Genomic DNA, 70828 nt, shown 5'->3' with positions numbered 1-70828 from the left:
GACATTCAGAAATTGGGGGGCAAATGAGGTCCATTCACAGTTTTACCCAGCCCTTTCTCTTCATCAGCAGTAGAAGAAGACGACCACCATATTTTTATACCCCACCCTTCTCTCTGAATCAGAGTCTCAGAGTGGCTTACAATCTCCTTTATCTTCTTCCCCCACAACAGACACCCTGTGAGATGTGTGGGGCTGAGAGAGCTCGCACAGAAGCTGCTCTTTCAAGGACAACTCTTGCGAAAGCTATGGCTGACCCAAAGGCCCTTCCAGCAACTGCAAGTGGAGGAGTGGGGAATCAAACCCCATTCTCTCAGATAAGAGACGCTCAACCACTACACCAAACTGTAGTTTCTGACAGCCAGCAGAAGAGAGCTGTAGAGAACCAAAGTGGTATAGTAGTTAGAAGGTTGGACTCGGATCTGAGAGACCTAAATTTGAATCCCCACTTCACCATGGAATCTTGTTGGGTGACTCTGGGCCACACACTCTCAGTCCCACCTATCATACAGAGTTCTTGTGAGGATAAAATAGAAGAGAGGAGCTATTCTGGGTCTCCCCTCAGAAGAAAGGTGTGGTATTTACCCTGAAATATTTCAAAAAGGCCCTTAGAAAAGAAGCATGCCATCAATGAAAATCAGCACTAACATTAAGGAGGTGCCTAATCATCATTTGACACAAGGGTCTCATTGAATGTAAGTAGAGATGGGGATGAACTGGCTCACAAACTAACATTTGTGATTAATTTTGGCTTGTTCACTGTTCACGAACTTAAATTCTGTGTCAGTCTGTGGCAGCTCCATTCAGTTCCTGAACAAATACATTTCCAGATAGACTGCCTCCACCCAAACAAATACTCCTCACTAGCAGTTGCTCTGCCTCTGGGCTTCTGCTTTCCTGGCTCAACTGATCAATCCCCCACCAGTTGCTACGCAGGCACATTTTGATCCCAGGCAGGGAATTGGATTAGGATCCTCTGACACTGTTTTCCTGACCTGAAGTGGTTCAGTGGATAATATTTGCTTCTTTGGGAAAATGAGCCGTCCCAATCAATAATTTATTAATTTAATGCTGTTTCATCCCATCCTTCTTCTGAGGAGCTCAGGACACATGGTGCTTTCCTCCTCCGTTTTATCTTCACAACAATGCTTCAAGGTAGGTTAGGTTCTCCTCATAGATTTCCAAACAATATCTGAACTCTAGTCTCCTCTGTTTAACACTGACCACTAAAGCTGCACTTTCCTAGGAGTCAGTCCTACTCAATAAAATTGGACTTACATCTGAGTAGACTCACTTAGGATTAGTCAAGGACCCTGTAAAAATCCCCTTTATCCATATAGTCCTGCTGTCCCTACTAATCAGGGAGAAGTCCTTATTTTCATGTTCCTGTCCTTGGTAAATCATTGTTCCTATTTTTGCCTTTTAGGGTTCTGAAGATCACAGAACAGATCTCCTGCAGACTTTTCGTAGTGTGAATAAGTATGTTGTTTATCCAGCACCAACCACCTCACCCTGCCCCAGCAGCTGCTGTTTGCTCCATGCAAGAAATATACATGCACCATACAGGTATCTGGGATGAAGTTGTAGCTTGGTGGTAGAGTACCTGTTTTAAATGATGCAGAAGTTTCCAGATTCAGTCCCCAACTTCTCATGTAAAAGATGAGTCCCGGGAAGGATGCTGCCAAGTTACCACGGACAAGGGAACCAGCACACAGGAAAGGGCTAAACTGCCAAGCCGCTCCAGAATCCCTTCCACCAGCTTTTAATAGCCTGTGGAAGAGCATAAATTTTCATCATTAATTTTTCTTCATTCTAAATGTGCACGTGTGGGGTGTTGAAAGAGGAATGCATCTTCACTTTAGCGCACATGAATGTAAATTTATGCACATTACCACCAAGGCACCACGCTGTGTACAACTTCAACTTCCCTGCTCTGCAGCTAATGAGGAATATCTCAAACCGTTGATTAACCACTGTAAGACAGTTACATTTTTCTAGAATATATTTGAATGATGCAAAAACAAAAGAAAAGAAACGCTTGGCTTTTAAATCAGTGGAGAATAAGCTATTGCAGAGTGAGTGTATCTAACACAGAGAAGGGAGAATGAACCTTCAGTAATGTATAAATTTGAGGTGAGGGATGGCCAGGGCTTGATATGAAGAAAAATATGTTAGAGTTATGTTCCTGTTTTCATCCATTAAATACTGGATGTTTTAAAATCAGGGTCCCCCCACTCACATCCAGTAGTGAGGCTAAATAAGATCAAGGAGTATGAAATGGATGGAAATTACACAGAGGATGCTGGAAATGCACCATGAGCCTATGAGCTGCACAGATATTGGTCTGAGGGCTAAGATGTAGAAGGTTGTAACCAGGACCGGATTAACAATTAGGCCAAGTAGGCACTGGCCTATGGACCTCCATGCCCTTAGAGGCCCTGGGCCAGCTCCCCCCCCATACCCCGCAATTTCCCCCTGCTTGCAGTCCTCCCAGCCTGCACATGCAGCCACTCTTCGCCCAGCTGAGCCACTCTTCGCCCAACTTGCCTGGTGCGGCTGCTGCTAGCATTGTTGTCAAGTTTGTCAAGTTTGCCTCTCTCTGCCTCTCCCTTGCAGCTTTGTCAAAGGGGCTTTTGAGAAGGTACCTGCAGGTGAAGGGGATGAATACCCCTATAATAGTGAATGAAAGCATGCTTCTGCCTTCAAAAAGAGGGTGTCTGATGCAATGTTCGTTAGAAGCACAGACAGCCTTCAGTGGATGTGTGTTCACAGATGTGTATTAGGATAACACAAAGGGGCCTCATTGAGAAACTTCTTGCTGGAGCTGATAAAGCATGGAGACAGGAGGTATGGAAAAGTACTAGAAGGAACGAAGGGGGTGAGGAATGTTGAATCAGATAAACTTGTGAGCCTGCCTGCTAAGCTTGCTTTGTGCTTAAAAAGCCGGTCTGAGGATCAGGGGGGAGGTTCAGTATTTTTGGAGCTATGATGCTCAACTGGGCCCTGCTTTTGGTACCAGAAGTAAAAAACCTCGCTTCATACCAGTAACGTGTGCAGCTCTGTTATTTTCCTGCTACATTACAATGGTGCAATTGGCCGAGAAATGAAGGGGCAGGATTTTTCCTTCCCCTTGGGCTGGCTGCATAATCATTTGCCTTCCACCCTTGTGGCGGGAAGAACAGACTAGGCACCATGGTCACATTTTTTATCAAGTCCAGCTCTCTTCGCCCTGGTGGGGGAAGGTGCCTGGCCACCCATGCCTGGTTGAACCGACGTGTGCAGGGAATCAGAAGATCTTCAGGATTGTGAGTATGAACTGTCTGGGAATCCGGATTACCTCTCCTTAGGAGGGAAGAAGGGGCTGATCACCCCTTAAGCCCTGTTCAGTAGGCTCCGTTCTGGTGCTGAAGCACAAAGGCTAGGATCTGGGAGGATTTCTGTGGTGTGTGTGTGTGTGAATAAGAGGCAGCGCAACCTCTAAGCGATTTTTGTACCCACCGGTACTGAGGTTCTCAGCCACATGAGTGCGTCTGAGCTGGGGAAGTGGGGAAGTGATTGGATAAGGCTTCCTTTGTGTCTGGAGCTGTCAAAATCCCACTGGCAGCTCACCCTCCCTACCCTCTATGTTTCAAAGTGCGTCTTGTCTAAACATCTGGTGCCATGGGTGGAATTCAGTCAAAAACTCCGCTAGAATATATGTGTAAGAATTTTAAGGAACATTTCTGTAATGATAATTTCCATCCATTTCATACTCCTTGATCTTATTTAGCCTCACTACTGGATGTGAGTGGGGGGACCCTGAAACTCTGAAACTGACTCCTGAAACTCTGAAAGTGTTATGTCAGAAAGACTGGGTGGCCTTACATGTAGAATGGCCGCCCGAGGTAGCTTTGACCAAGGCTTGGTTCAGTGAGTTTATAAGGGCCTGGTATAGTCCCCAACTTGTGAAAGTCAGTTTCCCTACATTGATAGTTGGGCAGCTATGGTGCAGAAGTCTTATTGGTGGCCAGAGAAGTTACAGACCATGAAGAGGGCCACTGATAAAGCTGCAAGTCAAGTTATGGCTTTGTGTCGGGATGTGTTAGTAAAAACAACAATCCCTCCAAAGAAGGAAAAGCCTCCAGTGTTAGATGTCAATCCCGAAGACCCTTTGGCTAGTCCCCTGCCATATGTTCCAGTATAGCCTCTTCTTCCGATGCAGCTAGCTGAAGGAGGTGCTGAGGCAGCAGAAGGAGGTACTGATGGCAAGGATCAAGAACAGCTATCTAAGGGCGCTTTAAAATCCTTTGACGAAGAGAGCCAGGAAATCGAGATGCATGAGGGAGCTAGAGCTGGGAAAAGGCGAGTGACACCCCTGCGAATTCTAAATTCAGTTCAGCAGTTGTTTTCAGAGCAACCGTTTTGTGCAACAGCTCCTTGTTACTCCACGCCTGTGTTTAATAGTCAGAGGTTGGCTGCAAGTTTTAATTCACCTCCTGAGTCTCCCCTGCATACAGAACTCTCATCAAGTACTGAGAAAACTTCCAGTTCTTCTACAGCTTCACCCCCAACTTTTCCAGGTTTTACATCCAGCACAGAGGGCTCACTGCTAGCTCCCCTTCGGGAAGTCCATATCCCTCAACAGCCTGGCCCCGGTATTGAGACCCAATACCTGTACGTGCCTTTCACTTCAAGTGATCTAGTAAACTGGAAAACCCATACTGTTGCATTTTCTGATAATCCTGCCCCAATGACAAATCTGCTAACCAGTATTATGGCTACGCATCAGCCTACCTATGCAGACTGTCAGCAGCTTTTACTGGCCCTCTTCCCAACTGAGGAGAGAAGCCGTATCATGCATCATGCTCGAAAACATGTAGAAGGAAAAGTTCCTTAGGGAACTGCAGATAAAGAGGAGTGGATAAAGGCCCATTTTCCTACAACAGATCTAAACTGGGACTCCAATTCTCAGATTTCCAAAGAGTGTCTACCAGAATACAGGCAGGCAATCTTAGAAGGTTTGAAAAAAGCAGGCAAGAAGCCCATTAATATGTCTAAAGTCAGCAAAGTGCTCCAGAAAATAGATGAAAGCCTTGGAGATTTTGCTGAGCGCATGATGCAGGCATTCTGAATGTACACTCCATTCGATCCTGAGGCTGCAGAGAACTTGCGCATGGTAAATTCAGCTTTTGTTGCTCAATCCTATGCTGACATTCACAAAAAGTTTCAGAAGCAAGATGGCTTTGTTGGCATGAATTTATCCCAACTGTTAGAGATTGCCCAGAAAGTTTATGCCAATCGGGATGTAGACCAGAAGCGGGAGGCAGAAAGAAAGATGAAAAAGAAGGCTGATTTGTTGGCAGTAGCTTTGGCTGGGCAGCCACCTATAAGAGGCAGAGAGGCTGCTCGAAGGCAAGGAATGAATGGCAGAAATCAAAGAACAGTGATGACCAATTTGGATCCAAACCAGTGTGCGTTTTGTAGGGATTTTGGGCACTGGAAAGATTCAAGCCCGAATCGACCCCCCCCCCCCCTGCACACAAGAAATTCAAAACGCTCCTAGACAGATGACAGGACTGGAGTTTACAGGCTGGGGGAACAGAGGAGCCAGTATGAGGGGAAGAGGAAGAGGCCAAGTCCAGAGTGGCAGATATTGAAGAAACAAAGAAGAGCCTTTCCAAGGCTTGGTTGGGCTGGAAAGATGGGATGACTAGGACATACTGGGCACCGACAGTCCTGACCCTGCAGAGCCTATGGTCACAGTTGATGTTGAGGGTCGGGAGATCGCATTCCTTGTGGATACTGGGGCTGCACGATCTGTTGTGCCTGATAAGATTGCCCCTTCAATTTACAAGTATATTAATATAATTGGAGCTACAGGGCATAAACAATTCAGACCACTTCTAGCCAAACAAACTTGTACAGTAGGAGGCCATGTGGGCCATCACAATTTTGTCCATTTGCCTGATTGCCCAGTGCTGCTGATGGGAAGAGATTTGCTTTCCAAGTTAAGAGCCCGATTGGCTTTTGAATCAGAAAGTCAAATGAACTTTGAGCTGCCTTATATAACCTCAGAAGGCAAATTACATTATCAAGGTGTATATGTTTTAGAATGCCCCCTAGGAATGAAGGGGGTGGGGAATGTCAAATCAAATAAACTTGTGAGCCTGCCTGCTAAGCTTGCTTTATCCTTAAAAAGACGGTCTGAGGATCAGTGGGGAGGTTCAGTATTTTTGGAACTATGATGCTCAACTGGACTCTGCTTTTGGTACCAGAAGTAAAAAACCTCGCTTCATACCAGTAATGTGTGCGGCTCCATTATTTTCCTCCTACACAGACTGCCCCAGGGGCCATGGGTAGTGGTGGTGGTGCTCCAACTCTGAGATAATTTGCAAGCGGACCCCAAGATTTGACTGCCTAGGGGCCTCCACAGGGTTTAATCCTGCACTGGGTAACAAGATCACACTGTAGGCCTATCACTACTTTCTTGTGTTTAGTTAGCCATATCAGGCAGATTCTAGAGAGGCAAGGTATCAATATATAAATAAACAATGATGGGGGCTTATACTACAACAAGGGAGTTCTGTGACTGGAACACCATATGGGCCACAGTCCCTAAAAGGGGGGAGGCTAACTTTCTTTCTCCTGTACTGTTTGAAAAACTCCCCCCCCCAAACACACACACATACTGTTATATATAACATACTGTTATATGCCCAGTAGGCAAGAAAGAGAGGTATCTTGTACAGGACCGGACCTACGTTTTTTGAGGGGGGCAAAATTAAAAAATGACGCCCCCTTTTGGACCATTTTGTCTTATGGTCCCATAGAATACAATGGACTCCATGTCCAATTTGGCGCCCCCCCCCCTCTGTCTGCGCTCAGGGCAAGCACCCCCCCTCTGCCCCCCCCCCCAAATCCGGTCCTGATTTTGTATTATGCCTGTCTTCCCCCTCTTCCCCTTACGAGGACTGAAAACAGCCTGTGGAGGGAGCTCATTTTTTATCAGGGAAATCAGGCAGAAGGATCAAATTAAATCCACCCTGGGGGGTCTGCAGATGCTTTTCAGAGCCAGAGTTCCATTCACAGAACTCCGACCTTACAGATTCTTTGCCTTCTGAACAGGTTGCAGAAACAATAAGTGGAGTTACAAGGTTCATTCCATACAGCATGTACCATGAAAGAGGTTATGTTGCAGAACAGAGTCAGGAAGGTTGCTGGTGGTATAGGGATTAACATAGTAACATGCCAGGAAGTTTATACAGCCTGAAGCTCATAAACTGGTTTTCCCCTGGAATTCACTGTAACAGCACAACCATGGCATAATCTTTGTCTTCTGCCAAGGCTTGGAAGCAGGACTTTTTTTGCAGAAAAAGCCCAGCAGGAATTCATTGCATATCAGGCCACACCCCATGACATCGCCATAGTTTTGCACAGGGCTTTTTGTAGAAAAAGCCCAGCAGGAACTCATTTGCATATTAAGCTACACTCCCTGACACAACACCAGCTGGAACTGTGTTCCTGTGCATTCCTGCTTTAAAAGAAAAAAACCCTGCTCGGAAGTGTGTATATGCCCATTTTTCAGAGCACAGTTAGGCAAGTAATTCCCAATCAAAGTCTGCAGACCATTGTCACTTTAATCTTTTTAAAGTACAGCTGTGAAGACCCGGAGTGGGGGGGGGGGGGAGAGACAGAAAAAATTCAGAGGGAAAAACTGGATTTGTGTTTTTTTGGGGGGGTCTCTTTCAATTTTTGTAATAGAAAAAAATAATTTTTGAGAGTACTAAAAAACCCTCCTTTAAAATGTATTTTTCTCTCAGTGTTTAAGACAAGGTTTTACATTAAAAATGTACAGCGTGAAAAATCTTACATTACACCAGCATCATTAGAAAATGATAATTTCTGTATAGATTGTGTACATATACAACAGATTAACAACTATGTTTATTATTTAACTATAAATAATTTTAGCAACAATATGATATAATGTGGATGGCGATAATAATTCATTAAAGAGTGGAGTTTCAGTATTATGAAGTTTTAACTTGATGTCCCAATATACTGGCAGCCCTATTATGATAATATGAGACCATTTCTGACCAAATGACACACTTCCTTTTCTTGATTTAAATTTTCATTTTTCCAGCCTCTCCAGTGACAAAAAGATACGTGTGCTGTGCCACTATAGTATGCAGCAGTCTGCAGTGCGCTCTCTCTCTCTCTCTCTCTCTCTCACACACACACACACTGGGTGTATTCATAATTATGTATACTTTTCAATTCCTTAGATATGCCACTAAATACAGTTTTATATGCTATGTGATAAATAATGCATTTTATGTTGTTAAAACAAAAATTATGGTTAGTTTAATATGATAGTAAGAATTGCATATATTTCTATTTCCCCCAAAATTTGCATTTTTTCTAAAGGGGAAAAAATGGGGGGAGGGAAATATTTTTTGCCTAGGGTTGCCAGGTCTGACTCAGGAAATATCTGGGGGTTTTGAGGGTGGAGCCAGGAGCAAGGGTGTGACAAGCACAATTGAACTCTAAAGGCAGTTCTGGCCATCATATTTAAAGGGACCATGCCCCTTTTAAATGCCTTCCCTTCATTGGAAGTAATGGAGGATGGGGGCACCTTCTTTTGGGGCTCATAGAATTAGACCCCCTGGTCCAATCTTTTTGAAGAAGAAGAAGAAGACAACATTGGATTTATATTCCGCCCTCCACTCAGAGTCTAGAGCATTTCACAATCTCCTTTATCTTCCTCCCCCACAACAGACACCCAGTGAGGTGGGGGGGGGCTGAGAGAGCTCTCCCAAAAGCTGCCCTTTCAAGGACAGCTCTGAGATAGCTATGGCTGACCCAAGGCCATTCCAGCAGCTGCAAGTAGAGGAGTGGGGGGAATCAAACCCGGTTCTCCCAGATTAGAGTCCATACACTTAACCACTACACCAAACTGACTCTCACTTAGGAGGCTGAGGAGAGACACCAGATACTATGCTGAAAAGGTTTTTTTTTTTCAGATTAATAAATGGTTTATTAGAAAAGATTTTTATACAACCATAACATAGGGTAATGCAAAAAAATGTACATAGCTTGATGAATTTGACCAATCAAATACAACAAAAGGGATAAAAGGGAGCGAGAAAAACATCTGACAATAAACAAAACATCTTAACCAACAAAAACCATATACCTAAAAATAAATAAAAAGAGGGAAGAGAAGGGATAGACCAATATTAGAATTGCAAAATACGGTACTATAAGAAGAGTTATAACCACAGGAAATCTTTATAAAGTTTACTTTTGTTATGAGAGTTAATATAGAATGGGTCTGTATCAATTTTTTCCAGGATAGGAAGCCATATCGCTATATATTTAGAATAGGCTCGATAAGGGTCAGTAGTATCAAGTGATGCCTGGATCTTGTCCATAGCGATGTGATCCCAAACTTTTAGGAGCCAGGTGTCGAGAGATGGACTGTTGGGGTTTTTCCAGGATTGTGCTACCGTTGCTTTTGCTGCCGTTAGGAGTTTGGCCATAAGGGATCTTTTGGAGGATGACAATTTGGAACCAGGCCAGTGGTTGAGAAATATTATCTTAGGGTCTTCAGGAATTATAATTCCCAGTAGGGCTGAAAGATGAGAACAGATTGAAGACCAAAAGGGTCTTAATTTAGGGCACTCCCACCAACAATGGATACAGGAAGCTTTAAGGCCACAGTCTCTCCAGCAATCAGGGGAGGTCGAAATGATCATGTATAAAAGTTGAATGGGAGTGAGATACCAGCGGGCTATTAGTTTGAAGTTTTGTTGTGATATATTTATAATGTTAGAGTGTAGAATTTCACTTTCCCATATAGCCTCCCATTGGTCTGGAGAAAGCGTGGACCCACAGTCCTTATGCCATGAATTTGTATAGGAGGGAAGCGAGGACTCCAGTTTGGATAGGAGAATACGATATATTTGGGAAATGAGACCCTTTGATCTTTCGGAATCCTGTAGGTGGAGAATCAGGTATTCAAAGTCAGTTGTTGGGCGGGAAAGTGATGGTTTCAATTGGGGGTCTTGAAGTAAATGTCTAATTTGGAAGTATTGAAACCAAGGTGATGGGTTTGATAGTTCTTGGTCGAGCTTGTCTTTAGGTAAAATTTGTTTGGAGGAAGAGAGAAGGTTAAAGAGGAAGACCTTCGAGGAGTCACGCCAAGTTTTAAAGGAAGAAGGGAGTTGGGCCGGGGGAAACCATTTTTGGCCCATAAATGAGGAAATTATGGAAAGGCCTGGAGCAAGAAAAGGGCGTTCTGAGTCCCAAACCGAAAGAAGTGCTCTAATAAATGGGTTCACAAAATGCCATGGAGGACGGTCTGGTTTTTTGAGCCATAAAAGCTCATAGTATTTGAGGGGAGTAAAATGGGCCTCTTCAAGGAGGGACCAAGGTGGGGGGGAAGGATGTTGGTATAAAATCCTGATCATTTGGGAGAGAATGGCGGCTTTGTAATAACGAGTAATATCCGGGACCGCCAGGCCGCCTTTAGCTCTAGAGCGGCAAATTGTTGATAGTTTAATTCTGGCTTTTTTGTATTTCCAGATGAAGGCGGACAGAGTTTGTTGCCAGGAGTTTAGCAGTCCTTGAGGTATCTCAATAGGAAGAGCCCGGAATAAGTATAGTAAACGTGGAAAAATAAAAGATTTAATGGTATGGATTCTTTCCAACCAGGACTGAAAAGTTGATGCTTCTACCTCAAAAAACAGCCCCCCCTGAGCCCCCAGATACCCACGGATCAATTCTCCATTATACAGTATAATTAAGTGCCCAGTGGACATTCAACCCCCCCCCCTGCTTTTTGATAACCTTGAAGTGGGAGGAGGGCCTCCAAATCAGAGAATCCCCTACTCACAACTGGGGATTACAGCAATCAAAAAAGTAACGTGGAAAAGGAAGCAGGTACGAAGCACTAAGGCATTCACGATAAACCAGCCTCAAATATGAAACATTCTTAGATTTATAAATATAACATGAAGAACTTGTACAAAAGTGCAGTATATATCACACCCGAATCCAACGCCCTTTCATTTACAGCAAGTATTCTTATTCTTTAAAGTGGTAGGTCCGGAGTGTGTTAAGGCAGGCCGTGAAAACAGAGTCCAATGCTCAAAGACTTCTTTCAGTAGTAGCCAGTGTAGAAAAAAATGACATCAAGGCACATGACTGCAACAGGGATGCACATATTGCCCTGTTTCACACGAGGCTTCTACAAGCTTCAAAATCATTTAAATCATTCATACATAGCAAATAGCTAAAATATTCTGCAGACTAACAACAATTTTTCATATTTGAGGCTGGTTTATCGTGGATGTCTTAGTGCTTCTTACTTGCTACACAACTGGGGATTGGCAACTCTATTTTTGTCCCATGGCTTTTGGAAATTTTACAACTCTATCTGTGGCCACTAAAGATTAAGGATAGCAGAAAACCAAGAGGCCACAGAGCATGGCAGTAACTAAACTACAGGGTTAGGTAACATTTGCAGTTGCACCTGCAGAAAACAATATGCAACTGTGGAACAGCGCATCCTTGCCTGCCTGCCTGCTGTTGTCCGAATGCAGGTACTTAGATATAGATCCGTTCCCATCCATTTAAATGGAGATCTCCCATGAAATAGTTTCCCATTGACTGGCAACATACCAGCTCTTCATTAAGCACTGCGGCAATTCATCCACCCTTTCCATAACCTGGTCATTGTCGCCTTGCTGACTGTACATCTTTTGGTTCCCACTGAATCACCATAATCTCATACAGGTTCCCAGGCGCTTAATTTGTTCCCTCTGGAATGTTCACCTTTTCGGTTCACATTGACTCATGGTTACCTTTCCTTTACCACCTCCTCCTCCATGCCGGGATTTAATTGCATTCTTATCCTGAGCACCTGTTGGATGAATATAAAAGAGCAGGCGTCTGGCCAGAGTGTATATTTGTAATTCTGACTTACGAACAATGTGGAATATGATCCTGTAGAGAAGAACCAAGTACTCAAAGATCCAAAATCACAGACTCATCGAAGTTCCTGGAAAGGCATTCTTCTGTAAGTAGGAGGACATTTCTGCTTCTTACAGTAGAGTAAGAGGGAAAATTGCCCAGAATATTATCAAGATGATATCTCCTGCTGCAACCATCCTTCTTATTTTCCACCTTTAAGGAAACTCTTATTTTCTGCTGCAATCATTTCTGGGGTGGGGAAGGGGTGATAAAATCCTTGTATAAAGTCAGATCTGTAAAGCAACATGTGATTTTGCGGAATTGTTCCACCTTTCTTTCCCTACTATATTGTATTGTGAAGATGTGCCTCATGTTCTTTCTGAGCATCCCATCTACCTTCAGTGCCATGTTTAAGAATTGATTTGCTATCACTGTGTATGTATTTCATTTATACCCCACCTTGCTCCCCAGTGGGAACCCAAAACATTCTCCTCTCCTCCATTTCATTCTCACAATAGCCATGTGAGGTAGGTCAGGTAGAGTGTGTGTGACTGGCTCAAGGTCGCCCAACAAGCATCCATGGCAGAGTGAGAATCTGAACCTGGGGAATTCTTCCAGATAGTAGTCCAGCCAGCCCTGTAACCACTACACCACACATATTGTTACAGTCAGCAGCATTAGATCTTCATTGGCTCCCAGATATTTCCATATAGCTCAAGGTGCTGATTTTGGTCTATAAAATTCTTAATATTCTGGGACCAGAACCTTATTGTTCACTTAGATAATTATTTGAGGCTCTGCTCTGTTGTCTCTGCCTTCATAGATTAGGTGGGTGTGATAGGACATTCTCACTGGTGGCACCCTAAATGTGGAACACCCTTCCAAGAAATATTCACATGGCACCTATTTAGGCACCTGTTGTAAACTATCATTCTCTTGACTTTTTCAGTAATTACAACATGATCTGTTGTTGTTTATGCAACGGTTGATTTAATTGAACTTTGTTGCCTCATGCTGTTGTTTCATTCATTTCTTTTGTATTGTTATCTGTTGCACTGCAGTTTAGTGAATGGAAAGGTGGGATACAAGTATTTTTAAATGAAGAAATACTAAATATGAAACGGTTCACATGTGCTATTTTTAAATGATATCTAGATTGGTTAGTCCTCCCATAAAAGTTTTGGCTTCTCCTTTGTGTTTCCACTGTTCCCGCTCTTTCTAGCATACGTTTGATAGTTGGCACTGTGTCTATCCTATGCAACAAAGATTGCAATTCTTTGTTTTAAAAAAGCTGTATACATTATGCATCATTTATATTATTCTGCATAATTTATTTCAGTTTTGATAATAATGGAGATGGTCAAAGAGCTGTTCAGGAAATTGAAGCCAGGTGTCCAATCTCTAGAAATGTTATCTAGCTGCTCCTCTGGTTTCTGAGGTTTTTGGCAAGCATCACTCACACTCTTTTAAGTGTATTTCACAGTCATAAGGGATAGCCACACTTTTTAAAAATTAAACGAGATTTTTTTTCCAGACGTTTCAGATAGCGACCTTCATTGTAGAAGAGGGTATTCTCTCTTCTCTCACACACAGGAAGAAATGTCTCTTCTAATTCTTCATCCAATACCCTATTTTGCTTAGGGCTGCAATGTTACCTGTAATAATGTAAATTAGATCAAACAATTTAAAACAATGCCCCTGATTTCCAGAGTAGCATTTTCTTTAAAAAAATCATTGTTTTTTTTAATACAAGGTCTGAGGGAAAACCACAGACAGAAAACCTTAACTTATAAGAAGCATGCTCTGTGACTTTGAGAAGTGTTTCCCAATATTCATTGTATTAGACCCCATCTAGGAATTTAAATTCAAAGTTGTCAATGGAAGAGCAGCAGAGGAATCCAGTGAGCAGAAAAGCACCTTTGGATCTAAACTCACAATTTAAAACAAATTCATTGCAGAGAGGCTGAAATGCAGGAAGAAACCAAGCTGCTAGAACTGTACTGTATGAACTGTACTAATAAGTGAACAAGGTTCTGTAGCACTGGATTCAGCACTAGTATTTCTTCTCTTAAGGTGTCCTAAGTTTGTTGGTTTTTTCCCCCATTGTTCTCAATGGCAGTGCCCTGTCTGTGATCTCCAGCTCAGAGGGCAGAGCAGGTTGTAAATGCACAAGGATGTATTCCCATTAGTGGAAAATTCCTTTCTACTGAGTCTAAGCCTTAATTGTGGTTCAACAGGTTTTGGTTCCCAGCTTTTTTTCTCCTGCCTGTTAAAAAAAATCATCCCTAGGGCATTTGTCAGATCACATGGGCAGATAATATAAGAATGAGCTTACCTGCTCACACCAGATAGCATTTCTGAGGAGGAGAGAAAGATCCAGAGCCTTGTTCCTCAGCCATACCTAGGAGAGCAGAGAGCACAGAATCTTGTGTTTTAAGCCGACAAGTCCATCCCCTGCAAAACCGATGCACAGGTAACATCTAAATTCATTTCTGGGGCCTTTTCTGTTATTCTTGTGCCAGCTATTCTTCTGTTAATAGGAGCGGGAATTCTAAAAATTATGAGGCAGGTCCTTTTCTAGGGTGAAAGAGGAATAAATTTCCAGCTAGAAAGTCCTGGGGATGGTGGTGAACTTCAATTTTGCATTACTCTCTCCTCTACCGCAGCAAGAACCTTGGAGAAAGAGGACCATCAGTGATAAAGAAGGCCATAGATTTTGTTTGTTTGTTTTAACAGGAGTGCTTAGGACATCATAAACATTAGTGACTGCGTGGGGCAGCAGTTTAGACATGGCTCATATAGCCACAGGTGAAATGCACTTAAATTTCTGAGTGACACTATTGGGGGGGGCGCGTGAAGCAGAAGAGGGGAGATATTGCTTCAGCCTTTTTCTTACTTGTAATCTGTACCACCCTGCACTTGCTTATTTTTACCCCTGCTAGCCCAGGCTAGCCAGATCTCATCAGATCTCAGAAGCTAAGTAGAGTCAGCCCTGGTTAGTATTTGGATGGGAGACCACCAAGGCGGCCAGGGTCGCTACACAGATGAAGGGAGTGACAAACAACCTCTCAGTGTCTCTTGCCTTGAAGGGGTCACTATAACTTAACTGACTTGATGGCAAAAGAACAAAATAAAACCAGCACATGTCCTGTGTTACAAGCTCTATATTTCATTCACCGCTGCTCTGAGCAATATTCTGGGTATGACTGCTTTTTCACCTAGTGTGCCAAAATATTTAAGACCAATTCTCAGAAGGGGTTACATATTTACAGTGTTTCAGGAGCAGTGTGCATCTCAGAACAAAACAAACATGTATATTTCCATTAACTTTAATAGAACGGAGAGGAGGCCTATGGTTAACTTATGTAACCACAAGATGTTCCTATTGTTCATAATTTTCTCCTCCCTGTTCTAAATATTGCATGGTGTGCCATGTCTTTGTTTAATTTTCAATGGATTGCAAATGTGTGTGTGGGGGGAGTGCTGTGTAGTCTTTCTAGTGTCTCCACAGGAGCCAAAAAATGGTGAGCACTATATATACAGTGTTGAGTGCCATCAATTCAAATTCATTTGGAGTTAAAGTTAAAAGATTATGTAAAGGATTAGTGCCTTATTCTTCTGACTCTTCCTTCCTCCTCTTTGCTGTAGCCTGTCTCCAGCCAGGCATGCTACTTTCACTTTCAAGCAACTGGAATGAAAAGGATTATTCCTTTTCACAAAACACTGTTCCCTTTAAGGCATATGCAAACCTCGCAAGCTATTTTGTTGGGATCCCTGAAACTTTCTTAAATATCCCTCAGCTGTTTTGCCTAAGCACAAGTTTTCAAACTTGCATCCAATTGTGCTTCAGGTGAAATTCAGCAGCAATGCTATTCCTGTTTCAAAAATTCATACACCAGCGCTGTATCAGAACCAGGCATACCTAGAAACAACTTGCTATGCTTTTTTCCAGTTTATAACATGTGAAGTAGCCCATTTTTAGACAGCCTTAAGATGTCGACATGAGATACAACACATGAATATAACAGCTGTGATTCCTTACAACAGTGTACAAATGAGAGGGGAGAGTGGGCAAATGTGGAGTTGTTTCAGTCATGATGCATGAAAGGGCCTACAGTTGAGAATGACAGGTTTTCAGCATATGGGAATAAAGAAGATACTATTTGGGACAAACATGTTTTTCATGAAGTAGATACTTATATGTGTGCATATGCAGAAGCAACTTCCAAAGCAAGATTAGTATCATATCCTGTATGAACGTTATGTAAAATTAGCATACAGCCTTCCAAATTTAAAAATCTGTATTTATTCATTTGCCACTAAAGCAGAACTTTCTCTGTGTGTATAGTAGCAACTAAACTTGCTCTGTGTCTTACTTAGCATCAGTGTCAATAGAAGGGCAATGACTGTGAAGGAAGTGAGAGACGGTGCAATCGACCGACCACTTTGGTTCAACATAACCACCCCTCCCCTTCAGATCAAATGGGTGGGATCAAATAAACACATCTGGCTCCTGTGCCCCACTCATCCCTACCTTGTGCTAAAATGACTCCCACACAGATTAAATAAAAAGGTAAAAGGCAATCCCCTGTGCAAGCACCAGTTGTTTCCGACTCTGGGGTGACGTCGCATCACGACGTTTTCTCTGCAGACTTCTTAAGGGGCAGTTTGCCATTGCCTTCCCCAGTCATCTACACTTCCCCCCGCAGCAAGCTGGGTACTCATTTTACTGACCTTGGAAGGATGGAAGGCTGAGCTAACCTTGAGCTGGCTACCTGAACCCAGCTTCCGCTGGGATTGAACGCAGGTCGCGAGCAGAGAGCTTGGACTGCAGTACTGCAGCTTTACCACTCTGTGCCACGGGCAAATTTCAGTGGCTACCTCGGCAAAGTGCTTCCATGGCAGGTTTCTGGGTATCTGATCACTGAGGCGTGTCATGGAAATGCATGAGTGGTGTGATTGTTTCACTCCATTTCTGGTGTGCCCTCCCCACTCCCCAAACCCCACTCTGATGTGTGCTTCAGTGCCCCCATAGAATATGGTCAGGAGTGTGTGCACTCGTGTCTGTTTCTTGGCATACACACTGGGACTTAGGGAAAAACCCAGCCCAGCTGCAAGTGGTGTGTTAGTGATGTGAATAAACCACCATGGGCCTGTGGCCCTATGATGCTGGTTTTAGGGGGCACTGTCTGATCATCAGAAACCAGCCCAAACTCAAGCGGCTTTTTTAAAGACGAGGTAATGCTGCAGTAACCTGCCTGTCTGATCGTACCCACAGTATAAGCAGAGGCTGCTCCAGACACTGAGAAGTACTTATGCAAGAGAAGGTCCTTTTTATACCCCTCCTGTAAGCTCCCTTTCTGTGCTGCTCATTGAGATCAGAAACCACTGCTTGTGTAAACACTTTGGTTAGTTTTCTTGACGTACTCAGTTCTGGGCTGATGTCCTAGATCTCTCTTTGCAGAGTAATGCCAGGTCATGAGCTCAACTTGTTTTCCAGCACTGCAGAGGTGATGTGAAGTTTGTGGAGAAATTCAGCTTCAGGGGAGCATCAAACCTGCCCCTCCCAAAGGAAGCGTGACTCTAAACTAATGGGGAAAGGGACTCATCCTTTGTGGGCTGTATTGACTTACTGTAAATTTAAACCACTCATTTGGGGTCTCACAATATAACATGAGAACTGCCATCAAAAATGGCTTCCCTTCTGCTCCCATGGGCTCATGTTGTTGTTTTGCTTTATCTAGTCATTTAGCTGCTTGTGGTGTGCAAAGCATCTTGGTTAAGCTTTTCAGGAAGCTGAGGGACACCACAAACATGCATTGCCTTTATCCCCATTTTAATCATCATGGCTTTTCCCACAAAGAACCCCAAGAGTTGTAATTTGCTAATGAAGAGAATTCCTTATAGATCCCAAGCTCCCTCTCATCACAGAACTTCAGTTCTCAGGGTTTCCTGTGGGAAGGGAATGACTGTTAAACCCGCTGAAATCTGTAGGATTAGAGAGGTTACTTGCCAAAACTGCAACCACTACCACATTCTTGCTCTCCAAAGAAGTTGGATAGGTGAGGAGATATTCATGGAACTTGATCCACCCATTCATCCAATTTGCAGGCAGAACTCTTCCCTTATCTACTGCAACCTTGATTTGTTTGTCTCTATTTGCCTCTTTCCAGACTAACTGAAGTATTTTATAGTCACTACAGGATTTTCTCAGCCTTGCCTCCAGGCTACGTCCAGCTTAACCGCCAGCGTACTGGTGCTTTTTTAAAGTTTAATTACACTGGACTCTATAAACCGAAGCTGCAGCGGGTTAGGATTTTTGTTTATACCAGCTACAGAATGTAAATATGTATAAGAGGGTGTGAGGAGGAACCCATTTTTATACTTACTCTATGACCTTATTCTCCTATATGCAGGAAGGGCACCCGAATTGATAAGGTTGCCAGATCTGTGTTGGAAAACACCTGGAGACTTTGAGGGTAGATCCAGGAGAGGGTGGGGGTTGTGGAGGGGCCTCAGCAGGGCATACTGCCATAGAGTCCACCCTTCAAAGCAGCCATTTTCTCCAGGGGAGCTGATCTCTGCCAGCTAGTTGTAAAAGCAGATCTCCAGGCCTCACCTGTAGGCTGGCAAATTGACACTTTGCATGCTTGTGATAGCTGCCCAAAATTGCCATGTGAAGCCAGGCTCCCTCACTTTCCCCAACAGGAAGGCCACATGCTGAAAAGAAAACTTTTCAGTTCTCTGCACAGCAGTTCCTCCATTGTTCAAAAAGATAATGAAGGCATTGATAACACTTAGGTGCCTTATGAACGCACAGTGAAAATTAATGCATTGTAAGGTACTTGCAAATGAAAAGTGTGAAGTATTACTGGCAACATTATCCTATTTTTGTGCAAATTTCCTTGGCAATAAGAAACAGAGGGAGGAAGCAGCAGGAAGCAGGAGAGAAATAATGGAATGTGCTATTAAAAGCATGTCCAAAGAGATTTTTTTTTTTGCAGTTTTTCATACAGCATCAGTGGCTCTTAATACTGTATGAGGCTGTGAATACTGTATGAAGCTACAGTTCAGTAGGGAGTCAGGGCTTTAAATGTTTCATGCCAGCAGCTGCAGCTCTCCCTCTGGGTTCTGTATTTGCTGGTCTGCGTGCGTGCACAGAAACAAGGCTCACTGGCTGAATGCGTCTGTACAGCCATAATTAGCGTCATTCTGTAATAAAGGTCTCTTCTTCAGTTCCTGCTTCTAAGCCGAGCAGAGTTCTGCCACGGTTAGACAGAAAGCTGAGATCTGTCTCATCTGTGTCCTCCAGTGAAGACAAAAAGTGGGGAGCACAGCGGTATGAACATATAATATGCAAACTGGCTAGAAAGATTATCTACAATATACAGAATGAGCCTGGGCAGAGATTTCAAGGTCGATTAGGATCTCTTCCCCTTCCCCCTTGCTTTCAAATATTGTTCAAATAGAGAGCCTGTTGGAGCAGATCAAGGATCCTTCTACTCTGGTATTCTGTTTTCAGATATGAACAACAAAATGCCTCTAGGAGATCACAAAATAGAGCAAAAGGAAGAACAGTGTTTGGCTGTTCTTTGTTTCCCGAAACTACTGTTCAGAGATAGATTTTCTCTCAACATGGAGGTTTTATTTTTTCTTTGCTATCAATTGTTGATAGCCATTTCTTGTCTAATCTTCATTCATCCTCAAATATTCACAGCAATTCTACCTGAATTCCATTTCAAAGTCACTCTGAAATAAAGATAATACATATACATTACCTCTGCATACTTTGCAAAGCTGGACCAGCCTTTCTTCCTCACCACCAAAGGGATGGGGGTAGAATTGTGCTCAGAAGATGCACAACACTGACCCTCTTCTATGTCCCTCTCTTCCCCCCATCACTCTAATACAGGCTTCCAGGGTGTCTGCACCCTGAAAGGCCTCTTTACAAATAAGTTGAGTAATTTTTCTTGTTTGGGGTTTTAAATAGGGCCCCAAAATACAGCACTACTAGACATTGCACTTCAAAGGTGAATATCAAAATGAAGCGCTGGTCTGCATCCCATAAGATCTCTCAGACTTTCCTCCTTCCCCCTCCAACTGAGCCCTTTTTTCCCTGAGAATCAGAAGTTGGGAACAGGATATGGGCAAAGTAGAGTTCTAATACAGGATGGTGAAATAGGTAAAAAATTCCCTGCTTTTCTGTCCTCAGAATGTTGTGGTAGGATAAAAGCTGCTATTTATAGATAGCCTTGGTTTCAAATATTAAGCCCGATTGTCATTCAAACATTTGAGGAAAATCCTTCTTAGTGCACAGCTATTCCTGAGATTCCGGCCTCTGCAACAAAATAATGCGGCTCTTTCAAAATTATGTAACCATCTGAATTGTGACAAGCAAAAAGCCGAAGGGACCAAAAAGTACACCATGACAACACTGCCTCTTGATTACATAATCAGTACCATTTTCTGAGTGGTTCATTTGAGATGTGTGAGCAAGAATATCAGGTGTGCTGTCTCATAGCCTTGCACGCTATGGAGCACTTCCTGTCACTGCTCCCTTGAGCACTGTACCACCTGATACTGATATTGCTTGCACTCTTGGCTAGGAAAAACATATAGACACAATGTGACTATTACGTGCATTAACTTCAGATTTTACGGACTGATTATATAACTCTGGACTGGGTGGGTGGGTATCCTCCCACTCACATGTATCTACCTCACCCTTCTTCCAAGAAGCTGACAGAGCAGTGTTGCAGTTTCACAACTGTCCTACCAGGCCGAGCGATGTTTACCTAAAGCCACACTTGCAGCAAACATCATTGGTGAGCAGAGCTTCCCATATCAAAGCACAACGCTGTTCAGTTTTGGGGGAGCTGAGACACAATTTCCCTTATGCTTTTTTTAAAAAACCCAAAAGCTTTGTTTAGACCTATGCCAAGCAGGTGATGGGAGAAGGTGGGAGTGTTATGCCCCATCTCTTGCTTCCAAGCTCTGAAACTCAGGGCACTTGAGGGAGTTCATCCATGCAACATCCTCTTTTTCCCCAGTCAGGGAGCAATGCTTCCCTCCACTACCCCCTTCTCAGTTTGATAGGTTATGTAAACATGCTGCAATATTAACAGGTGCTGAAATGGTACAATCCAGGAAAAGAAATGTAAGCAATGTGATGAGTGTGCATTAAAAGGATAACTCCCTTGAGAATTAGCTACCCTAGAAATTGTTGGATAAAGGAAGTGTGATATAATATTGTACTCTCTCTCCGTTCCTCCCCCCGCCCCTCTGAAACTTGGCCTTTGTTAATACAGCACCAGGTTTGTGATTTTTGCTTGTTTGGTAATTTCATGGCTTGTTAGGACTGAATGGATACTAAATTCATAAACTCATTTTACTTTCTTTCCCACTCCTCAAATCTTCCTTTCCCTCCCAACCACACTCTTCACTAGGCAATCGCTATAATGCAAAGAGACCAAATTAGCCTTTGATTCAAACAGCTGTCTAGCAATGGGTAGTTGATGCCTGTGCCACTGAAAAAAACAGCAGGGAAAGTCACATCTGGTTTCTTCCAGAAAGAAAAAAAAAAGTGAATCTTTAATTTTAAGTATTATCATTGGAGTGGAAAGGAAAAGAAAGGAAAGGTCCCCTGTGCAAGCACCAGTCGTTTCCAACTCTGGGTTGCTTATATTTCCCCGTGTATGTGTGAAAAACATAGTACAATTCAGACCATGCTGCAAAGATGTTGATAGGAAGGGTTGTATGTCCCTATCTTCATTTGGATATACTATTTTTTTATAACATTTACCAATATTTTGTAACACCTTTTGAATTACTACATAAGGCATTTCCCTCCTTTTTTGGCCTTTGAAAAATGTTGAGTACCCCACAGAGTTTTATGCTATTATATAAAATATATATTTGTTCGGTTTACCCTATTTTGTTTGTCTTATCCTTCAAGAGGTCACTACATACACCAAAATGAGCATATATTGAGCTAGACTATCCATCTAGCTCAGAATTGTCTGCTCTGGCTGGCTGTGACTCTCCAGAGTCTCCATCAGAGGCCAGTTTCCCTCAGCATCAGCTACTTGTCAAATGGGGATGCCAAGCTGGGATTTTTATATCCAAAATACAGACTCTTCTACTGAACCTCATCTTCTTCCCAAAATTGGTGGTATTCTGAGGTAGTAGAGTGGGGAAAAAAGGGTGAATTGAATGCTCCCCCCTGTAAAAACTAGCCTGGCACAAAAAGACCACTAGTATTTTGGGGAAAGATTTTCAACTTCCAGCATGTGTGCCAGACCATTTTGCAGGGCACCAGGGCCACATCTCTACCCATGCAACTGAGTCACTGGCTGCGCTGCTGTTGCCAGTGGTGTTGGAGAAGGCAGCAGGCATGGTCTTCTCTCCTCCCAGGTCTACAAAGATACCAGCAAACCCCAAGGTAAATCCCTGAGATGCTGGCAATGCATGCCTGGCCATTTACAGCCCTCTTCTGCCCATCCCATTTTGTTTGCCAGCACGGCTGACCCTACCACTAGGCAAACTAGGCAACTGCCTAGGATGCTGGCCTTTGGGGGGTACCAAATTGGGCATCCCCATGTGACTTGGTGATGTTATCAGTGCAAGTGGGGGGGTTGCGCCAGAAGTTAGCCTTGCCTAGGGTGCCAGACAGTCTAGGGGTGGCCCAGTTTGCCAGAGCTCCAATATCTTTGTTAGTACTTCTTTCAACACTAGGGCAAAAAAAAATAGTGCCTGTCCCTGTTCTAGACCTCCTGGTTCCCTGCTCTGTTTTTTGGTCTTATACTTTAAAGTGACAACTGCAAAAAAGTGAGCACTTACAAAAATTTTATCTCCAAACTGCCAGCTAAAGCAGAAAAGTGCACTCTTCAGGACGCTATCCCCATCACATTGCTCAATGAGTAGATCCAGCCAATAGTCTCTTCACCAAGCATTCCCCTTGTAAATGGGGACTTTGAAAGTTACTTACTAAAGGTTGAACTGAGCTTTCTACTACCTCAGGCTTTCTTGACCAGATGTTAGATTCGGGTGGGTAGTCATGTTGGTTTGAAGCAGCAAAGTTTGAGTTCAGTGGGTAGTCATGTTGGTTTGATGCAGCAAAGTTTGAGTTCAGTGGGTAGTCATGTTGGTTTGAAGCAGCAAAGTTTGAGTTCAGTGGGTAGTCATGTTGGTTTGATGCAGCAAAGTTTGAGTTCAGTGGGTAGTCATGTTGGTTTGATGCAGCAAAGTTTGAGTTCAGTGGGTAGTCATGTTGGTTTGAAGCAGCAAAGTTTGAGTTCAGTGGCACCTTTAAGACCCAAAAGATCTCACTAAGACCAATTTCGCACTAGAGCTTTAATCCTGGTTTAACTCTATCCCCAAACTGACTTTCTACACTAGAATCATAGAATCAGAGAAACCAACTTTATGACTCTATGATTCTATGGTTTTAGTGTAGAAAGTCAGTTTGGGGACAGAGTTAAACCAGGATTAAAGCTCTAGTGCGAAACTGGTCTAAGTATTCAAGGTACAAGCTTTTGTGTGCACACACACTTAAGAAAGTGTGAGTACACAGGAAAGCTTACACGCTGAATAAAACTTTGTTGGTCTTAAAGGTGCCACTGGACCAGATTTCAACCAGATGTATTTAACCAACTACCCTTAAAACTCAGCTCCTGGGGCTGTTCAGAGTTCAGCCAAGGAGTTCGGCCACTTAATGTCTCCACAAAGGAACCCTTGGATGGTGCCAGCAAACTGCCTCTGCGAATCAGGTATCAAGACTCCTGCCTGCCAGGCCTGTAGTTAGCTAGCTTAGAAACAGTTGTTATGGCAACTAAACAGATAAAGGAGGCGGGGAAAATCCTTATTCTACTTTACAACAGAGTTCACAGAAGGAAAACTTCATTGCAAAGTACATACAAGAGAGGTCTCCTTGACCTGCTTTGACCTATGAGAAGTCAGGTTATACTTCACTGTGTTAAGCTGATCCATTTAAAACCTGTAATCAGTATGATGGCTTATGTTTGACCAGAGTTTAGAACCCAAACTATGATTTCAGTTTTTAAAATATGCTGACAGGCAAGCCACAGTTTATAGCTGTTGTCTGTTTTTGTACTCAGCACCCCAATCCCTAGGTTCAAGACTCTCCTCAGAGTGATGTAACAGCTATACCTGTTATTTTCAGTTTAGATATTTTACCCCATGCAAACTTGCTTCAAGCAATGGTCTATGATTCCGGCTTGTCACTTAGGGACAAATCCAGTGCAGACATTACACCAAAGAGATTCTTTGGAAGAATTGTTGTTGTTGTTGTTCCAACAGCGTATCAGAAGCACTTATCAAGAGGAATCTTAAAGACTGACAAAGTCTATTCCAGCATAATCTCTAAAAAAAATTATGCTGGAATAAACTTTGTTAATCATTAAAGCGCCATTAACTTTTTTTTTAACCATTGTTTGTTGTGATGCCTAAACTGAGCTGGTGGGGAGGGTTATAATTTTTGCCAAAAGGATAACAGAGGTGCCATGTTTTAAATCAGGAATATTTTTTCAACTGCTTTTATATAACGAACAATTTCCTCCTAAAATTCCTGCTCTGCTTACCTTCTTGTCAATTTACATTTGTTTTCCAAGAGGTTATACGCTTGGTTTTTCTTACCCACTTCATTTGGAATAACTTTTTAAAGAAAGTATTTTGACCTTTCAAAACAGACTTACAAATATAAAATGGTCCATATACAACAACATATACAGAACCAATTTTTACAACACAAACTTGTTTTTAGTATACACAGAGTTTCTACTCAGTAGTGGCCTGAAAAGTTAGTATCTTGAAAATATAAATCCAGTAATCTGATAAAAGCAGATTATCATACAAATGTGATTTGAGGATAGTATAGAAATGTGATTTTTTAATCTGAATGCCAAAATGTCTTGGGAGGGAGGATAGTAGCATTATAGGCTTACTATGAATCTCTCATTTATGTAAAGTGTACCTGTTCACTCCCAAATCCTGGAGGATATGCAAGCCAGGATAAATTCAATTTAGCATTCTTCTGAATCTCCCATCCCTTTAATCAAACCAGAAGCTGGTAAAGGACAACCCTGGCTAGAAACTGTCCCATTGCATTCTATATACTGGGGGAAATGAAGGTGAGGTTTATCACAAAGGCAGTTTCAAAATGGAATAGCTGATCTCATTCTCCTTCACTTTCAGACTCTGTAGAAAACAAAAAGAAATGGCATTCAGAGGCAAAAACCACCTCAAACCGAAGAAGACCAAAATGGATGCTGCCTTGTGAGTACTTTGATACGGAAGTTTACATTGTTGATTGTGTAATGCCAAACCACAGCTTGGTGTTGCATGATACTGAGGGGGGGTGCGGCTACAAACCAAGATTGCAGACTGACTGCAAAACACGATTTGGGGGCCAAGTACAAACCTTAGTTTCATGTGAGCTGGAATGACCAATGAACTACAAATAATATCAGATGACAGAACCACTTGGGGGCAGGTACCATCCTATGAAAGTTGAAACACCATGAGCCCTCCCAGACTCTGAAGGTGATGTTTTCCTATGACATGCTGACAGTGAAGATCTACCACTCTGCCACATTTAACGTGTTGCAAGAAGAACCATCCATTGCCTTTAGCTCAACGGCAAATCGTACTCTTCAGAATCTCTGGCCTGCTTTGCAAATTCTGTCCTTCCCTCCCCTTCACTGCAAGGTGCAGCACTGAGCATCTTTTTATAGCTGTTAGTCTTCTAGTCAGAATGAATCAGAGGCTTACAGTGCAATTCTAAGCAGAGGTAGACCCATTGATATCAATGGACTTAGAGGGGCATAACTGCTTAGAACTGCACTGTTAGATGCTAATGCTGTACCTAGAAGGTATTTTTGAGTGCGAGTATACTGCAAAACAGCTGTATTAACCAAGTTAATGTCACAGTTGGGAAGGAGGAATGTTGGTGGGTCAAATCTTTGTGTGGATAGCAGCCAATGCACAAAGGTAGAGGGAACTAAACTGCTTCTGATTGCATGTTATTCATTTCTCTCAGTCCTGCCAAGCCAAGACCATTGCTTGCCAGTCATAGGTAGAAATTGAACTTTACTCAAAGCAGATGACTTTTAACCTTCCTGTACCAAGCTGACTCAAAATAGTCTGTTACATATTGACAAGTATCCAGTATATCACGCCATTTGCCAAGAGGCGACTAAACTAAACTGTGGTTTTATAAGGCTCCCTACCAGCTACCAGGCCATAACAGTCAGCAAGGATCATAAGAGGTTGGTTGAACTTTAAAGTGCTCACAGATAACTGCTTATTTAGTCAGGCTTACAGAACTTTCCAAGGGCTTCTAGGTAACAGATTGCAGCAGTGGGAAACAAGGTTTATAAAACAAAGGTAAGAAGAGCTTACATTAAATAGGAGCACAGGGATTTTGAATAATGTACAATGTTGTGCTGAAGTTCAGAAAAGCTATAAAACCTTTTGGTTTATTGCGGCCTCGGAGCATTAAAACAGATTGCAGATAGAACTGGGTAGAAGATTCTGAGCAAGGAAGAATGTGAAATAGAGACCTGGTGGATGCTATGGAATTCTGGGGAAATCAGTGAACAAAGCAGAAAGGTTTAAATAGCACGCTTAAAGGATTCTGGGTATCTGAGTGTTCATGATAAAGTGAATTCACAAAAATTACAATACGTAATGTAACTATAAGACTGAATTTGGGTGGTGTGCAACAGAAATGGATGCAATGTAAATGCTCAGTGACAACTCTGTGTGTGTGTACATAGCAGAATCACAAAAATTATGAAGGTCTTCAGCAAAAAACTTTTATCTCAAATCCTTTTGCTCCCCAGGTCCTGCTGCTGGCTGGGAGGGAGGGGGTTGATATGCTCCTTCAGTATACTGCCTGAAGTATTGCTGCTGTCCTTAGACAAAGGCCCTTGCATTGTGGACTTAGGAGCTATCTGCTTGAAACAAGGGTGATTATGAACTGGGGCAGATGGACGGGTTTTTTCCTCTCTGATAAGTTCAAGAGGCTTATATCAGGGAGACAGGAGAACAGACAATAAACTACATTTTAATTATAGCTGCTATAAAACAGAAGGCTCTGGGTGCAGGGATTGAGGCTGGTGCTTTCGCTTGAATCTGGGTTGTTATTTTTTATTTTATTTAAAGTGGAAGCTGCTATATGGGTGACTTTGGATGGCTTTTATGCATGGCTTTTATTTCAGCTTAGCCACATGTCAGCTTGTTCAAAGCCACAGGGGAACTGTAGGATGGGGAGAATACCTTCCAAATAAGCCTGTGTCAGAATCTCTTTTCTGTATCAGTAAAAGGGACTGGAGCAGGAGAAGTCAACCACTCAGCTTTAGGGGTCCTCTTGTATCTTTTAACAAAGGAGAATTTGGACAGGAACAGCTTTTATAAGAGGCATGACTAGCTATACCTACTGGAATCCCCCTGCTCTGCAGGTACAGGAAGCAAATGGGGAAAGGGAAATTATTTCTGAGTTAAGGGGAAAGAGAGGAGGGAAGAGCTAATGGTCTTGCACTACCAGTGTGTTGACAGCTATATTTTATGGTTCAGCATCACATAATCACAAGATGGCAATGTGAGAGAAACCTCTGTTTGGACTCAGAAGTCTGCCTGCAAAGGCCAGAGTATATCTGATGCAGGAATTCCATGAAACTCCCAGTGTGTAGTTTGACTCTCAAGCTGGTGTGGGGGGGTGGGGGGTGGAGTTAAATCAGGATCCAACTGTGTGGCTGTGGGCAGTGTGGAGAAATGAGACTTGAGTCTTGCCATCCCTCATCATTTGCCTTTTTGAATATGCCCTCCTCAGCTATGTGAAGCTTCTTGTAAAAGAAAGACAAGCACAATACGGGTCCCAATATTGCTTCTTGACCCATGTGACACCTCTGAAGCTGTTTTATCACACATTGCTTTATTAACTAATACAATTACAGTCACATGAAATAATTTGCTGTACTGACTTAATGTTGAAAAGTCTTTTACATTTCCTGTTCTATTCTTGGTGTGTGACAGTGAAAACATTCCCTCCCTCCTCCTGCCTTTGTTCTCCCAGCGTGACTTGCTAACTCATCCCCCTGATTACATAAGATAGTAAAAATTTCACAACTTGAACATAAGCATGTTTATTCAATTCAATGGAACTTCCTTCCAGGAAAATATGCTTTGAATAGCAGTCCAGCTGGTCATAACACATGTATACCGAGAAGGAAGCCCCACTGAGTTGAATAGGAAATAGCTCCCAAAAACGCATTCACAGGTGTGCTCTCCTAGAGTTTCAAGAGATATATCTTCTATACTAGTTTTGGAGGTCGGGGGAGGGGACTTTACCCGCTAAGGTCTGTGTAACCTCATCTCAGATAGGCCCCCAGATAGTAGAGCCAAAAGCATGATGGGACCTATTAATTTAGCAGAGCCACAAGGAAATGGGTTTAAGGCCTGATTTAGCTGGCAAATCTGACATCCCCCACCCTTGTCTAGTCTGTCTGTTATCTTGCTGCTATATATGTCTGCTTACCTCTCCATCCATCTGGATATTTTTAACAGATCTGTCTCCATGGTAACATACACAAGGACTTCATAATATTTGCTAAGGTTTCTTCATGTGGTGCATTTTTAATGGGTATACATTACAGGCCCATGTTGTGTACCTGTTAAAAGCTTTTTTGTATCCTACAGAAGATTAAAAATAGACACGTATGTACTTGGAACGTTATTGTAGTTGCAGATTTGAGGGCTCTTAATATGTGTCCATTTACTCTGTAATATGTGAAGCAGTGCCAAGATTAACCAGCTGCCAGGAAGCTTGCTGAAGACCAGGCCTCATTCTGGCCAGGAGCTCACAGGAGCAGAGCTTTGGAACCTCTGAATTTCATTGTGCTCCTTCTTTCTTACCCCTCCCCCCACAAAAATACTTGCTTTCTGGTCTCCATTGCTCAAACCCCCTCTGAGAATTTTGCTAAACTCTTAAGATTTGACAAACTTTCTAATATTTCCCCCCACAAAAAATGGGAAAATAACCAAAAATCTTCACCTTGCCACTATAACCACATAGGAGAAAGTACAATTTTAAAAGTATGATGGGATAAAAGTTTTATTATGTCAATTTTAATTCAAGAAGCATTTTAAGGAAGATGCTAAGCTGATACAATTTAGTACACCTTCTGGTGATGTCAGGGATGTGTGTCATATGCAAATAAGTAGTGCTAATGAGCTCTGGCACCTTTTTTCTATGAAATGACCCCTGCTGAAGACCCAAATTTAGCCATTTCTTCAAAATTTGAGACTTGAGGCCACATAATGTTATTAATTGCCAGAAGTCTAGTGAAAGGCAGAGCTAGGACCATCAGAGATCTTTTGATTTTGGAGATTCAGAGAAAATTCAGTTTTGGTTTTTCTGCAGGGTTAAGGCCAACAGAAGTAACAAGTGTGTGGACCATTTCCCTTCCTGTCTAATATATTTTTATCTTACCCTTCCTCTAAGGTGGCTCACATCGTTCTCCCTTCCCCATGTTATCCTCACTGGTAGCACTGATATCCAAAGGTTCCCTTTAGTCCGCATGGCTAATAGGATACAGAACATCCCAAGTTCAATTTCCAGTTGAAATGATCAGGTGATGTGAAAGACCTCTAGCAAGCCAGGATGTTTTCTTCCTGGTCAGATAGTAACTGAATTGCTGAGTATCTGTGATGGCCCTTCAAGTCTGTTCTCCGAGTCCTTCATTTCCATGTAGTCTGGTTGCAGAATTCTGTGCTGTGGCATGTGGACTATTTACTTGCTGACTGCACTCCACCCCCCATCACTGCAAACTGGACAACCCCAGACATGCATATGACTCTATGCTTTGTGGGGCTAAATGAAATAGCTCTGTCTTCTGCCCCACCTCCCCAAAACAACAATTTCCCCCTTGCCTACAAGTATATACACTGGTCTCTGCAGTATCTCCTGCTGGCCAATGCAAAGGCTGGCACAGGAAACAGCCAGCTGTTCTGTAGGTTAAACATGGAGCTTGAATTGTTTTGACCTGAGCTACAATTGTGCTTTTGTCTTGCGTAAGGCAGGGGGTCATTCAGGAATGAGACTGATGGTTAAAGCTGCCAAGGAACATTTTTATGCCACAATTAAGCACCTGCTACGACAGAACAAAATAAGCCAAATCATGCGGCTGGCAAGCCAAGCCTTTGTGCGTTCCTTCCCCCGTGACCCACTCGAAGAAGGAAGCTAAAAGCTGCGTCTCAGCTGCCTGCGGATTTCATTCCAACCCAATGCAGGGGAAAATAAACAGCTTTGTGCGTGAAGCCGGTAGCCTCCGTTGCTAGCTCAAAGGTCCCCGTGGGTCCCCCCCAAAAGGATCCCCCAGTCAAGTAAACCAAGGTTTCTTCTGCTATGGAGAGAGAGATCCCCGTCTTGCGAGTTAGGTGAGAAATGGAGAAGGAAAGATGCTGTGGAACGGAGCCTGGGGATGGGGATGGAGAATGTAGCGGCGGGGCGGGGGGGGGGGGCAGGGAGAGGCTGGGAATTGATGGAGGCCTTCAGGAAGCAGAGAAATGTTTGTGTGACTGGACTGCTTGAAAGGTGCAGGGTGAGGTAGATGCCGGACTGCTGACGTGAGCTGACGCTGCATTGCATCAGCGCCGGCCCTTGGAGCCCTTCGGAGGGGCCGTGGCTGGGTTGATCCTAAGAGGGACAAAAAAGAACAGGAACACGTTTATTTTGGTTACGCATGGTGGGAGAGGGGAAGCAGGGGAAAAGAAAGAAGCCTTAAGGGAGGGCAAGGAGGTATCACATGATCTCGATATGCTGGGTCACAGCAGCAGGTCTTGGCTGCCAGGGAGCAGGGCTGCTGCTGATCGGCTTCTCATTGGTCAGGCCACGAGGGATGACTTGAGGTTTTAGTCTCAAGCTGCAGGAGGTTTGGGGGGAGGGCAGAAAAGCAGAATGAGAATGGTGCAGCAGACACCCCCCCTCTCCTGGCCTCTGTGGCTGGGCTGCCCATCTGATGCAATCCTATGGAATGGGGTGTGTATTAGTGTGTGCAGGTTAGGTTGGTCAAGACACTGCTAGATGTAAAAGTATGACAGTAGTTATCTTTAGCTTGCAGACAACTTTGGTGTGGAGAAGAGGAGTGGGAAGCAAATCAAAGCTGTCTGAGTCAGTCCTTGACGTCTACCTCGCAAATCAAGAGAGGTAGCCGTAGGAGATCTCTAGATGTTGTTTTTGAATCTTATGTGTGTTGCGGATGGTGGGGGGAGTGCTGGCGGGGGGGGGGTGGGAAAATCTCCTGGTGACAGTCTGTGTTTCAGTTGCCCGGCATCTCTGTTGTATGCAGAAAGTCTCAGGTACAATCTCTGGCATCTCCAGTTAAAGGAACCAGGCAGTACGTAATGTGAAAGACCTCTGCCCGAGACCCTGGAGAGCCGCTGCCAATCAGAATAGACAATAACTTACCTTGATAGATCAAAGCAGCTTCCTATATTTAAATGTGGGCTTATGTGCCTCTGTCTGACCCTGCTAGAGTACAAGCCTCCTTAGAAGAGAAGTGTAGCTGTCCTGTTTTGTCAATGCCCAGAAGGGCTACAAGAAGGAAGGGACAAGAAGTATTCAGCTGTATGTTTCGTATGTCAATACTGTGACAGCTGGGTCAGAACTGACTGCCCACATTCTGTATAAACTCCACCAACACTGGTCCCTGGACAAATGTGCAAATTCTGATCAGTGTTATGTTGTGGCATTTCAGTAGCACCGGAAATAATGTCCTTAGCTGTGCCCTGTTTGTTGTTCACTGAGACCAATGATGTATAAAGGGTCTCTGGAGCATCCTGTGGAACACCTTAGAGTGGAATCACTAACAGGCCAAACAGTCTGCAAATCTCAAGAGTGAATGGGTACAAAGTAAACTAGAAGCACTTGTTAGAATCATGGAGCTGGAAGGGACCTCCAGGGTTACCTAATCCAACTCCCTGCACAATGCAAGAAATTCACAAATAACCTCCACTGCAAGGGAGCTGAAGCAAAGGAAGAGTGTGCCTTACTGTGGACTTGGCAGGCAAAGAAACAGAAGCCAAGAAGGTCTTCTCCCTTCTGCAAGTACTTCATAATAGAGATAGAACAAAAGGAAATAATGAAGATGGAAGGGTTACTAATGGGGAAGGGAGGAATGGACAGAGGGATACAACAGGAAAAAGTAGATTGTTAGTACCTGTGAGTGTACAAGGAGATGGGTGAGACTGAAGTGTTCTAAGGGCTGCGGAGGATTAGAAAACTCGACAGGGGAAGCAGAATACTTGAGTCTTGTGATTCCAAGGGAAGTCACTGGTCTGAACTTGAGCTGGGAGCAGTCCCTCCCATGCCTTGTTGCCATTGTATCATCTCTAGTTTTCCCTGTATCTTGATTTACCAGCACATGTCTGTAATCTTATTGGTCTCCAAAACCCACAGCTCTACAAAGTTATCTAAGGGTTGTCCTTGTGTACTTTTCAGGGGCATGTTTTTCCCCAGGCGCAGAGGGCCTTCTGTTCCTCAGCATAAATGGGAGAGAGGGTTCAGAAAGGAAGGATGAGAAAAGGGACCCTAGTAAATGCTATGAATGGAAGGAGTAAGGGCCAAGTTGCGGGCGGGGGAAGAGGTAAAGATAGGGGGGTAAAGTGGAAGATGCCCCTCTTGGGTCCCAGTTGCACAGGAACAGGATGGAAGGAAGAAGGGAAAGCTCTATAGCCTGGAATGAAAGATTCCAGAGCAGTTCTATGCATATTTGCTCAGGTTCCATTTTATTTCAGTGAGGGCTTACTCCCATGTAAGTGTCCTTAATATTGTAGCTTTACAGTGCAATCCTAACCGTGTATATCAGAAGTAAGTAAATCCCCGTGAAATCAATGGGACTTACTTCCTCCTAGTGAGTGCTCAGCATCCAGGCCTTATTGCTCATCAGCTGTTGTCGAAAAGGATCGGCTTCTTCAGTCGCTTTCTGTATCTCGTGAAGGGAGCAGCTGCTCTTTTTTGCCGGATGACGGGAAGCTACTAGCAGCCGACGAGGTTGCCTGAAATCCATCTTCAGTAAAGAGAAGGCCTCGGACCCCCCCTCGCGCCGCCCCCTTCCTTTGCTCGAGCGGCTTCTCCCCGAGAAGGCCCAGCTAGCCTCGTGCCCCCCTGCTTCGCTCGCTCTCAGCCAATCGGCAGCCACCGGGGGGGGAATTAAGGCGGGGCCTACCTCTGCGCGCCTGAATTTTTTTCTTTTTTTGTGAATGAAAATAGGCGGTGGGCGAGTCTTCTCCTAGGACTGCAGCTCGCGTCCGACCGTTCAGCCCGCTCAGTTGTAGGGCGACTCTAGAGCTGGGAGGAGAGCGGGAAGTCTTGTTCCGCGAGGGGGAGGGGGGCGCTGTGTGAGCGGAGCCTTCCTGGGTTCCCGATGCCAAGAAAGATGCTGGTGAGGAAGAGGCAATGGCTGCAGATGCGGAGCGAAGGGATGCATCCACTCTGGTGCCGGCATGGACTGTTATGTCAGAGCATCTGAGCAAGCGAGTTTAGTGTCGGGCACTCGGCGCGGCCCGGGAGTCAAAGCAGGACCCGAGCCGGGCACTCTTTTTAGCAATGATCATCATGCCTCAAGCGACGAGCTCAGTCTGTCCCGCTGGAAATTGCCCCTTCAGATGTGTTGGTGTAAGTACCCGATGCTTGCTTGCTTGCAAGTCTTTTCAGGCGAGCCCGACCTGACCTCATAGACATTCAGGCGAGAGCCAGAGTTGCAAAAATTAAGAAAACTAGGCGCGAGCGAAGCTTTTTTGCGAGTCAAGCACAGTGTGTATATATATATCCGCGCACATGCACAGCTGCATATATTTTGCACGGCTCCCTAAAGCTTTTTGCCTTCCTTCCTCTGCCATCCGGAGGTGCTGGAGATTAGCGAGCTTCCGATGCCGCCCTTTATCGCCCGCTTTCTCTCTCACACAGAGAGGCATATGCGCGCACGTAGAACAGCCTTTATTTAATAATGCCTGTTCCCCTTGTGCCTGTATGGTTGGTTGCTGCTCTGCCCCAAAACAAACAACCGGAGTGGTTACAAAGTCCTGGCGGGATTGGGGTGGGGTTTACAAAGCAGGCAGGGAGGGGAGAGCGCGGTAAATGTGTTCGGTGTGCAGCCTTGGCATAGTAGCTGTCGTTGTTGCACAAACCGGTGCAATGCATGGGGGGGGGGGGGTGTAAATTCGGTAAAAAGATTTTTCTCTCCTTAAAGCAAACGGAAAAAATAACTAAATGTGCGGTCTGGTTCAAATTATAGGTGAGAGACTTAAGAGACTATTCTGTTACACACACGTATTTGTACTTGTTTCAGCCTCACAGCCTCCCCCCCCCCCCAAGCATTGCTTATATTTATTTGCTCAGTTTGCATGATTTATTTTCCAAAATAGGTATTGGGCTGTATCTGTAGATCTTTTGGCTATGGGGCTATGGCTTCTCGAGAGAGATGTTCCTACCATCGCTCTGCCCCTGAAATAAGCAATAGTCTGCACTGTTTTTGCTAAATTGCTTTATTGTTTTTTGGGGCTAATTCTGTGTGTGTAAAATATGAGATGCAAGAGGGGGGTACTTTTAGCCTGGTAGTTGCTAGGAAACGGGCTAGGCTCCCCAGGAGATTCTCTAGTTTCCTTGGCAACCAGAGACTGGGGCAGCTTGCAGCGAACAAATTTCTACACTCTCTGAGAGCGAGGAAGATTTGAGGGAGGAAAACCAAGCGAGGGGACTGAGGAGGATGTGGAGCAATCGGGGCATCGATGCGGGACTGAGAGCGGAGGAGTAGGGAGAAGTAGCCAGAGGATTTAGTGTAATGAGATAACAGGACGCTGCGAAAGAGATAAGGATAGGAGTGTGTGTGTGCGTGGAGACTGCAGCCTTCAAGAGCAAGTCGCTGTGGGGATGATGAATTTGGTGCACTCAGACGAAAGAGCTACAAAAATAGAAATGCGGCTGGAAATAGAAGGAATACGCCCCCGATTATCGTTTCCTTGGAGAGGGTTTTTTTGTGTGTGCGCGTGCAGCCGCTAGGGCAGTTGCAAGGAGAGAGGATCACTGATGTTAAGGAGGGGTGGAGCAAACCAGAAACGATCGCATTTGTCTGTGCAAGGACTTCATTGTCTCTTGTTAAATGTCACATGGGCCGCGAGTTTGCTGACCGCCTCCACAGCTGCTGCTGGAGTTTCACATGGCACGGGCTCTTGCTTTCCTTCTGCGTTCATTCCAGCCCACGTGTCTTGTACACTCATTTCCTGCGAGGCCGAAACCAGCGCCCGTTGGGAACGAGTTCTTTTAACTCCAGCGCTATGCAGTCATTTTCCTAGATGGAGAACTCAAGGGGATGCTTGCTTGGTCAAAATGGGCTTGCCTGGGCAGTTAGCAGAGTCACTGGTGCAAACAAATTGCTGCAGCTGAGCCCAGCTCTCAGGCAGAATCTGATAGAGACCGACATCTATTCTGCCGTTTGTTACTAGTTTATACAGCTGCAGATCACCCACCATGTAGGAGCAGTCAAACTGTGGCCCTGTAATAAAATGTGCTGTTCATTTTGGCAGCTTGTGTGTTGTTCACACAGGTCTTGGGAACAGCTGTAGTGTATAATATAACTGCATAACACGGCCTTTCTTCTCCTGGTCCTCTCCTTTTGGCAGTGAAGGCTGGATTCTGGGAGGTCCATGGAAGTTGGGACAGCACGTGGAGGAGAGTCAGTGCCTTGCACAAGGATGGCTAATATCAAAATCGGTGGTCTTCCTTAAAACACACACACACAGTGCTCCTCTTTTATAACTGGCCTCTTTCTGATGGCAAAATTGTACATGAGAAACTTGCATAGGGGAAGACACACAATGCGTGCATATTGTGCCCAAGCTTTCATCACACGCGCTATTTCTGTAGAGTCAATTGCTGCCTGGTATGTGAAGTCTGAGTAAACATTGGGAATCCATCACCATAGGCTCACCAGTTTAAAAAGCAACTGTCACTGGCAGGAGCAGGGATATGAATTGGGGCTGTGCTGGTGGATTAAGGTTTTTTTTTACTTCATCCTGCCCATACTGTTTCCCCAATCTGCGCCCTCCCCAAACTCCCAGGCTGCTTTTAGCCTTGTTAGAGGGAAAAGATGAGCTCTTGTCTCTTTGCCTGTCTTCTTTTTGTGTCTGAGTTAAAAGGGACTGGGTTCGTGGTTTGATTGAAGGGAAAGAGTGTTCTTTCCTAGTGCTACTCTGTTCCATGTTCCCTGGCTGTTTTTAAAGGCTGTGTGGAGTTATGGTTTGCGTTTCCCACTAATCCTGTTTGCATGTTGCAGTAAACACACTAGACATCACTTTGTGAGAAGGAACCAGGGTGTATTCACTTTACATAGGAAACGGGGGACCAGTACCTGCATAAATTACATGTTCAATTGTATGTGTGTTCAGCGTAATGTGAGAATTAGTCAATGCATGTGTAAAAAAAATCAAGTGTTCCCCTGTATGCAAATTGTATGTGCATTCACTGTAACTTGTGAGCAGGGCTGGTGTAATGTGTCATTTGGCTTGGATTCTTTGGATCTGTTTCTGGATAACGGCTATTTTTATGCTCTTTTCATCTTCTGGAAATCTGTTGGTGGATACGTTGGTTGTACTTCAAAATTGTGTTCTATTTTCTTAAAAACCCCTTTGCTTGTTTATCTCTCTGTCAGACTTTAAAAATATATATATAATATAAAAAGCATTGATGGTTTTGTAGTTCCTTTCTGAAATTTTTAAAGTGCCTGTTGTAGGGTATTGAGCGAGTGGGTTGTTCATCTAGATACTACTAGTACTACTGCTACTGATAGTGAGATGATCATTTCATAGCGCAAGCCAGTCTTCTTCTCATTAGCAATGGTCTACTTATCTTTCCTCGAGGTTGTGCTTTGGTTAGCGGAATATCTTGTTTTCCCAACAATCAAGTGACAATATTTTGTCCCTGGGAAGATGTGATATTTCCCTCAGATACCTCATTGTTGCTATTTCAATTGCTTTGTAGAATATGGTTCCGTTACTGACAAGAGCACCTATTGACTACTGCTCATTGGCGTCTATTGCCTGCTGCTCATTGACAAGTGATGAGATCACTTGCGCAGGAAAAAGCACTTCAGTTACTGACTCTGTGGATGAAGAACAAGAAGGTGCAATTGCTTGGGGGCCAGGAGGAGTCAGGTGATTGTGTAACTCAGACTTTTGGCAGTGCAAACAATTTAGGGCAGAGTTTTTGAGCCACTCTCATTCATATACATGAATGGTGAAATAGCAGCATGGTTGCTCCTTCTGGAGCTAAACCTGCCGCTCCCCAGCTCATCAATAGATCGGTGTCAGAATATATCCTTGTCCTCATGATAAGATGAGATTGGAGCCCATGACTGAGTGGAAAAACCATCTGATTTTACCACCATGAGTGCAATGCACTGTGATCTAGAGTTGATTCTGCGATGTCATTAAGCCCAAGATTTTCCAAGTGCTTTTAGCTGTTGAGCATCTTAATGAAAACGCTTAAAAGCTTCTGTATTCAGGGTCTGATCTGCAGCCAAGGTGAATTGGCAGCAGCCTGTTAAAACTAATGGAACTACTCTGATTACATGAGAACTGAGAAGAACTGAGCAGTTCTGCATTGTCTTTGTGTGCTGGGCTGGGTGTGCCCAAGTGCCTTCAGAATCTCATGGGTGAAATAGAAATTGGGGCTGCCTGGTCCCTGCCAGTATTACCCTCTTTAGAGATCTGTGTAGGAAAGTCAGCGTGGAGAATCCTTGTAGTCCTCTTAGGTTAGTGAAAAGCTCCAGTCACATCTCATTACCCAGGTTAGTGTGGCCTACCTGGTTATCTGCGAGTCTCATTCTGCTGTCCTGTTTTACCAGTACATTAGCCTACTATTGCAAGACCCAAGAAGAGCTATTGCTTTAGGCTGTCAGAAGATCTGCAGCTGTGGGTTGGCTGCAGCTATGGAGGGAGGCATCTCCCCCCTCATACCTTCTCTTGTTAGTGTTTTTAATTCCTTGATCTAAACTGCAGTGCCATAATTCCTTTGAATGCACTTTCCCTGGGTTACATCTGGCAGGGTCTCATCTCTCTAATGGCCACCACACACACAAATACTATCTGTTTGGTTGCTAGCATCTGCACAGATATTTTAATCTGAAAAACAGCAACTAGAGTCCCAAATACCCAAGCTTTCCCAGAGCAGTGCCCCTGCTTATAACAGCCTGTTGAATCTTCTGAGTGGTGTGATTCCGCCTAGGGGCATCGGGTTGTAAACTTTCCCACCACAGAAAATGAGTCGGGATTCCAGCAGGGAGCCCGGGTCTTGTGCTTTGACTCTTTTGTCCTGTTTTGAACCAAAGAAAAATGCTGTGAGTAAAGATATCCCAAATTCCAGTTGTTCTAATTACTGAGCAAGCAGACAGGCAGGAGGATTTGGCTGCCTTTGCTTGTTCTGTTATGCCCGAAGGCTGCTTCGAAGAGAAGTGTGTGCATGAGAGATCTTGACTCTGTCTGTGTGTGTGTGCATGGCTGTGGAGTGGAGCGAGACATGGGGATGGCAGGAAGAGAGGGAGGGGACAAATTCCATGTTCAGTCAGGTGGATCTGAAAGCTTCCTAAGCCAATGATGGAAATTGGGGAGGGGTGGGGGCTCACATGAGCAAACATGAGAGACACAAGGAGGGGAGGATGCTGGAATCCAACCAACAGGGCATGTGTCTGACCAGGAGCCGAGCTCATGCCTGCTTCCAAGAGCTTATTAAATTTTAAAGGGATGCTGCTTGGAATGCATGCTGGGAAGAGGTGGGGAGCTGACTTGGCTGCCTGCCCTTCTCAGGGGCTCTTGTTTGTTGTTCTCTTGGTTCAGTTTGGTCTGTATGATGCTGGGGGAGGGCAGAGATTCAAGTCCTCTGCTGCTTGGAAGGCCTGGCAGCGGGTGTCCCTCCTTGTTTGTTTGGGACCAGACTGGGGAGTCGTTTGTGAGGCGTCTGAGGCATAGCATGTAGTGTGTTTCTAAGGCAGGCAGGCCTTTTTGTCTGAGGTCCAAAGTCCGGGACGATGTGGAAATACCACTGAATCAGACTCCAGTGTGGTGAATTTTGGAGCAGAGGAGAGATTTGGCTGTTCTGTACCAGGTGCTCAAACCACCTGTAAGGGGTGCCTTCCTTTCTCCATATATTGCAAGAATGGCCCAGCTGGTTGGTTCATGGGCTTGCTTTATTTTCCTAGCATGAAGACCCAGAATAATTTCACAGCTGCAAGGTAGATTACAGATGCTGAGGCACAGTAGAAAGAGAAGCTGCACCAGCCTGAACAGGTTTTGCCCCTTGCCTAGGGTTGTGAAGGAATGCTGGGGGTTTTTTGTGTGTGACCTTTGGTTGCTTGATTGGACTTTATGTCCTGTGGAATCTGGTGTTGTACCGATTTCATCAAAAGTGTAAATTCATTGATTTTGGAGCTGGGTAGGGACTAGAGATGCTTACTGTATGAATCAGTGGGGAGGAGTGGCGTGCGAAGAGAACAAGTTGCAGCTTTGTGCATTGTCGGTGTTTGTTGTATGGTTGAGAGACAATCACAAAGCATTGGGGGGGGGGATAAAGGTCTCCTCCCTTAGGCTAGGCAGAAAAAAACAAGAAGACTGGTTTAGGAAGGACACCAGACAAAACACAGAAAACATTAATTGTGTCTAACACACCTTTTCTACTATATTTTCCTCTCTTCTGCTGCAGGTCCCAATTAATGGATTCTGACATGGATTATGAAAGGCCAAACGTAGAAACCATCAAGTGCGTCGTGGTTGGGGACAACGCAGTGGGCAAGACCAGGCTCATCTGTGCCCGTGCTTGCAACGCCACTCTGACTCAGTACCAGCTCCTTGCCACTCATGTGCCCACAGTCTGGGCCATTGACCAGTATCGTGTTTGTCAGGAGGTGAGTGCTGTCTGTGGTGGTGGTGGGGGGTTTCTTGTGCTTGGTGACATTTCCTCTTTTGGAGGTGGTTCAGCTGAGATGACCTTAAATATCTTCCTGGGTTGGAGGAGGCACCTATAAGCTTCTGGGGAATTGTGCTTATCCTTTTTGCTTAAAGGCAATCTGGCAACCTAACGTCTACTTTGCTTCCAGGTATTGGAACGCTCCAGAGATGTGGTAGATGATGTTAGTGTATCCTTGCGACTTTGGGACACGTTTGGAGACCATCACAAGGACAGGCGCTTTGCTTATGGAAGGTGAGAACACATTGTTAGGGGCAGCCACATGATGAGAGAAGATGAAAAGGAGCCAGAGGGGGTGAATGTAAACTCTGATGGGGAGGGAAAGGAACAGGAATGAGAGAGAGTACAGAAATGCACTGTGTGAATGAATGAAACACAAAGGGATACTAGGAGAGGGAAGCAGTGGCCAAGACTGAGGAATGAAACATATTAGGAGAGGGAAGCAATGGCCAGGACTGAGAAGAATGAGAGAGAGAAGTTATCAACATGCATAGGTAGAAGTCAGTGTTCCCTCTAAGTGTTCCCTCCAGCTCATTTTTGTCTTAGCTCAGGAAAAATGGTTCCTGAGCAAACTAATTTATGCAGTAGCTCACTACTTTAATGCCAGTAGCTCACAAAGTAGAATTTTTGCTCACAAGACTTCACATCTTAGGGGGAGTATTGGTAGAGATATGTAGATGTATTGTGTTGACTTATACAGAAGGGTTGGGACTATGCAGATAGAAACTGGTTCAGTTCCAGGTGGCTCCCTTTGGGTTATATTGGACGTTGGAGATGGGGCAAAGGCTAACATTTGGCCCCCATCCCAATTAGTGCGCAAATACTCTTCCCAAGGGTGTTTTGTAGTATACTAACCTTCCATATACAGCATCCATGACAACAGAGGTATTTGCTAGCAGTTATGACTGCATGGATTTTGCACTGAGATGAGGAAATGAGAATAAATATGTGCATGATTTCCCCTCCCTCAGCTTGTGTGGGTGTCGTATAAGGGGCATGATTGCAACCATTAGTGCTGACAGTTGTGAAGAGAAGGCCATCTCATCGATTCTTCCCTCCTCTCTGTTGATAGATCTGATGTTGTAGTGTTGTGCTTCTCCATTGCTAACCCCAATTCCCTGCACCATGTGAAGACCATGTGGTATCCTGAGATCAAGCACTTCTGCCCCCGAGCACCTGTCATCCTTGTGGGCTGCCAGCTGGACCTTCGCTATGCTGACCTGGAAGCGGTCAATCGAGCTAGGCGACCATTAGCCAGGTAAACAAGACAGAGGCAAGCGGGTTGGATGGGCTTGACTGTGAGTTGCCCACCTGTGACACGGGTGCTGTGCTATGAGCATTTGTGGCAATCTTGAACCGCAGGGGGTGAAGTCTTTGGGAGCTTGGCTAGATCCCAGGATTGGTCTACCTGTGCAGGTGCCTGCCACATCTTCATTACAGATAGTGATAGTTTGCAAACTAGTGCATGCTGTGTTATTGACAGAAGCTGAAGAATGATGTCAGCATTTTTAAAAAGAACAATTTTTAGACTCTCAGTGCAGATCTAGCAGTGGGTGTGAAGTTCCCTGACCCATAATGTGGGATACCCATTAAGAGTAAGGAAGGGGGGGGATGAGATTAACAGCAAATGGAGAAAAGAAGAGCAGAAAAGAAATAGCAACTAGTTATAGCCTGCATGTCACAGAGCCAGCTGACATCCCTGTACTCTGATCCGATTGTCATGTTGGCTTGGTGAAGTCTTGTCACTGTGTGAATGTTAAATTTGCTTTCTTCCTTCTGTTGTTTCAGACCAATCAAGCCCAATGAAATTCTCCCCCCAGAGAAGGGGCGAGAGGTGGCCAAAGAGCTGGGAATCCCCTATTACGAGACCAGTGTTGTAGCCCAGTTTGGCATCAAGGACGTCTTTGATAATGCCATAAGAGCTGCCCTCATCTCCCGCCGGCATCTCCAGTTCTGGAAATCCCATCTCCGTAACGTTCAGAGGCCCTTGCTCCAGGCCCCGTTTTTGCCCCCCAAGCCACCCCCGCCCATCATCATTGTTCCTGACCCTCCTTCCAACAACGAAGAGCGCCCTGCCCACTTGCTGGAGGACCCCTTGTGTGCAGATGTCATCCTGGTGCTGCAAGAGAGGATCAAAATCTACGCGCACAAGATCTACCTCTCCACCTCCTCCTCCAAGTTCTATGACTTGTTCTTAATGGACTTGAGTGAGGAGGACCAGCAGGGCACCATAGGAAGTGGCGCTGCAGCTGGCATTGCGGAGGGAACGCTCCATCAGGAAGAAAGGCATCACGGGCGAGAATTCCTCCTGAGAGCCGCTAGCTTTGATATCTGTGAGAGTGCTGAGGACGCTGGCTCTGGCCAGCAAAAACCGTGCCTTAGAGCCTCCACCAGCGATGGGATATTACGGGGTAAGAACTATGGGGAAAGTGGGTTAAAGCGGGGGAGAATTCTCTCCTCTTGGAGCCGTGCCTTTGTCAGCATCCAGGAAGAGATGGCGGATGACCCCATGACGTACAAGCCCCGACTTATGGTGGTGGTGAAGATGGACCCTTCCATCCAGTTGGGGCCCTTCAGGGCTGTGCTCAAATATCTGTACACGGGGGAGCTGGATGAGAACGAGCGGGACCTCATGCATATCGCCCACATTGCTGAGTTGCTGGAAGTCTTTGACCTCAGGATGATGGTGGCTAACATTCTGAACAACGAGGCGTTCATGAACCAGGAGATCACCAAAGCCTTCCATGTCAGGAGAACCAACCGTGTAAAGGAGTGCCTGGCTAAAGGGACTTTTTCTGGTAAGTTCTGAAGCAGTGACATTTGGGACTCAGCTGTATGGGTCATTGATGGTTAACTTGGGGAGTGGGGTTCAGACAAGCTCAGGTGAGCAGATGGGCAGTTAGACCCCCAAGTCCCTCTTCATGAGAAGACCCCTCCCACTGTCATGGAGCCATTCTGCAAGGCCTGATTTGAATGTGCGATCAGTGAAGCAGAAGAATTTGCCCATCTGACTTAGTATGTGCCCAGACATCTAGCTGAAACAGGGCTAAGTGTGGAAAAGCAAGTACATGCGCTTAGTTAATATGCTGCATACTCATACAGTTTGGGTTCTTCTAGTTTTACATTGTTCTAGTTTTATATGCACAGCTCCTGTACACAGGCATCAGTGCAGTTTAGTGGAGCTGATGGGCACACATCAAGTCAGATAGCCATTTCAGTCAGGGCCAAAATATGCAAAATCAGGTGCTAGATTTTGGGGTTCTGCTACAGATGTGTTTCTGGTGTGTGCATGTGTCATATTGTGAGCCGCTGTGGTGTAGTAGTTACAGTGTCATACTAGGACCAAAGAGACTCACATTCAAATCCCTGCTTAGCCAGTGAGCTCACTGGCTGACCATGGGCCAGTCATATTTTATCAGCCTAACCTACCTTACAGGGATATTGTCAGGAAAAGAGGAGAAATGTATTTACTGGCCTCAGGACCTCGTGGGGGGAATATGCTTTTCTGTGTTAAACTGTTCCCTACAGATAGTAAAGGTAGTGCACTAGAAGGGCTACAGTAGTAAGCCTTTCTCCCTGATTTGCTAGTTTTCTTCATGTTTTTCATGGTCAAAAACCTTCCAGTGTGCTGACGAATAACCTGTCGGGCAGAAGGCTCAACAAAGCCCTTCTTTCTGATACTGTGGTTATAATGTGCATGAAGATATTATTTTAAAGACAGGGGCCTTCAAATGGACAGTCTGAAGTGGAACAGTCCAGGAAAAGCTGTAGCGCTAACCTTTGTGCTAGGTATAACCTAGCCCTTCTTTAACTCTGTGGAAGGAATGTTGAGGCTGCCAGACAGCTTCTGCTGTGTTCTTCAAAGCTTCTTAATGTTTCCTGTGCAGGTGCCAATTGTTCTTGAGTGTTTATTTTGCCTGTTTTCTGTTGCCCAGAAAATTCTGTCCCAGTGTTCCATTTCCTGCTATTTGCATGGAAATTTGACTTCCACTGTTGCTGTTAATACTGTTGATGGCAACTGCTGCTACTGTCGGTAATAATCATCCACAAATACAGCCTGCTATTATGAAATTTGGATTATAAACACAGAGTCCTGAAGACTGACTCTCCACCTGTCCTGAACCATGCTGGATTGTTAGAGATTAGTCATGGTTCTTTCCTCCAGTCATTTTGCACTTTGTGAGATGTTGCTGGATTGCTGAACTTCATTTTTGAAGCCTCAGAAGCATCACTTCAAGTGGGCTTGGCTCAGAACTGTTGGATGTTCCTGATCGTGCTTCCTTCATGGTGCTATTAGTACATTGTCTGTGGCAAAATGTATGTCAGATTAGGCTTGACCAGGTTGCCTGCAATCCCCATTGGCTCCCAGGAGGATGCTGTGGATGGCAGTTACTGGTGGAACCCTGCTGTTTAGCTCTTGCCTTCAGACTCAGTGTGCACAATTTGTAATTTGTAATTCCCATGAGTGAAAATGATCTTGCAAAACTGAAGTCTTCTCTAGAAGATCAGAGGTTCTCCCTTCCCCCATTTCATCCTCACACTGACCCTGGAAGATGGATGAAATGGAGAGAAATTGACAGGCTCATGTCCACCCAATGTGCTCCACAGCCTGTGGAGATTTGAACTTCAGGCTTTCAAAACCTAACTCAACTCTCTAACCACTACACACAACTGGCTGTCAGTCTCATAGTGATTCCTGTCTGTGGTGGGTCTGGGATTGTCTTGGTGAGCAGGACAGGGATGCAGCTTCCTTTTGAGTTTGGTAGCTGTGAATCACAGTCTGACTCTCTTATGTGATGTGCTGATGTGCCTTTGCTTGCTTGCAGATGTCACCTTTATCCTGGACGATGGTGCTATCAGTGCCCACAAGCCCTTGCTAATTTCCAGCTGCGACTGGATGGCTGCTATGTTCGGGGGCCCGTTTGTGGAGAGCTCAACGCGCGAGGTGAGAGAGCTGAGAGCCTCAGGATTGCATTCTTCTTTCTTCCTTTTCCAGCTTCAGACACAACTAAGTGGGGGGGAGGGGGAGGAACTGCACCACACCTGATGAGTCAGTGGTTCTGATGAGCAAGTGTTTGCACAGCTGAGCTGAGATCCCAGAGAACCAGAACTGCAGCATTAAAGACAGATGGTGTACGTCTGCTTTCACACGGGACATTCCATCCCCAGTCCCAAGAGAAAGGGGACAGGAGACATGAATTTTAGCACAAGTTGCAACTTTGTCAGAAGGGAAAAGAGCCTCTCCATTCTGTGCAGCAAAGGAATTGAAACAGGAGGGAGGCTTCATAAAAGCAGCAGGCCTTTTGTATTCAGAAGCACTCCTATGATGAGGCATCTGCCATGGATTTGGGGTGCCATTAAGGACAGCAGGTCTTATGCACAGGGCATAGTCCTCCTACACGGGCCTTACTGAAATAGATACCAGCTGCACAAGATGCAAGAGGGATAGCAATTATGGGTAGAATATGCAATAGAATAAGATAATTCTGCTATCTGGTTGCAAACTGGTTAAGGATGCACAGAATCATGCAACCTTCTGCTTCTGAGTATGCTGAGAACTGAACCCTCTTTGTGCTCATGTTCCTTCTGGTACAGGTGGTGTTACCTTACACGAGCAAGAGTTGCATGCGGGCAGTGCTCGAGTACCTGTACACTGGTCAGTTCTGTTCTACTGCAGACCTGGATTACATGAAGCTCATCATCCTGGCCAACCGCTTATGTCTGCCACACCTGGTTGCTCTCACAGGTAATTTTGGGGTGGGATTCCAATTCCATAGCTGTAGTTACACATGTCTGTGGCTAACCAAGGGAGTCTGTGGCTAACCAAGGGAGTCTGTGCATTATGGGCCAAGAAAAAAAACAAATCCAAATTTTCTTACAGGCTGGAGCTTTTGGGTCTTGATGCTTTCTCTACTCTTTTGAAGTGATGCTTCAGAAGTGCAAAGAGATGTTATTGTCTTATCTGGAAAGCCATCTTGGTGCTTTCTTGAAGACACCGGCAGGGTTACAGGATTTGGTGTAAGAGACCACCTTTGAGAGCAAGGTACACAGTTTGTGAATTCAGAGGTTGGCTTGCCTAAAAGGGTACCTAATTGCTGAAAGAGGTGCAAGTTCCTTATTGATCCATTCCACGTTGTTGCTGCTGTCTTGACTGGGTCAAGACGTGGAACTCTCTGAGCCAGTCTCCTGTGCACTCTGTGCTGTATGCCTCATCCACTTGGGTTGACAAAGCTCAGAACAATTGTCAACCCAAGAATAGCGGGGGAGGGGAATATTAAGGCAATGTTTACACAGTGGTTTACTAAGCCATTGAGTGCAAAGACATTTTTCAGTGTTGTTAACGCTTTTGTTTTGTTGGAATTTTAGAATGCATTGAATAACTGTTTATATGCAAACTAGATGGCCTGTAGCTAGCCATTTGCTATTTCATTTCAACTTACAACGCCCCCTAGTGTCCTACTGGACTTCTACAGTGGCCACAGAAATTCTAACTACAGTGCTGGTAAAACTGCTGAACTTCAGGCTGACATAACTCAGCAAAGGGGGCTGGGTGGATCTTCATTTCATTGTTAGCTGCCAGATTTAGTAAAATAAAGGTGATTTCAGAAACCCACCTAAAATCAAGCTTCCGATTTTTCTAATTCATACATTTCAAGAATATATATTTTTCAGACTGACTGAATAATGCAATTAAATGGAGTGTTTGTAGTACTTAGGGTCATATGTGGGTCTGTTGAAAAGCATGTGCTGAAGGCCCTGAAGCAAGTGTTAGGAAAAACCTCTCTCTGCTTAAGAGATTCTGAAGAGCTTCTGCTAGTCAGAGTGGAGTAGGCCATACATACATAGGCCAGTGGTCCTGCTGTAATTCTGTTGTCAGATTGCCTTTTCTACTATAGCATTACGCTTCTTAGAGGAAAGGGGACATTAATGATGTTACTAAACGTATGCGCAAGTCTTTCTGTATTTCACAAGGGCACTAGCCAGCATCCAAAGAATCATAACTCCTTGAGCTTATTGTGGGGGTGGAAGGAGGCTTCTTTTTTCTCAGATGGAAGCCCCCTCATGCTGAACAGCAAACAGCTTTTAGATGGGGGGGTGGGCTTTCTAAAATAGTTTGTTGCAGATTTGGGTTGGGGAGGATTCGCTGTCTCAAGTGAAGAGATCCTAATGGGTTAGGTTCAAGACCCTGCCTAAACAGCTCTTTGGATCTTCGTCCAAGTGCTGAAGCTTTTCAGAAGCAGAGTGGTGTATTCCCATGACGTCAAAAGTGAACTTTTGCAGTGTTTGGTCAGTATAGCCTGTGATCTTCATAATTGCTCTAGGTACACAATCTAGGTCTGCAAATGAGTTATATGCCTTCCAAAGCATTTTAACATAGAAAACTAAAATCTCTGACCAAAGATATTTACATTAATTAACTTCATTTTGAACCAGGCAGGTTTGCTTTTTTTAAAAAAAAGGAAACACTAATGATCGAGATCTTTAACAAAAACATTTTAAATTCCAGTTTTTTAAAGTAATGTATCCATTTTTGTCCACCCTGACCGTTAGCAAATAGCTCACACTGCTAGTTGCTGACCTTTGGTTGTGTGTGTGTTTATTTTACAGAGCAATTCACAGTGTCTGGTCTGATGGAGGCAACTCAGATGTTAGTGGATATTGATGGAGACGTCCTTGTGTTCCTGGAGCTAGCTCAGGTACAAGCTGTTTGGTCCTCACTATCTCTTAACCAGTGTTCCTTCTAAGCTGAGTTAGCGTGAGCTCACAGATTTTTAGCCTCCAGCTCACACATTTTTATCTTAGCTCAGGAAGGACAACCCCAGAGCACTGTAATTTATGCAGTAGCTCACAAAGTAGAATTTTTGCTCACAAGACTCTGCAGCTTAGAGGGAACATTACTCTCAACCCATTTCTCAGACCTGCTCTTTTAATGTGAAATTCCCATTTTGATCTTACTTCTCTCCCATTGTGCTAAATAGACCTGTGATTTTTTTTATTTGCATACCATGAAACTGCTAAAAAGATAACCCTTAGCAGAAAGGAAGTGTTTTGGACTGCAGCCTAAAGCATAGTGTGGTTTAAATTCCTGACCGGCTGGGAACTAAATGTACACTGTTCCCTGATAGACCTACCAGCTCGAATAATTGACAATCTAGGCAATTCCTGCCTGTATCGTCCTCGTCATTTCATTTCTCTAGGTTCATGCTAGGTTGTTTGGGCCTGCTAGCATGTGAAGAATTATGGGAACCAGCTTTTAGAAGCAGATGGATGGGTGGGGGAATGTGTGAAGAGAGCCTATTCTCAGCACAATTCTAGATCATCCAACTAAATTATTTGGCAGTAGAATGCTGCAAGACAAATGAAGTAGTGCTTATTCTGTGACCATGTAACTGGTTTACAGATTTATTAACTTCATTTATAGCCCCCCGCTTCTCACTGACACTCAAGGTGCATTTCCAAACATAAAAAGCAATTCAGCCAGACAGCAAAGACCTCATTTGTGGTAGTTTGAAAAAGGATTAGCCAAACTTAGGGCTTTTTTTGAGCAGGAAAGCACAAGAATGCAGTTCCGGCTGGCTTGGTATCAGGGGGTTTGGCCTAATATGTAAATGAGTTCCTGCTGGGTTTTTTCTACAAAAAAAGCCCTGGGCCCAAACTTAAGGTTGATAGGTCTCTTAATCATAGGCTGTTGGTCACATAGCTGAATGAAAACCATGTCTTCCGAGGCTCTGATGTACTTTAGTCAGCAGATGGTGGGGGAAAGCAGTAGATGGCCAGTCTGAGTACACAGTAACAGCCTTGATGGATCAGTGTTCTGCGTCAGTAGTGGGCAGCTTCATGTATCTTTTCCCAGCCCTATCAGTTTTTATAGAGTACAGATGGCTATTGCCATCTATTTGCAAGCAGCCCCTGACTAACCTGTTGGGAGGCAGGATGGTGGGTTAGAGACAGCTAGCAGGGCAATGCTTATGTTCTGGCATTTTCAGTAACTTACAAGGACATAATTTTACTCTGCCTGGTTGTGTGCTCTGCCCACATGTGAGTCAGTAGCCTTAATAGTTCTCTGAGCTAACACATGTAGGTTTCATTGCAGTTTATTAACTGTCCTGTTTCAACCTTTCCCCCTCCAGTTCCACGGTGCCTACCAGCTTGCCGATTGGTGCCTGCATCACATCTGCACCAACTACAACAACATCTGTCGCAAGTTCCCCCGGGAGATGAAGGCAATGTCAACAGGTCAGCACACTTTAGGAGATGGATGCGGCCTTTGGTGTAACTTAGGCAGAAAGGCAACAGTGTCTTTTAGAAATAAGGACACTAAGTGGCATTTCAAACCAACTATGTCTTGGTTTTCTTTACAATAAAAAATTAATCTGGTTTATTCAGCTTCAGACATTACCTTCCTCCTTCCCCTCCTGTATGGCGCTGGCTTGAAGACTACTTAAATTTGGAAGTCTTTAAGCACATTTTCTGACTGTATCCAGATTTTGATGCTTCAACCAATTGGATGTTTGTTTCTTATCTGTAAACTAGAATTCTAAAACTGGACTAAAACAATGCTTTGCGAGGATCATGGTTTGCAGTAAAGAATTTAAGAGTGCTTGCATTCAAGGTGGAGGAGAGAAGAAGAATATTGGGAGCCTAGGAATAAATCAGATTTGTTCCCATAACAAACAGAGGAAAAGAACATCTGGATACAGCATTAGAAAATAAAGCGTAGCTTCCTAGGAATGGGCCATGGCTCAGTGATAGGGTTAGTATTAGGATTGCAAAAGGTCTCCAAGTTCAGTCCTTGACATTCCCAGTATAAGGATCAGGTCACAGGTGATGTGACAGATCTCAGCCTGAAACCCAAGATATCAACTGCCAGTCTGAGTAAACAATCCCAACCTTGATGGACCAGTGTTCTGAGTCAGTACTGGGCAGCTTCATGTATCTTTTCCCAGCCCTATCAGTTTTTGCAGAATATTTCCTTACTGGTCATCTTTATTATAGAGTCAAATAAAGTAAATAAGTGTTGCCCCAGTCCTTGTTTCTTTTCCATTGCCAAACCATTCTCAAGCAACATATGCATCAAATGCATTTTGTTCAAATCTGTTTTGCATTTTATAATGGCAATGTAAAGTTCAGTATTTCACCTCCCTGCTTCTTTCCACTACAGAGAACCAAGACTATTTTGAGAAGCACCGGTGGCCCCCTGTATGGTACCTGAAGGAGGAAGACCACTATCAGAGAGCCAGGAAAGAACGTGAGAAGGAAGATTACCTCCACCAGAAACGGCAACCTAAGAGAAGGTGGCTCTTTTGGAATGCCTCCTCCCCTGCCCAGTCACCTTCCTCGTCAGCGGCCACAGCTTCATCTTCATCCTCTTCCTCTTCATCAGCTGTGGTTTGAGAGGTGTCTTGCCCATGCTACCGTAGTCTCTTACAAGAGGGCCGATTGCCCCGAACCAATATCTGGTTCCACAGGCTTGGAGAAGATGGCTCCCCTCCTCAGCTACAACCCTCAGCGGAGAAAGCTCGCATGAATCACGTCCCTGAGAGGTTAGCAAGAACCTGCACAGGTGGAGCTCAGGAGCCAGAGCATCGCACGTCTCACATGGAGCTCCACAAGGTCCTGATCCCTGCCTCAGCTGGTGTTGCACTCGGCAGCCAGAGGCCACCCATACAGAGTGGGCGGCATGCCAGTTTCTTTACCAAGGGGCTCACTCACCTAGCAGAACAAACCTCACGTTTACAGGAATGCCAGAGGTTTTTTGTTTTTAAAAAGAAAACATACTAGAAGGAAGATGCAGCACTTCTATGTTATTTTATAAACTGAGGTGGTTATTTTTTTTCCTTTGCAAAATGCAAAAAAAAAAAAAAAGGCAGGTGCCTCCCATTGTACCTGTTTTATGCGCCATGACATTTCAAGTTGCTGTACATGCTGGAGCCTGGGATTTCTTCTGGGCTCCTTTTGGTGGCAAGCAGCCATTTTCTGTTGCACTTCGCACCTCTGTTCTCATCTCTGGGATGTTTACTTAAGGAAAGGCACACATATTCTTGGAGCAGCAGGAGGCCGTAGACTCTCCTTGTGAAAGGCAGGCCCTAGTGGAGGAGGCACCGGCCTGCAGAAAGCTCGGATACAGCACTGGAACTGAGCAACAACACTAAAGGGGTTCTTGAATAGAGAAGCCACTCTTACTGCTTCCTGAGAAACCAGCCCCCCAGAGGCTGGGCAGATGCTGTGGTGTTTTTTTTTCCTGTCAGTGGCTTGCAACACAAAACTGTCAGCTCAACCAGCCTGCGGCCAGGTTAAGATGGTAGGAAAGAGTCTGTTCAACTCCCATGCTGTTTGGATGTTTCAGAAGATGCTGCTTTGGAAGGAATAGGAAACCCCAGCAGCTGACACTCACACTCCTGTTTCGTTTTTTTAAATGAAAGAAACCAATACACAACAATTTGGATTTTAATGTGAAAGGTTCAAGTTGTTAATAAATGATATTTTAAAAAGATAACTGTGGTCCTTTTGTGATTTGGCAGGGGGAGAAGATTAGACTAGAGAAGAAGTAAGCCAAGTAGAAATGACTCCGCTCTTTCCAAGCTGTGCGTACGTGAAGGCAGAACTAGCAAAGTCCCCAACCATAATGAACCAGTGGGCACATTTGAAATTTTCAGAAATGGTAGTGGACACCACAAAATGGATGCTGGCGGGGCGGGGGAGCAAGATCAGATAATGGGAAGTTAAAGTCAAGCATCCTCCTATGATGCCGGTAGTTGTTTCTGAATGGGTGTTTCCTGCAGATAACAGGTAATGCTTTCTGGGGTCTTCTGAAACATCTGCTCCAGTAAGCTGAAGGGAAGCCAGAATTTTTTAAGGGAAATACACTTTGTGGAAGAAATAAATGGGCACCATGTTATGGATTGCTAAACTGCAGTCCAGCACAGGATTACATTTTCGGGGAATTACTAGTTACCACCTAACAAATCACAAGGCTGTCATGCTATCTTTCAAAATAGCTAAAATTGAAAGCCAAAAGCTAAGTTCTGGACAATGCTTCCTTGCCTTTTTTGTGTACTTGGATTTGTGATCTCTATCCCATCTTTATGACTCAAAAGTATAGCCAGCTATCAGTTAAATGGAAAATAAGGACTTTAACTTGGAATCATATAATCACAGAGTTGGAAGGGGCCATCTAGTCCAACTCCCTGCTCAATGCAGGATCAGCCTAGAGCATCCCTGACAAGTGTTTGTCCAGCTGCTGCTTAAAGACTGCCAGCGACGGGGAGGTCATCATCTTCGTAGGTAGCTGATTCCACTGTTGAACAACTCTTACTGTAAAAAAAGGTTTTCCTAATATCCAGCCAGTATCTTCTCACACTTAATTTAAATCCATTATTGTGAGTTCTTTCTTCTGCTACCAACAGGAACAACCCTTCAAATACTAAGTGCAATCATGTCCCCTCAACCTCCTCCAGACTGAACATTCCCAAGTTCCTCAGTCTTTCTTCCAGGCTTCACTGGACATTTCCCTCCATTCAGATGAAATTCCATTCTCTTTGAGTGCAGTTTTCCAACTAGTTCTGTATCGACTATCCTAGTGTCCAGTCCACAGTCCTCTAGTTTACCCATCAGAACATCATGAGAAACTCTGTCACAAGCTTTACTGAAATTCAGGCAAACAACATCAACAGCATTCCCTCAATGCAGTAAGTTTGTCACTCGATCAAAGAAGGAAATGAGGTTCTGGCAGGACCTTTTGGGGACAAATCCATGCTGACTTCCCCAGATCACCATGTCTAGGTGCTCACAGATTGATCCCTGTAAAATCTGCTCAGGTATCTTCCCTCGGACAGAGGTCAGACTAACTGGACTGTAGTTTCATGGTCATCCTCCCTTTGAAATGCAGTTTGTAGATTTAAAAGATCTATACTCCGCTGTGCAATTTTAAAAAAATCTTTATACAGCTCCAATAACATACATAGTTCTTCAGAACTTCAAAGCCAAACAGAAAGCTGTGCCCCCAAGAGATTTTACAGCAGAATGAATGGTAGAAATGAAGAAATATGAGTCAATACAATTAACAAATAGTTTGGTTTTTTAACAACTGTTGAGGTCCCATTTAAATGAAAAATCCACCTTGTTTGCTTTCAAATTCTGCAAACATTTATTACAAATAAAAAAAACTTAATGACTAACAGATAAACACACAAAACATAATGACTAAGAGATAAATACACAGCATATCTAGAAATGTACAGGCAACAAAACATTGAACTTGAAACTAATTTTTCTCAACAGGACTACACAATCAGGCAGATTACCATTATACTACAATTCTGTTCCACTGGTGAATACTTTCATAGCATTTGGGACCCAGGTGCACCCCCTGGCCTCTCAAGTACTACCAGTCACAGTAGCTAATACTGGGAGAGCAACCAATGCAAGAAGAGAGAGAGAGCCAGTGTGGCACAGCAGTTAAACCAGGATTTGGGAGATCAAGGTATAAATCTCTGCTGGGTGACATTAGGCCACTCTCAGTTTAGCGTCTCACACGATTCTCATGAGGATAAAACGGAGGAGAGGGCAATAGTTTGTCACTTTGGGTATCCTTGGGAGACAAAAGTGGTGTGTAAATATATGAATATTCGCAGAAGAGTCCTACTATCATTGAAACTCAAGGTAAGATTTTGCTTAATATTGATAATGTTGAGAGCCGAGAAGAAGGGTCTGGAACCAGTGCACTCAAACTGTTAAATGAAAAGTACAAAACCCTGTTCAAGATGCTGTATTGGCAACTAGCGTGCATTTGGTTTACTTGAACAACAACAACGAAATACTGGCATTTTGGGGGGGGGGGGGGTAAGTCAAAAACAAATTAGAGATTCTTTTCGACTGCCAATGTAGATGGGCCCAAATTAAAGCTGATATTATTTGGGTGCAGCTTGGGGAAGGCATTTAAAGAGACTGTGGTCCCTAAATGCTTTCTGAGTTCACTCCCTGAGTCATACTGTGGCTGCAGCAGCACGGCTTGGAGCAGGCATTTAAAGAGATCCTCTTTAAATGCTTTCTCCAAGTCATGCTGCGACTCAGTGAACTCAGAAGGCATTCAAGGAGACCACAGAAGGCATTTGAGATCTCCAATGACAGCAATGGAGGCACCTTCTTTGGGGGGCCATAGAATTAGATCCCCTGGACTTTTTAAATGGGGGTGGGATTGAGAGGCACCGGCAGCTATGCTGCAAATCTGGTGCCTCTACATTAAAAAAAAACAACCTCCTTGGAGCCCCAAACACCTCTGGATCAATTCTCCATTATACCCTATGAGGACCATTGACTATAATGGTCCCCATAGCGTATAACACAGCCCCCAAAAATCGGATTTCCTAAATATTTCCCAAAGCCTAATACCATACCATTATTGGGATTTGGGAATATTGGGAAATACCAAATTTTGGGGGGTTCAATATACCTGAACATGACAAACATGAGCACACACTCTTATTTGCAACCCAACCAGCATTTCCCATGAACCATTTGAGGAAGGCACAAGAGCTTCAATTCTGTACCACTCAAAAAATGAAAGGAAAACTCAGAGCATACACATCTGTAATGTCCCAGAATATTTTCCTTCACACTCGGCTATTCAGTGCATGAGAAAACATGGTTGCATGCATCATCCACGCAGGAACTGCATGTGCAGGCCTGCTGAGGATGTTCTAAAAACATGAAAGGTGCTTTCCCACCCTTTAGCACAGTTTCCACCTTCAGTGCCCACAAAGTGGAGACCCTCTCTCCCCTCCCTTAGTTTCCTGAGGCTGCCAATGGAGAAAAGACCCAAGATTTAAAAAGGAAAAAAACCTAGAGAGTTCACAGTGAGGATGAAGGGAGGGATGTGTGTCTGCCTAGAATACCCAATGACTATCAGCTACAGCTAAATGCAACTGTTTCCCCCAGCTTCCTCAGTGGGTCTTTGCTTCCTGTTTCCTCCCCCCTCCCTCTCACTCACACACACACACAGAGCTCTGTGGCTGTTTCCTGAGGGGGAGATTCCTGCACAAACACACAGAGCTTCTGCTTCCTTCAAGACCAACGTTTTATTCGAGGTATAAGCTTTCATGTGCAAGCATACTTCTTCAGAGGGAGGGAGGGTGGGTGAGTAGATTTTTCTGACAAGCTTCTTTTGACTTATTCTGAAAAGTTTTTTAAAATGGGATTTCTCTGTTCCTATCTGGATTTCTCTTTCAAAAAGGCCTTGATTAGGAATCAGAACACATGGATTGGTCCTTATATCTTAAGGAGTGGAGGGATTTCAGATGCCAAATGATAATAGGACACATTGGTAATGAGACAAGAAAACCAGCCCTCAGTTCTGTCCAGGAGGATGCACTGTCTCGAGCTTCATTATCAATTGCAATTCAGCAGTCTCTAATCCCCCTTTGAAATTACTTTGTTAAGAGCACTGCTACTTAGGGTTGTCAAGTATCTTTAAGCCCCTGGTGGGGATTTTTCTTGTGCACGTGCCAGCGTGGCATGATGACGTCGCCCGGAAGTGATGTCATCGCACTGGTGATGTCATACAGCAACCGCTCTAGGTGATTCTGGGAAAACTCTATGGTTTCCCCAGACACTTTAGCCATTTGGGAGGGGAAAACTCTATAGTACCTATTGTACCATAGAGTTTTCCCCTCCCAAATGGCTAGAGCATTTGGGAAAACCATAGAGTTTTCCCAGAAATGCCTAGAGTGGTTGCCACGTGCCAACATCACTTCTGGGTGACGTCATTGTGCCAGCAATGTCAGGGGAGATTCCCCCTGCCTGCCCAATGTGGGCCGGCAGGTTGGGAACCTCCTGGGCGGGGGAAGCCCTGCCCAGGCCAGGGGCTTGGCAGCACTACTGCTACTCTTCAGCCAGCAACTGAGTATTGTGGTTTCTAATTTAAGACTTATGTTCATATATTCTTTGCATTCCCCTGGACTGAATCCTCCTAGATAGAACTGAGATCGAGGTTTCCTATCTCATCACCAATGCTAGTATCTCCACGCCCACTCCCCTGCATATCACACCTAATCCAATCAAGCTTGCTACTGACATTCACCTGCTTTTGCCATTCGGCAACTGAAATCACCTTTATAAAGTTTGTATCTCCAGTACTTTGTGTTATATTTTATGGCACGTGTGGCCGAGCCCAACAAAGTGACATTTATGTCAGATCTGGCCCTCGTAACAAATAAGTTTGACACCTTTGGTTTAGTTTCTCAGTGGGCAAGTTTCTCATGCTGAACCCCTAAACTATGTGTGTGGGGTGTGTGTGTTATAAACATCTACCCCCATTGCTGACAGCTCTCTGATCTGGAGTTCTGGGTAAACTGCAACCCTGCTAGTTTCTCTAGTCAAATGGTCATGTTGTTGGTCCTGTAAGGTCTCCACAAACACACAAAAATAAGATCTCTTTGGGAAGAGCTTAATGATCTCTAGACCACCACAAAGCCATTTAAACCATCTGCTAGTCCTGCACGGTGGCAGCAAAATTTGTTCAATTAACCATGCAGAGTGTATTCTCTTTGGTCTATCCTGCAGGGCCCTGAGCATCTCATGCAGGGGATTAGGGATGCGTGTTTGGATCTACCCAAACCAAAAATATACCTTATCAGTGTTTTCCAGTATATTTTGGCTTCCCAATCGTATCTGGGTTTTCTCAGAAAAATTGGGGGGAAATCCTGAAAAAATCCAAGATATATTCAGGAATTACTGGTAGATCTGAAAATAGGTTAAGACAGTAGCCAACCAGCCTCTCCACTGTTTGTTGGGCTTCTACTGTAGTCCCTTTAAAGTTTAACAGGACTGCAGAAGACAGCCCGAGGATCAGCTGTGCTGAGGGGAGGCAAACTGTTCCCACCAGCTCAGCTTTGGGCTGGCATCTTGTGCAGCCGAGTTTAAACTGGGCTGCAAGAGAAGCCAGCCCCAAGATCTGCTGTGCCACAGGGAGCGATCTGCTAGTAACGGCACAGCAGATTCTTGGGCTGGCTTCTCCTGCAGTGCAGTTTAAACAGGGCCACAGGAGCAGCTGTCCAGGCCAGGACCTGCCTGCCATGGGGAGTGATCTTCCAATGCCATGCAGATCCTGAGGCTGACTTCCCGGCTTCAACCAGACTGCAAGAGAAGCTGTCCCAGCCAGGATCTGTGTGAACATATGAAGCTGCCTTATACTGAATCAGACCCTTGGTCCATCAAAGTCAGTACTGTCTACTCAGACTGGCAGCGGCTCTCTGGGGTCTCAAGCTGAGGTTTTTCACACCTATTTGCCTGGACCCCTTTTTTTTGGGAGATGCTGGGGATTGAACCTGGGACCTTCTGCTTACCAAGCAGATGCTCTACCACTGAGCCACCGTCCCTCCCCAATGCCATGGGAAAAGACCTCCCCTTGGACAGCAGACCTTGCAGCTGGCTTCTCTTGTAGCATGGTTTAAACTGGGCTGCAGGAAAAGCTGTCCAAGCCAAGATCTGACTGTCATGGTGAACGATCTCCCCACGTCAGACTGATCCCTAGGGCTGTCTGCTTCTGCAGCCCAGTTTAAACTGGATTGGAGGAGAAGCCAAGCCAACCCCAGGGTCAGGCTGACTTTTAAAAAACTCCAGTATTTTTCTTCTTTTTTGGGATTTCCAAAAAATCCTGGATCTGAATAGCATACCAGTACTGGGATCCAGGATTTTTCAGAAATGCCAAATTTGTTTGGGTCCAATAGACTTGAGAAGAAAAATACTGCTTTAAAAATATGCACACGCCTACAGGGGGATAGCAGAATCAGTAAGACAAAAGACACTGATGGAGAGAAATGCACTAGCATAGTTGCACAGAATACTGCTGGTTTCAGCTACTGGCCTACAAAAAATACAATGCTGGTCTGATCTGCCCTTCTTCCAAGGAACTCAGGGTTGCCTATGTAGGGGTCCCCTGGTACATCTTAAAAACAGCCCAGAGAAAGCAGACTCCTATCAAAATACCACTTAGTGTTTTTCAGAGCTGTGAAGAAATTTGAACCCAGATGCAGCTCAATCCACTCCACCACATTTGCTCTCTATCCACTCCTGAGAACTGGGCAGAAGCAGAAATGAAGGTTCAGAAATAGAAGACTGCAGAAGAGAAGTAACAAGCAGCTAATAAAAGACCTAATTTCTTTGGGAGCAAACCTGATAGGGCTCACTCCATCTTTACGACTGCAGTCTTCAAGCTTATTCAAATACTATGAGTACAAAAGGGGGGTGGGGAAATACAAAACTAGAAAATGCACCAAAATAAATATATATACACATATATACAGACATACAATAAATCAAATGTTTTTAAAAAGCTGCTACATGCCATATCAGATCATTTACAAAACTCCTATGATCTTCATATTTCTTGGCACAAAGCTCAAAAACTTTATCCAATCAATGAATGGCATCAAGAGGCAGGAAAATCTCTTTTGATCTCTAAGCTATGCCAAAAAGAGATATATACTTCCAAAGTGCATAAGGAGAAAAAGCTGAAGAAATGTTATTCCTTGGGATTGCAGGAACATGCAAAATGTTGTTTCAACTACGGAACTGCATTTCCTGAGAATTTCAGCTTTCACTCAGTCAAGTTATTAAAAATTATAGCAGGAAAAAGATTATCAAAAGGGCATGGGCAACTGCTGTTGCAATCACAGAAACCAGGAGATATGTGAAAATTTAAGTGTTGCTTTAAAAAAAAAAAAGCAGCAGGAAGGGCTCCTTGGCCAATCCATGATTTACAAATATGACTTAACAGTCTGTTTGATTTGTATTACAGAATCTTCTCATGCATGTTGTATATGTACTAACATCACTGGCAAAAGAAAAGCAAATGCCAGTCCAGCTTTTTGAAGTCATTATTTGAAATTGCTCTCATACCTGACAGCAGCAGGATCCTTAAGCACTAGCATTCAAAGTTCCCACTCCAAAGACAACTTTGGTACAAAACTAAAGGAATCAAGTATCTAATTAGAGGAACTTCAGCATGCCCAAAGATCCTTTGTTCACAGCAAGTATAAGAGGTAAGTCTTAGTTTTTAGGTACCACAAACAAAATCATTCTATAAAATGAAGGAAAATGGGTACCATTTTACACTGGAAAGGCTCAGAGTGGCAGGATTTTTAAGAGTGCAAATAGCTGGTTTAATGTATTCTACACCAGAGTAATCTTCAGTGGCAAGAATCTGGATCCCTGAGTTGGCAACAGTCAGTCAGTATAAACTACCAAAATGCATTCTCTATCCCTTATAATTCCTGGAAAAATGCTTGATCAGCAGATCAGTTTTTTGGCCTTGGTAGGACTTATCAACAGTCTATATTCCCAAAAAAATGTCCTGGCATCAATAAACAGCAGCAAATTTTGCAAGGCTTTAAGAGATAATAAGTTGACACTCTCCTGAAGAAACCCAAGGCTTTTTTTTTTTTCAGGCCAGGTATGTAAAGAGATATCACTGTCTTTAGGATTCACTCTTCATAGACATACAGATGTGCAGAGATCAGGGCTTTTCTTATTTTTAGCTCAACCCCCTCGAGACTCATAGTTGGGTCACAGAGCGTCTCCAGCAACATGTCTAAAGATGCCTTCTTCCCATTTTTCTCCTGCCATGTCTGAAGCATCAGAATGTGCTGGTCTCTGACACTGTCTCTGGCATCCACTTTAGCAATTTCAATCTCATTGTCTGTCAAACCAAGGACTATCATGTAGGAACGCCACTTGTTGAGGGGCACCTCTTCCACAAAATGTAAAAAAGACTGGCGCAGAGCTAGAAGAAGAGTAGACAAAATGCATAATGAATGCACAATTCTGCAAGAGTCAAAGCTTTGGGAGGGGGAGAAGAGGTAAATAATGCGGTATTGGGTACAGAATGTAACATTTTGTGGCTATTTTAACAAAAATTCCTAAACCTTAAGTTTCTAGGTACAAAAACTCTGAAGGCAAAGTCTGAACACAATTCCCAGCGACTGGTGTTGAGGGGCAGGATGGGCTGAAGACAGACCACAATCCACCAGTAAATCCTTGGCTTGGTCATGAAAGATCTCTGAAATCCCCTGCCTCAAAGAGCTCTCATTTCATCCACTGGCCACTGGCATGCATATTCTGGTAACATCCAAACTGAACTGCTGTAGTGGACACCATGTGGTCCAGAAGCTTCAGCTGCTATAAAGTGCAGGAGCAAAAATATTAGCCACCTGAAGGAAGGACTGCCTCCAACCACACATACTAACCCAAGGCTTCCTATATGGTTCCTGTTATGGGAACCAACTCTTTCAAAGCTGAAGGTAGCAAATTTTGCCTGGCAACCCTAGAAATAGGCCCAAGTTAGATTCTCAGTGACTTCAGCTCAAGTCTTTGAGTATTAAGGAAAAATTTAACTAGCGTTAACACGCTTGCAGGAAAATGTCGGCCAGTGGGTTCAAACTGAGGTGCAAGATCAGAAGAACACTTACCATTTTCTGAGTCCTTCCCATTTGCAGGAACCAGCTTCCTCCTCTCCTTTTCTATGGGTATTAGGTAGTTCTGTAACAAGTCAGAAAATAGGCAAACCAAACAGCTTAGTAAGATACTCATGGAACAGTATGAGTGGGGAGATATGCTGGATGAGCTATGTCACACTGTAGGCATTGTTGCTATCTAACTCTGCAAAGAAACTAATTCTAGATGGCAACTGAACAAGAGAGTTTAAAATGAATAATTGGTATCCATCTGGCTATTTGCAATTTAATTAGCGACATCAGCACCACCATCCTTTGTTCTAAGAAGCCCCAGACTCATCCTAGACATGCAAGTTTGATTTTTGTCTTTATTTTAAGACTCAATCACTGTGTATTCAAAGCAAGCCTCCAGTTACCTTCTCTTGCAAAGGGATTGTTTCATCAGGCTGCCCAGTTGCGCTGGGGCCAGGATGACTTCGGGATGCCAGGTCTACTTGTGTATTCCTTTCATTGTCTTCACTCTCCAGTTGTCCATGAGTGCATTTTGTCTGCAGCCACAGGAGAGTCTTGCAATAAGTACAGAACATGCATTAGCCCCCCCCACACAAAAAAGTTAGTAGTTGCCCACATAGAGATGGGAGGGGGACAACTGAAACACAAAACCAAGCAGTTGTTAGGAGTGGCAACACTCCTGCTGGACAATGGCCACCCACCCCAGCAGAAAAGATACTCTATCAGTTATCCAAGGATTGCAATGACAACTACCACCTCACCTTCTGCTAAGGGGCTGCTGCAAGTTTGTTTTTGCGTGTAACTATCACATTTAATCTGTTAATTATAAACTCCCCCGATGGTCGTGTGTTTGAAAGATCTTCAAAAGAAATAAAGCCTTGGTAGCAAAGACAAGAAGGATGGGTAAGGGAAGGAATCTAGATGGACAGAAAAGATGAAAATGCAGCAAAATGGAAGGGAAGAAAGGCTAGGTGAATTGGAGGGGAGAGAAGTGGAGAAGGGTAGGCGAGAAGAAAAGAACCAGGGAAACAGGGAGAAGTTGCAGGGGCTGTGAAGGGGAAGGAAGGAGGGAAAATGTGGGAGAAGAACCAGGCTGAGAAGAACCAGTTAATTTCTACCTTCTGAAGAAATGGAAGCACATCACATTTACTCACCTTTGAGTGGATTGAGTTTGCTTTAGTTCTTGTGTGGTCTGCAAGAGAGGGTAGAATGCCATTAGTAAATGTCAACCTGAAATGCCCAGATCAGGGCTTGGGAAACCATTTTAGTCAACAAGACAAGAACAGAGGTTGCCTCTTGCCCATCCATCATGATCAAGCCCAGTATTCTCAAGTTTCTGATGGGGAGGACCTTCCTCCTCCAAGGTCAGAATGCCTGTAACTCCACACTCATTAAGGTAACAGCAATGAGAAGGCCATACCTGCTAAACCCCTTGTGTCAGATAAGCTACATCAAATTATCAGTGGGCTTTGGCTTCCTGCACTAACCACCAACAGACAGGCGAGACACTACACTCATCCTTTTGTACAAATTGCTACAAGTTCTGTATGAAATTGCTGACCTTTTGCAGATGCAATTAAATATGCCAATGCCATTAGCTTAAATAATTTTAAAGAGAGGATTACACAAATGTATAAACCTATCAATAAAAGGTTAGATTTGGCCATCACTGTTCAGTCATGTAAAACTGAACATAAGATGTTGGCACTCACCTTTATGTGCTAGTGTTGGATCCAGCTGCTGTTTCTGCTGATAGAAGGGGTTTCTGTCAGCAGAATGGGGATTTCTCACCTCTCTCACCCTGCCACAGCCCCAAACAGAGCTCTGAACATATCCAAGAGCAGAATGAATGGAGAGCTGATGAAAATTGCCTTCATTAGATCCAACCCACTGCTCACAAGCTTTCCAAAAACATCTGGCTGCTGGAATCAGTAGGCTGGATAAAGTAGGTTTGAGTCTAGCAGCACCTTAAAGGCCAACAAGACTTTGGGCATATAAGCTTTTCAGAGTCAAAGCTCCCTTCTCCTGATACAAAAGATTCCAGTCTACTCCAGCAAATGGAATTCTGGTTTTTTTTAACATATGATAAGTGTATTTTAAAAATTCCCAGTTATACAGAACTTTGTTGGGTGAAGTAGTATCATGCAGATTGATTCCACATATAATTTTTTTTTACTATGCATAAAGTACTATGGTATATGTATCATAATGTAGAACATCTTGTTTAGCATTTAAGATAACATCCAGTTCATCAATCAATCAATCGATAGATAGATAGATAAATAAATAAATATCTTAACTGGTTAAGTTAAGTTAACTGGTGAGCTAACCTAATGGGCTAGAATTTTTGACTTTTGAATTCTTGTGCTTTTATTTGATTTAATAGACATTTATCAACTTTTAGACATTTATTGTTTCATCCTACGCCAGAAATTCATGACAGGTAAGCAAAAAACCTCCTAAAAACTACCAACACAGAAACAGATTTTACTCAAATTTATTAATTCCCCCTACACATTACTTACTAATTGTCACCCTGAGTTCCCAAAGGCCAGTCCAAACAGGTAGGCCTTACAGTGCTTCTGAATGCACTTAGAACTAGATCCTGTGGTAGGGATACCCCTCATGATGAGTTAGCAGCTACCAAGAAAACCATTCCTCCATTCTTGATGATGTATTATGACAGCCTTTGTATTTCAAGAGCTAATGGGATAGGAGGAGAAGATAGAAACTAAAATATAGTGAAGCTACATAATTTGTAGATTAGGACCAGCATCTTGACGTACTCGGAGAGCAAAGAGCTGATATGGGTGCTGGGGCACTGATATACTAAACTAAAAATGTGTGCCCAAACTACTGAATTTCTGCCACAAAGAGCAGAATGCTGCAACCAGAATTTTATAATCATGCATAGTTTCTTCTGAAGTTGCTAGTCAGTAGATGGGTAAGAGAGATGGAAGCTCCCTTCCTACAGCTACTGAAGACCATATTAATTTCTGTGAGGATTGTCTACACAGTGGCAGAAATTCAGTAGCTTGGGCACACATTTTTAGTTTCTTCTAACATAGCACACCCACAGGCAACCCTAGTATTACAACTATACCCTGGCCACTGACAACTGAAAAAGTTAGGATTCGTGTCCCCGATATTTAAGGCTGAAATACCATTCTTACCTCTAAAACAGCACCGGAGCTTCCTTCTGCACTTAACCATAAAAACGATGATGCAAACAGCAACGATACCAAGAAGTGCCCAAAGTACAGTATGTTTTTTGGAATCTCCAAAGAAAGATAAAATATAGTTGGGTAAGACAATAATGAAGTTGTCATTTGGATTCTGTAAAAAAGGTAAAGGTAGTCCCCTGTGCAAGCACCATGTTGTTATCGACTCATGGAGTGACATCACATCATGATGTTTTCTTGGCAACTATTTACGGGGTCATTTGCCATTGCCTTCCCCATCCCAGCTCACAATAGCAAAATTGGGCTACTTTTGGCACAGTGTTGGAAGGCACACTGCCTCTCCCACCCACTAGATGCGTGTACACACGCGCGCGCACACACACACACAAACACCTACTGTTCTGTTCTGATGAAGGCGTTGGCGAGCTTGTTGGGACTGGCATACACTGAATATCACTTTGTGAGGTGCAAGGCTGTACCATCTGCTCCCCGTCAGGACACCTAAATGACAAGGGGGAAAATGACTATCTCCAACTGGACTACAAGAAATTCAAATTCTAGATGCATCCCCAAGAAGAGACCCCTCAGGTGTGAAACATTCAGAATAAAGAATGTGGTGTAGCCCTCTTAGGTAGCCAGATAACCAACATTATGGTGGTGTAAAGGAACTAAGTCATATCGTATCAACCAGAGGAATAATTCACTCTTTGGCAACTGATCATCTGGAAATAAGGCACCCAAGTTCCAGATGCCATTAGGATGCTCCCTGTAGGTTTAGACTCATCTCTTATCTGCCTTCCTTTCTGAACACAAGATAGCTGTCCTGAGACTGTACCATTTCCAGTGTAGATGGAAGAAAACACATCTTCTAATTATATCCTCTCATGTACAAAGCCCCATGTTCTGATGCTGAGAAGGAAGACCTCTGGCCTAACTCTCCTTTAAGTACTAGCTCTTGTTTCTTTAAAATAATAAAAACAAGAAGCTGGGGGATTCAAGAATGTAACCCATGCCTGAAGTAGCATGTCCTAGGATTGGAGTACACAGATCATTCCTGAACATGTAGTTCAATTCATATATGTTGCAGTTAGTACTGTTCACCTTGCCCAAGGAAGCTTTGTAAACAACTGCCATGAATCATGGAATGTGAGGCTATGGTAGAAAAAGAGCAGAGAGCTCTCAGGATATCTCAAGAATGTTTTCCTTTTGTATTTTAGAAGAGGCCTCATATTTGCATATAAAGATCTGCAAAATGCTGGTTAGTCTATGCCAAGGGCATAGTTGTTAAAGAGCATCTGGATGGGGGTAAGTGGTACCTCTCAGCCTAATCTGTAATTGCCTACAGATGTACATTTGTTACTTTCTCTAGTGTACAATAAAGCCTCTCAATTCTTCCCCCAATCTCTATTTTAGTCAGATTGAAAGGATTCTGGACACTGTAAATTCTTTCTAACCTTTTTATTTGGGAACAGAGAATATCAAATTTGTGTTTCTAAAAAGCATCATTTTGCACTGACCTGGGCTTGCACTTATGGCACGTTTCACATGGCTGGTCAGGGAGACAGAAGGTGCCCTTGTTGCAGGCACATTCAGCATTGCTAGTTGTGGAGCATGACTTTAATGTCACTTGATCTGGAAGAGAAAACGCACTCGAGTTTGCACACAGTTTCACTTATTCAGTTCCCAATGAATCAATAGAATATGCTTAATGTGGCTTTTGTATAACCTCGGCCGCGCATGTATGGCAATTTGGCAGCAAAAAAAAAGGCAGTACAAAGAACTCCACATCCTGTGAATCTTAGCATTCAGTTTAAAAAGAAAGCAAGTTTCTAGTCCTTATGCCTGTGCAGCTGATTTCGAAAGCTCCAATACTTGACATATTTCTGAAAGTCAAAAGAGTGGTTGGGAGGAGAGGTTTTCTTGCTGGGGTGCCTGCCTTGCCTATTATTAGCAAAAACAGAATAGAATTACGCAATATAAATCAACTGGCATAAATACAGAATGGAGAATCCGGCTTCTCTGAATCTATAATGTTAATAACATTTAGCATCTACACTGTTGTGAGTAGAGCAAACCTAAAAGTCCTAAGCACCTTTCTCTGCAAGTTTTCAATTATGTTCAGTCACTGAAATATGTGAAGCTGCTTTATTCTGAGTGAAGACATTGACTTACCAAGGTCTGTACCGTCTACTTCAACTGGCAGCAACTCACCAGGGTCCCAGGTTAAGGTCTTTCACATCCCCTAGTACCGGAGCCTTTTAATTGGGATACTGGGGACTGAACCTGAGCCCTTTTGCATGAAAATAGATGCTCTACCACTGAGCCATGGCCCCACTCCCAAATGAGCAGAGCCCTTCCTCTCTGAAGGGCAGCTTGTTCCAATCACTACAGCTATTGGCTGATTTTGAGCACAATCCAAGACTGCCCCTAAAAGATGAAGACCTCCCTTTCCATTTCTTCCCATGCTAAATACCTACCTAAAGGTCTGCAGATTTTGCAGGGGACACATGCATGGAATCGATTCAAGTGCATGGTGAATGAATCACTGGAACACGGTTTGCAACTGGATTCAGTATCTGTAGTCTCACAATGTTGAAAAACATAAGAACCTGCAAGAAAGCAACCATATTGGAAATAATAAAATACTGATTGAAGGAGTATGGATTTTTCAGTGACTTTCATCTTATTGCTTCCCCCAAGTTCAAGGTTTTCTTGGCATGTGGTAATTACTGTCAGGTGGCAGATTTGGAGGTAGAACAGGGGAGTTTTTGGTAAGCTATTGGGAAAGAAGAGCTTGGGCTGTTCTACCTCAAACAGCAAAATGTCTTGGGTTGACTGATTCTTCTATGAAGCGCCAGATAACCTGGCTCCAACCCTCATTGGGCAGAATGTCAAGGGAATACAGTGACATACATCTAGCTACTGCCATGTTCTGCTTAACTCTTACATCTCCTGCCCCTCTTCCAAAGAAGTCAAGGTAGCACATATGGCCTCCCCACAACATATCCTCCCAACAACCCTGTGGGAAGCTTAAACTGAGAAAAAGTGAGGAGCCTAAGGTCACCCAACAAGTGTTACGCAACTAGAAGTTGTGTTTTTCTGCTTGCACAAGACCTACTCTTTATTTAGCTCACAAATGGTCAATAAAAACACTAATAGTTCCAAGTGTCAAGTTCAGTTCATATGCACACGCACCTCACATTTTCAGAAACACAATCAGCAAAAATATAGCAAAGGATTCCAAGTACCACATCTGCATAAGCAGAAAGGTGGCTCAGAACACACCATGTAAAATGTTGGTCAATGGGCCAGCATATGGGTTTTTAATCATTCTTCTACAAGGACCCTGATGTATGTGGACATTTTCAAATGGATACAAGCCAAAGTCCCTGGAGACCTAAACAAAAGTCAGAGAGATCTGGGGAACATGGTACCTGCAGGGCACATCTTGCAGCGGCGCCCTTCATAATCGTAGAACTCACTCTCTTCATCACTCAGATTTGAGGCCACAACAGTGAAATTCTTCTGGGAGAGACTCCATGCTTTGGTGTTGCACTGGGGGGGTGGGGTGGAAGAGAGAAAAAGAGTGTGAAAAAATTAGAAAGCTTTTAGCTCATGCAGTAAATGTCTACTAGTCAATTATATAAAGTAATTATGATGATGCCATCTCCCAATTGTTCCTGGTCTCTAGCCAGAACTGGCTCAATACCCAAGCCACAGCTGTATGGGAACAGTGTGTCTGCTTAAAATAAACATATGCTGTGAAAATGTTGCTGGGTTTTAAAGGATCCCTACTCAGATATGAAGTCTGACACTGTCGTTCTTTTACAGCCTAAGAAAAAAAACTTTTCCTGTTTGCCCTGAACTGGATAGCCTGATCTCATCGGATCTCGGAAGCTAAGCAGGGCCCACTCTGGCAAGTACTTGGATGGGAGGCCTCCTTGGAATACCAGCAGTTGGGAGGCAGGGGCAGACTTTATTCAGCCACCTCTCTGAATGTCCTCCAGGCCCCCAGTAGGGGTCAGAGGTCGCCATGACTTCCAAATATACACACACACAAATACAAAAATACCCCCTTTGATATAACTGCAAGACTCAGTTTATCTAAAGGGAAAAAAAACCCTCTTATCGTGTGGGCACTTTCTTACTGTCCACCATGGTTAAAAAGCACTCCAGCTTTTTTTACTGTTACCATTATAAAGCTACAAAGTCTAAACCTTCAGGAAGAACCTGGACACCTTGAAATACTTCCTCAAAAACCTTTCATTCTTGGATGTGTGTGTTTTAAAATTTCAGATAGCCCTCACACAATCCAATTTTTTTGCCACACAGGATAAATGCAATGCCTTATAATCAACCTCCCTTGGCAATAACATCTTTTTATGTGTTATAGTGTGCATGTATGTACAAAAATTTAACCACTGAGGAAGGCCTTGGTGATCAAAACACATTTGGTCCTTGTTTTAATGTGGTTCGAAATTATCAACCTAAATACATTGAATTATTGGTCCTTGTGGCAGAACCAGCCTTTTGTTCCTTGTGGACCCTGTTCTGCCTATTCCTGTTGGGTTGCCAACTTCTGAAGGGAGCTATTCTGCTTCCTACCACTTAGGGTATTGCTGCCACCGTTCTTTTGGGGTCTTCCTGCCAGGAAAGACAGACTGCTGACCCCATTCTCAACCTGAGGCTCTTCCTTTTGTTTCCTGTTACCTGCCACCTGGTTAATACAGGGAACAACTTCCATCTTTGGGACTCCCCCCCCCCAGAGGGATGGCAACAGATTCCTTGACTACTTTCCTCCCAATCTGCCCCCCCCCAGCAAATGAATAGTGTGTCCGAGCAGCTGGAGAACTATGTGGTCCAGAGAACACCGCCAGAATCAAAAAGTAACAATATTTATTGAAAAGAGAAAAGTCTACATTTACACTTTTAACCCAGCACCAGATCAGCAAAATGGAAATAAAAGAAATGTGGAATAAGTGCATTCCTCTTTTCTCTCCTCTAGCCATACTCTAGCTAGATGTAGAGTAGACATAACAAGTCTTAGAAAGTTACAAGTTGGGGCATCACTGGAGAAATCTGCAACTTCCCAACAAGATTCAGGACTTCTTAGTTTGAATATCCACCATTTCAAGGGTGGGCTGCGCCAATATTTTTAAAGAATAGTTTTAATGCACTTTGTAATAAATACATATATTTTAATTTATTTCTCAAAATATTTTTTTCTCTCACCCAACTTTTAGGTACTCAACTTAGTTGCTTCTTAAGGTTTTTTCATCTTCTGTTTTGGTTTGCCTCACAAAAATAACACCATTTTTTAAAAGGAACTCATCCAATACTTGGTGTGAAATTGGCCTTTATCCAGCAATGAAAACTCTTCTGGCAACTCTTCCACTGGAAAAAGGGGAGGATGTTTTTGACCTCCAAAAAGGCTATGCTGAGAATCATGGGACCTCTAAGTACAAAAGCCATGAAGAACAAGGAAATTGGATGAGAATGAACAAAAAATCCCCCAACCTATTAGTATTTTGGTTGGTCCTTATACATCTCTCCCTCTCTCTCTCTCTCTGGACCATCACAATGACCTACAATTGTGTTAATAGATCCAGGTGGACAGCCATGTTGGTCTGAAGCAATAGAACAAAGTTGGGAGTCCACAGCACCTTTTACGACCAGTAAAGTTTTATTCACAATGTAAGCCTTCATGTGCTAAAAGCACACTGTTGTCAGATGAAGTGTGCTTTTAGCACACAAAAGCTTATACTCTGAATAAAACTTTGTTGGCCTTAAAAGTGCTACTGGACTCCAACTTTGTTCAATGTGTTCATATAAAGAGCAGTTCATATAGAGCCCCGTGGTGCAGTGTTAAAGCTGCAGTACTGCAGTCCTAAACTCTCCTCACAACCTGAGTTCAATCCCCGGTGGAAGCTGGGTTTTCAGGTAGACAGTTCCAGGTTGACTCAGCCTTCCATCCTTCTGAGGTCGGTAAAATGAGTACCCAGCTTGCTGGGGGGAAAATGTAGATGACTGGGGAAGGCAATGGCAAACCACCCCGTAAAAAGTCTGCCATGAAAACGTTGTGAAAGCAACGTCACCGCAGAGTCAGAAACGACTGGTGCTTGCACAGGGGACCTTTCCTTTCTTAAAGAGCAGTTGCCCTTTGCAGATGTGCCTTGCTTAGTGATAATCCTAGGGATTGTCGCTTTCTGTTAATTATCAGCCTTCCTTCTGTTTGAGAACAAGAAGGAAAAACATAGTACCCCACTTGAATTTGTTTTGGAAGCTACTTGTCAAATGCAAATGAATTTTTGGTGCCCTACAAGTACCTTCCACTTATCTCAATCTACCCATCTTGTATGGAAAGCTTCTTAGGGGAGAGGAAACCTATTCAGCCTTCAACAGCCAGCCATGTGTCAAGTGAGTTTGCACTTCAGCAGCAAGCAGCACTGAGCCCAGCTCTCCAGGAAGTGTACTGGACCACTACCTCAAAAGGTGAACTTGTCTCCTAGGACACTTTGGAAAAATGGAACAGGTGCCTTTTGAGGGCTTAGACACAAATTAGCATAGGAGCATCCATATTCAACTAAACACAGAACTATTTCACTTGTTTTCATTTACTAATTGCCTGCTCATTGAAGTTTTTTTTAAATTTATTTTTTATTTCATTTATGTTACTCATAGTATACTTTTCTCATTCAGATGCAAGGTAAATTACAGTGTAAGTCAATACAGTCAACAGGGATATCTGAAAAGCAATGAATAGCACTGCAGAAATATGAAACCAAACTGTGACAAACTGAAACGAAGCATAAATATTAACATGACGTTAACAGATGCAGAAATTACACAGCAGGATCATACAGCAACAGACAGTAGGTACTATACACAGTAGTATAGTCCAAGTCAAAGCAAGTGAAAGTTCTGAGACAGCCTGTGAATCAGAAAAGTCTGTTCAGTATTCATGATGACTCTGCAGGAAAAAGGGGATTCTGATGCAATTGCAGCCAGCAAAGCTGGAGGTGGCACTCTAAACCATGTTGTATTCTGCCGTAGCTGTCAAAATGGCTTTTAGCAATTTCTGATATGAGTCTACAAAAAAGAGGGCTCTTGCAAACTCAACCCAGAGGAGCTCACCTGACAATGAGAGTTCAGTGTTTCAAGTACAGAATTGTAGCCTAAAGTTGTTCAAGCTCGTG

The 70828-nt window shown here is 43.8% G+C and overlaps 3 protein-coding genes across 6 annotated transcripts; 1 reads left to right on the top strand and 2 right to left on the bottom strand.

Moving 5' to 3' along the window:
- Positions 1–12042: 12042 nt before the first annotated feature.
- On the top strand, positions 12043–51482 carry RHOBTB2 (Rho related BTB domain containing 2). 4 transcript variants are annotated; one of them, XM_060251869.1, is made up of 11 exons: positions 12043–12061; positions 25168–25248; positions 39725–39926; positions 40119–40222; positions 41061–41246; positions 41777–42786; positions 44815–44933; positions 45584–45734; positions 47597–47685; positions 49120–49225; positions 50151–51482. In XM_060251869.1, exons 2-11 carry the CDS (start codon positions 25190–25192, stop codon positions 50381–50383), a joined length of 2259 nt encoding a protein of 752 aa, XP_060107852.1. In that variant the 5' UTR covers positions 12043–12061; positions 25168–25189; the 3' UTR covers positions 50384–51482. The 4 variants fall into 4 exon arrangements, with proteins under 4 accessions (XP_060107852.1, XP_060107851.1, XP_060107853.1 ...); XM_060251868.1 differs by lacking the exon at positions 12043–12061 and adding an exon at positions 14414–14428; XM_060251870.1 differs by lacking the exons at positions 12043–12061; positions 25168–25248 and adding an exon at positions 30335–30411.
- Positions 51483–59469: 7987 nt separating this feature from the next.
- Positions 59470–61045, bottom strand: TNFRSF10B (TNF receptor superfamily member 10b). Its single transcript, XM_060250594.1, has 3 exons — positions 60855–61045; positions 60454–60523; positions 59470–59768 (listed from the first exon to the last, which is right to left on the bottom strand). Exons 1-3 carry the CDS (start codon positions 61023–61025, stop codon positions 59470–59472), a joined length of 540 nt encoding a protein of 179 aa, XP_060106577.1. The 5' UTR covers positions 61026–61045.
- A 6-nt stretch (positions 61046–61051) lies between these two features.
- LOC132579984 (tumor necrosis factor receptor superfamily member 26-like) lies at positions 61052–68376 on the bottom strand. The gene is made up of 7 exons (XM_060250593.1): positions 68302–68376; positions 67067–67187; positions 66110–66241; positions 65150–65264; positions 64030–64133; positions 61605–61642; positions 61052–61087 (listed from the first exon to the last, which is right to left on the bottom strand). The coding sequence occupies exons 1-7, from the start codon at positions 68374–68376 to the stop codon at positions 61052–61054; spliced, it is 621 nt and encodes a 206-aa protein (XP_060106576.1).
- Positions 68377–70828: the final 2452 nt, after the last annotated feature.

The sequence above is a fragment of the Heteronotia binoei genome, chromosome 12, assembly GCF_032191835.1.
Source record: "Heteronotia binoei isolate CCM8104 ecotype False Entrance Well chromosome 12, APGP_CSIRO_Hbin_v1, whole genome shotgun sequence".
In the NCBI taxonomy this organism is placed as follows: domain Eukaryota; kingdom Metazoa; phylum Chordata; class Lepidosauria; order Squamata; family Gekkonidae; genus Heteronotia; species Heteronotia binoei.
Note: the sequence above shows the minus strand (reverse complement) of the source record. Positions and strands in the feature narration are given on the sequence as shown.

Coding starts and splice junctions, on each gene's coding strand:
- RHOBTB2 (XM_060251868.1), top strand. Junction 39,927..40,118: donor AGTATCGTGTTTGTCAGGAG/GTGAGTGCTGTC, acceptor CTTTGCTTCCAG/GTATTGGAACGCTCCAGAGA. Junction 40,223..41,060: donor AGGCGCTTTGCTTATGGAAG/GTGAGAACACAT, acceptor CTCTGTTGATAG/ATCTGATGTTGTAGTGTTGT.
- TNFRSF10B (XM_060250594.1), bottom strand. CDS start 61,025: ATGTTCTGTACTTATTGCAAGACTCTCCTGTGGCTGCAGACAAAATGC. Junction 60,524..60,854: donor CAATCCCTTTGCAAGAGAAG/GTAACTGGAGGC, acceptor GACTTGTTACAG/AACTACCTAATACCCATAGA. Junction 59,769..60,453: donor TGGGAAGGACTCAGAAAATG/GTAAGTGTTCTT, acceptor CTCTTCTTCTAG/CTCTGCGCCAGTCTTTTTTA.
- LOC132579984 (XM_060250593.1), bottom strand. CDS start 68,376: ATGGAAGTTGTTCCCTGTATTAACCAGGTGGCAGGTAACAGGAAACAA. Junction 65,265..66,109: donor CAAAATCTGCAGACCTTTAG/GTAGGTATTTAG, acceptor TTTCTCTTCCAG/ATCAAGTGACATTAAAGTCA. Junction 61,088..61,604: donor CAAACTCAATCCACTCAAAG/GTGAGTAAATGT, acceptor TTTGTGTTTCAG/TTGTCCCCCTCCCATCTCTA.